Source organism: Triplophysa dalaica, chromosome 15 (assembly GCF_015846415.1).
Source record: "Triplophysa dalaica isolate WHDGS20190420 chromosome 15, ASM1584641v1, whole genome shotgun sequence".
Lineage (NCBI taxonomy): Eukaryota > Metazoa > Chordata > Actinopteri > Cypriniformes > Nemacheilidae > Triplophysa > Triplophysa dalaica.
Genome location: NC_079556.1, coordinates 16,584,453 through 16,656,541, shown reverse-complemented (window position 1 = coordinate 16,656,541; position 72,089 = coordinate 16,584,453). Strand labels below are relative to the sequence as shown.

The window sequence follows — 72,089 nt, the reverse complement described above, 5'->3', positions numbered from 1 at the left end:
TGCTCCACAGCCAATCACGGGCCCCCTCCTTGCTCGGGCCCCGGGGCTTTAGCCCCGCCTAGCCCTATTGTTAATGCGGCCATGCATGCGGGTCAATTATTAATGAAAGGATTTTCATTCCTTGGCGAACTATCGCATGAATCCATGCTTTTATTTAATTTTTTGCATGTACCTTAAGATACTGCATAATAGTATTTTTCTGCAGTTAACATTTGTATTATACTTTTAACATTATCTTATTCAAAACAAGAAATATCAGTCTGCTTTTTTCGAATTATTCATAGTAATTTTCCAATCATCAGATCTTTTAGATGTTTTTGGACTTTGTGTTTCACAGTGTATGACACCCCCCAGAACCACCTGCACCTGGCCCTGCTCACCTGCCTTTTCCTTATGCTCTCTGCACTGGGTCTTGCGCTGTACTGCACAGATCGGCGAAGATCTCAGCGTGCCTGCGAGGAGCTGCAGACAGCGCTGGCTGTGTACCTGCTGCAATTCAAGCAGATAGTCTGGGGCTGGTGGATCTGGTTGACCATGTAATGACAATAACTGAACACAGGGGGCAGCAGCCACTCTAAACACAAGCATAGTATCGGAATTGTCACTTCGTGACATAGCAAAAGGATGATAGGTGAGGACAACTCCTTGTTTTTGTATTGCTCCTGATTATCATCTTCAATTTTAATATAAGACTGGCCATCAGTCCATTTCCGTAAGGATGTTTAACTTACAACTTTTTGTTGCTTTTTAGCACCATTAAACTGATGCGCATTTTTACCCTTTATGGTGGCATAGCCGGTGTCACATCCTCATTATACCAAATCCTATGTATATTTCCAGATCTCTGTCTTTGTTGCAGTTCTGGGCATTCAGAATGCATTTCTTTGTCCATAGAATGTGCAGGAATATTAATGAAAACCCTCATTACTCGCAGAATTATATAATAGGCCTTACTGTGGATACATAACATAACGCACTTCTGATTTAGGTTCATCTGAATTAGAGCCCGACTGATATATTATTGCTAGACCAGTTTTGGGGAAAGAAACTCCCTTTAATAATTAAATGTGAAAAGACATGTATAATAAAAAATACTGTAGAACAGAGATGTCAGACCCAGCTACTTTAGGGTTCCGGTCCTGCAATGTTTCAATCCAAACTTTGCTTCACGCCACCACTGTAGATAGAATATGCATGTGTTATACATGTAACAGTGCGTTCATACATATTTCCATGTGTAAAGGCATTAATAGTTCAGTATTAAGGCCAAAAAAGCCATTTGGGCATATAGACATCGCATGTGCTGATAGAATGTATAGGTGCATGGTTGCAACACTGCAGTGGCAAATGCTGTTCTTCTCTTTGCTCAAACCTTGCCATTTTTGCACAATTCCTATAAATGAATGCAGGCAAATAGGGGCCTATTAACCTTACTGCAAAAAATGTTTTGTATTAAAAAGTGGTTGATTTCAAAGGCACATTTTCCACGTACAACAGACGGTGACTTTGTTTGTTATTTATATAAATTGCTAAGCAGGAAGGGCTGTTTTTAGTTCTTTACTGATGCACCAATGAAACCTTTTACAATTCAATTACAGGATTTAAAAGTTATTTCAAAACTAGATTTAATAATATATTTTGAGGGAATCTCATGAAGGAGTTCAGAATGACATCCGCATTAGTCTTCTCTATGTACACATAAAAAACAGCACTTTATTGAACGCCAAAATCAGCCGGGCTCTACAGAATGTGCATTCTGCGTTCTCTATGTAGGAACTTATGTGTTTGTACCATTTCTTTTCTATATATACATTCTATTTAATATTCATTCATTCACTCCTGCTTTGCTTTTTCTGTACATACATAATGATGTTGAATGTCTCTGTGGAATGCAAGACAATGCTATTTATTTTACTAGTAATCCGTTTTTGAATACAAATATGCATTTTATGCACTTATAAAATATGTACTGTATGTACAGTATGACACCAAACATTGTCAATGAGTATATTCATATTTAAAAAAGAGAAGAAGTGGCACAATGACTACACCTTTAACATGTACAGTATCTACAAAAGTTTAAATGAAGGGCAAAGCTATAACTTTAAGCACAAATGTTTTCATCTTTTCAATCATCTCTTAACAGAGATAATATCTGTTTCAAGGATGAGTTGGCCATATTTTGTGTCAGGCACTGCCAGATTAACTGGCAAAAGAAAGAATGCCATTTAAAAGTGTTGACTACTTTTCGTGCTCACAATATTTACGTTTCTATATAACATGAACCCGTACCAGCATATAAATCCAACAATGGTATGTTCTTTTGTTTAACTATGTTTTATAAGAATTTTCTTTATCTTTTTTACTCTTTCATCTTTTATCCTTGATATCAGCACATATTGTTAAGTCTTCAGGTGGGGATTTTCTATGAAATAACATCTGGTCTTTAATTTTTGTATTCTAGTGTTCATACGTTTATAATTTCTATAGATGCACACATTTAAGTTGACATGTGCTTAATCTTGTACATCATTAATCACATTAAAGTTTTAAGTGATTTCCAAAACACTTAACATTATGGCTGTCTCATAATCTTCAGCTCTGTACTCTTTTGTCAAATAAGAATTAAAAAACATAGAGAACAGTTTGTTTCTGTGACATATAGTAACAGTCGTCTTGGACTTTATACTCAAATATACAATATTTAAATAAAAAAATCAGCTGTGCTTGTGATCTTTTCATGGCATTAGCCATCATTTTTTATCATAAAAAATACATTATTTTAAAGTATTGTTCAAATACACTATAAAGTGCACTCTTAAGATTTTATTTCCCACAAAAATTTGTTTTTCAATTTCAATCTTTTGTTTCTGCTTTCCTGTAGCTCAGTGGTAAGAGCATTGCGTTAACAATGCAAGGTCGTGGGTTTGATCCCAGGGGATTGCACATACTTAGAAACAAAAGTATAGGATAATGCAATGTCGCTTTGGATAAAAGTGTCTGCCAAATGCATAAATTTAAATGTAAATTATGGATTTGTGCATACTTTGAGTAAAAAACACTATGAGCTATTTGGTAGCTAAAATCAATTGAATATGTCAGACACATAACAAATAGCTTGATATATGGAGGCCAGAATGTGTGACAGTTTTTAGTAAATCTCACCATTCACAGTCTTTGTCTGTACAGCACACTGAAATTAGTGAAATAATTCACTATTGCAATATGTTGCAAATCTAAACCAATACAATAACACCGAGTGGAGATATCGGCACACTTTTTGTTCTATTTGTTAACATTCAGTAGAGATGCTTTTAGATATTTCATTATAACTATTTTCTTAATTTAAAAGAAGTGTCTATCAAAACAAACCCCAAGCCCACCAAGTAAAACTTTTTTGTAATATAAATGATGACTAACTTAAACACCTTTTTGCATTTCATTTTATGAACAAAACATATAATTTTTTCCGTGTTTTGATCTATTATCATCATCATTACCGTTTATGCTGCTGTAATAAAAGCGCTTAACACAAATAAATGAATAACTCATAATACCAAAACTTGTAGTGATGTGTTCACACCACAAAAATAAAATTATGCACAACAAATATTTGATCATAGAAAGGAGTCAGCTTGTGTGTTACGAAAATAAGCTATACTAGGCTATCTGACTCACAAACAAATATTCAGTAGCATTGGAACTTTAGTTGGCAAACGATGCTTTAACCAAAAAGACATAAATCAAATTTTATTGCAGCATGCGCAACAGTTGTTTAAAGAAAGAAAAAAATCATAGACTTCATAGATGATCTATCTATAACAGCAAGTAAACTCAGCAAATCATATTACTATCTTGGAAATCTTGCACCATTTATAAAAAAAGTACTATCATACCAGATTAATACCACGGCACATGATTTCTGTGCCATATCACAGTACTTTTTGGAAGGGAAATTTCATTTATGTTGGAAGTTAATGTGAAGATTTTACTAACTTGAAAAACTGTCAGTTTGAACATAAATGTGCATGCAAGACTATAGAAGTTCCTTTACATGTACAGTAGGAAGGATCAAAGTCATTAATATTGTTACATTTTTCCTTACATGAAGAAGCAAAACTGGAAAGGAACTATGACAAAAAGGAAGCATACAGTAAAGAATTTCATACACGGATCACACACATCAACACTAACTGATTATGTTTATGTGTCTGTGGTGTTACACCACAGGTGTTAGCTCTATAATGTACAGAGTCTAACTCCTCAGCTAATGTGTACAAATGGAAAGGAAAACTGGAAGCTTGTCTTTTTTCTCTAGAGAAATGTTCAAAAAAGGCTTTACGGGAGTCCTTTGGTTACATACACATTTGGCAATACATTACAGTATAATGGACTTTGATTGTATATCACAAAGGATTCATTCTTACATGTATGTACTGTAGACACACCATAGAGTAAAAGCAGTAGTTTTTCAGCGTCTTAATAAATTTTTTGTGGTAACCTCTACTTGTAAATGTGTATCTCAAATCAAGTGCAGTTAATTCACATGAATTCCTAGAAAGATTATCTGTTGTAGATGTAGAAATAAAATTTATATGAGAATTTGGTTTGAGTTGAGCTCAACTGATGTGCGTGTGTGATTAATATGTCAACGAAACATTTCGTTTGTTTAGAATCTATCTATTATTCAATCATCTATGTTGTTTCAATCATATCATTCCCCTTTTCCTGTCTACCGCATCCGAGCAGCGTCGTGAGGAACGTACAAGTAGAAACTCTTTCTCATGGATCAAGCTGTCAACCAGATCTTCTTGACGGAAGTTATGGTAGACCTTCAGAAAGGCAATGACCGTGATGCCCAGCCAGGTTAGCCAGGCTGCCCACAACCCAAACTAAAGAGAAGCATGACAACAGAAACCAAAAGATGAAAAGTTGATTTAAGTTCATCAGCGTTTGAATGTTGGCTTGAGAAAGCTTTAAAATTCTCATAGTATGAATATTTAGACAGTTTGAAGAGTTATCTGATGTTTAAAGGTTTTGAAGCCCTGTGAAATTAAACAGTTTGGAGAAGACTGTTTTGTTATTCCCGGTTAGAAAATGCTCTGCATTAGACACAAATCTGTAATATAATGAAATGTAAGTCGCTTTGGATAAAAGCGTCTGCCAAATGATTAAAATGTAAACCCAAAGCTGTATATAGGTCTGTGGCAGGTGTTTGACATTGGATTTGTCATGCGAGCATAAATTGAGTGTTTAGATCTTGGATATGTCAAGCCAGCATAAATTGCTCATCAAGCTGAAAATGAATCATACATATTTTAATTGACCAACCTGTGCTATGGCAAACTGGTCATAAAAAGCTGAGTTGTCCAATCCTAGTTCAAGATCAGTGTTCTGGAGATCCTCACAGCTAGAAATGAAAAGTCATCCATATTAGACATCATTCAAATACTTTATCCCGACATCTAAATTTAATGGCAGCAGTACATTTAACAGTCATTGTAGTGAACTGAACCATGAAGAACCTGATCAGTTTCAGTCAACACATCTCTGACTGGCCAATCCCAAACATTTTTTCCTCGGCAGCTGGGGCACCAAATATACCGTAAAATAACAGTTTCCTGTAAAATTACCTTCTTTTCCTATCTTTTTCTGTAATTTGATGGGGATTTTACCATATTTAAAATTAGACTACAGGAGGAAAAAAATGCAGTAATCTTCTGTAATTTTACGGGTTTTAACTGTAAAATTCTGTAAAGGGCAATTCCGTGAAAATGTCAACCATATCACGAATTTTTTTTGTTTTTACCAGTGGTTTTTACCATGGTAACAGCACAGATTTAATTTTACCATTTGGTGTTTCAAATACCCATGTGAGATCTCTTTTCAAAATTGTAAACCATTTGTTTAATTTTTATTGCATAATTTTTCACAGCCAGGTAAGTGCCAATTTTCAGGATTGTCACATCCATAACGCTACATATTCCTCATAAATTTACACAAGAAAATGAATATAAAGTTACTATTTTATGTTCTATAAAGAGGCATCCCTTCTCCATTCATTGGGTATTATTGCTTCAGGATTGTGCAGTTTATTTGATAGAAATTCTACAAAGTTTACCATCTCCCAAAAACCACATCCATGAAATGCATGGTTCAGTAAAATATAAACAGATGCTTCAATATAATCGTAACAAATTCATCCTATGGGAATTTTTATGTCATGTCCATAACATAAAACGTTGGAATTGCCCTAAAATGTTGTTTTAAAGTGTATAACAGTAGTGGAACTCTTCAATATTTCACCATCATGCTCACCTGCTGGGCATACTGCCTCCTTCTGTGATGGCATCACACCATAGATTGAAGCCCACACTGACTATTGTGCTGGACAGGAACACCGCGAACACTATGAATATGCTGATGAGCAGGTTCAGGAAGGCATTGAAGATTGAGCTACATAAAGAGGATTGAATAAACACAAAGAGGATACAAAGCTTAAATATGAAGCCTTCTATACATTTAAAAGACAACAGTAGACATTATGTCATGATTTACTGATGAACCACCCATCCTGATGTTGATCTAAACCCACCTATCTCTCACAAATTGAACAGAAAATATTTTTGAATTTTAAAGGTCCAGTGTATGAAATTTAACGGTATCTAGCGGTGAAGTTGCAAATTGCAACCAATGGCTCACTCCATTCCTCCCTTTCGCTTGGTGCCTGACAGAGGTCTAAGATGTTGTCAAATTTTCTTTGTTGGCGAAAGAGATAACGTATTTACAAAACGTGCTCTGTAGAGTAGTTTTGTCTGTTTGGTTTCATTAGAATTCCATGTGCTACATACATGATCATGGATGGTGGCACACTGCTGTAATGGGCGTAGCAGGGGGTATGGATGGTTACATGACCCAATCCAATAAAAGTTGTAATTAATGACTTTTTTTTTTTTTTTTCATTTGGCAGACGCTTTTATCCAAAGCGACTTACAGTGCACTTATTACAGGGACAATCCCCCTGGAACAACATGGATTTTTGGGTTTTGTTAATTCAAAGCAAAACAATATTTTTAAGATATATTAACGACTTTTTTTAAGGCAGCTGGGAACTTAATTTTTTAAGATAAAAAATAATATTTTACAGTGTAGTTTTGTTGCTGAAATTGGGATTTTAACTAATATTTTTAAGTTGAATTAACTAAAATTTTAAGGCACCTGGGAACTTAATTTTTAAGTTAAAAAATAATAGTACAGTGAATAGTTGTGTTGCTGAAATGGGATAAATTAACATAAAACACATATTTACTCGACTTTTTGAGCACACAAATTGTAAACAGCAGATTACATTTACATTTAAACGTTTTAACATTTAAACATCCTAGAAACTTTAATTTGTAAGGTCTAGTTTTAATTACATGAGTTTAAGCTTATCATTAAAAGTAACAGAAAGAACGTAAGGCAAATAACTGGAGTTTAGTCTATTCTCACCAGTCAGTATGAAAAGGTTGTATGTCATACAACCTTGTGTAAATCACATCACAAATTGTAAGCTTACAAATGACATTATATTACCGTTTATTATATTACTGAACAAGTAACAGATTTATAATGTGGTAAAACTGTATGACATAACTGCAACCATTCACAGTCAAAGCGCATCACTGACAAATGTCTATACTATACACGTGAGACAAATCATCCTCACGATGTAAATGGCCACTCACTCATCGAGGCCTTTTCGGATGAAGAGCAGCAACCTCCAAGCTTGGACAGCGGACAGGATGAGAGACGCGATGCCGACAGCAGTGATGAAGCTGCAGGAGGACTGTGGTCCCCATTCCTCAATGATGAAGCGCTGCTTTGACACCGTGATGTTCTCGTTCTGCCACATACCTCGCGTAAAAAGCAAGCATTTCCCCCGAAAATCATCGGTGTTTTCTGAGAGAGGTACTACGGCTACGAAGCCAAACACGAATGCTAACAAATACAGAATGCATTGCGCAAATATACAATTATCCATTGCCATTTTTCATTTCGGTTGTGGTGCCAGTCTGCCTCGCGCTGTGGCACTGCAACTGCGCAGTTCGACTCTGCAGCAGATGCGCACAGCACAACATAGGAAAGACCTGATGGCGTTTATATGACATACCTATGGACTCAAAACACGAACTATCTGCAGTTTATGTGGATTGTTAGGATATTTCGGACGGATGCTTCAAAAAATTCACAACACGTTTTAATATTATTATAATGTAATTAAATTATAATGCTTAACATATCAGTTTAGTTTATAGAAAAGGGTGAAACCTTTGCTCATAAAACAGTCAGCCTTTAATGACTTGTATTGTAAAATATAAAGCAAAATAAATAAATTTCAAATTTAACCATACGTGACAACCTGCCTTTCTCACTATTAATGTGACAGCCTTTAAAAATGTGTGTTCAAGATCACAAGTCGATGAGATGATTTAAAGAAGATCTTTTTAAGATTTTTATTGTTGAAATGTTCTTGAGATGTTCTATTATTGAAGATGTTCTTGATATTGTATAGATCTATGACATCATGGAACATGTGGTGGCCTATATCCCAGGCCATTTAATTTGTAAACTCAACTAAACATGGGAGTCAACGGGACTCACTGAATATGCTGTAGGCCTAAATGCACAGTAAACACCTATTTGTACATTTAAACATTGGGAAAAGGGTTGTTGAACTTTCTGTCATGAATACAGTAAAACCACTGAAATACTGTCATATCACCGAATATCACAATGTAGCCTAGTGGAGCTAAGCAGGGTTGATTCATGGTCAGTATCTGGATGGGAGACCTCCTGGGGAAAACTAGATTCCTCCTGGAAAAGGTGTTAATGAGACCAGCTGGGGGATTCTTATCTGTGGGTCTTAATGCCCCAATACAGTGAAGGGGACACTATAAAAGCACTGTCCTTTGGATGAGATGTCAAACTGAGGCTCGGACTCGTTGTCCCCAAATTAATACCAAGATGTCCATCGAATAAGAGTATAAATGAATGAGGCATTTGTATAGCGCTTTATTGTGTATTGCTTTACAATCATATGTAGGGGGTTTCTCCTGACCCACCACCAGTGGGTGACATCCACTTGGATGAAGCGACAGCAGCCACAATACAACAGTGCAGTGCGCTCACAACACCAGCTATAGGTGGAGAGGAGAGAGAGATAGAGCCAATTCAGAGGGCTGGGAATATAAGAAGGTCATGATTGACAAGGGCCATTGGAGGGAATCTGGTCAGGACAGCGGGGGGTAACACCACTACACTTTTTCGAGAAGTGCCATGGGATTTTTATGACCACAGGGATACCTCGGTTTAACGTCTCATCCGAAGGACCGTGCTTTTCACAGTATAGTGTTCCCATCACTATACTGGGGCATTAGGACTCACACAGACCAGAGGGTGAGCACGCCCTGCTAGCCTCACGAAAACCTCTTCCAGCAACAACCTAGCATTCCCATGGGGTCTCCCATTCAGGTACTAACCAGGCTCCGCCCTGCTTAGCTTCAATGGGCAACCAGTCTTGGGGTACAGGATGATATGGCGGGCCGAATTTGCCTCTATACATCAACATTTCCTCCTCATCATCCCCATATGTACTAATTGGCTTCATAACTCTGTGTCCTCTCCACCAGTAAGCTGGTGTGTGGTGGACGTTCTGACACAATATGGCTGCTGTCGCATCATCCAGGTGGATGCTACACATTGGTGGTGGTTGAGGAGATTCCCCCTTCCATGTATATGGCTTTGGGTACCAAGCAAAGCGCTATATAAATGTAATGAATTAATAACTACACTAAGTCATACTGTATTGCATCAAAAAATGTCCAGCAGGGACAAACAATGTAACATCTCAAAGACCAGGGTACATAAAGTTACTTTAGGTTAAGGCATTGGACATATATTATGTGTTACTACCAATCAATACCAATCAATATTTTGATATCTATAGTTAGACTGATCAGGAAAACTCTCTATGTGCTCAGTCTTTGAACATTAGAATAAGAAAAACATGTACGTAAACAGTATATCCATTTAAGCAGGCTTAGGTAAAAGAGCTGACATAGGAAATACTGGTCAGACTGGTTTAATACTGCCACTGAGTGGTCATTTGAAAAAATTGTAAAACGTTTCACCATCCTTTTCTACATTGTACTGTGTATACATAGTGAGCTTTCCTGTAGCTCAGTGGTAAGAGCAATGCAAGGGTTCGATCACAGGGGATTGCACATACTTAGAAACAAATGTGTAGGATAATGCAGTGTTTGTCGCTGTGGATAAAGGCGTCTGCCAAATGCATAAATGTAAATGTATACTTACTGAGGACATGGTGGTTGGAACGAATGCAATGACTTGACAAATTCTCTAACGTTTGAGTCTACGATCACCAAATTTTCAATAAATCGAAGAATAATGATACCCTACCCAAAACAGTAATATCACCTGTTTCTGACCATTAATACCAAGCAGCAAATCTTGTTTAGCATTATCAGGCAAATAGCTTATTTCATTAATATCATGTGACTGAGATAAGTCGTCCATGTTGCGTGAAATTGGGATGAAACCATTTTACGTATTAGCTGCATTGATGTAAAAAGGCTGATGATCTACTAGTTCTACGAACACTGAGTGAAGAGTTTCCTCGAAACACTAGATATCATCTCGCTATTAAATGTGCTTGTTTCCTAGATCTGGTGCAGTGCTCTTGGTCATACTACCAGCTTCTTTGTAGGGACCCTAGACATTAAGCATGAAATATATAACCTTAAAATGCAAATGCAACTTTATATCAATAGAATGCATTGATAAGTCTAAAAATACCAAAAATATTTCCCCCAAAAACCTATATAATTTATTTTGTTGATGAAAATGAATAAAATAGGATTTGTAAACATATATAAGACATGTGATAAAATGGTATTGCTGCGAGTCTTCTTGACCTGTACAAATTATGTCTTAGAAATAAAGACAACTATGCCTTATTCATATCACATAAAGGCTATTATAGAGGTCACATGATGGGTTAGGGTAAGCACACACATATACAAATCACCTGTTTTTTTATAAAATATGATTTAAAATGTAAAAGTACATCACAAAATAAGATAATATGAAAAGAATAACATTTAAGTAGGTAACTGCGAGCATCTTCTGTAACTTTTTCTCCTTCATTGTTCTCCCACTCACTCTCACAACCAGTGAGATTTGTGCTGGTGGCAGAAGGTCTCTTCCAAATCCAACTGGGCTGATTACTGATTAAAAGGAATTATGAGAGAGGTCACAGCTGAGCCTGGCAGACTTGCACACACACACATATACACGCCTGTTTTAATCAACAATCAATGCATACATACTGTTGGCCAAAAACGAGGACATCTGATGAAAGAACAGACCAATAACCTTAAATGGAGAGAGATGTAAAAAAGGGCAAAGTTGCATGAGATGTGGTTTGGTGAGTAAAACCTCCTTAATACTACTCCTGTAAGGATCATCTTTACTCGCCAAGTCTGGCTAAGGACAAGCCCTGTGCATGTTCGTCCAGGTGAACTTTGTTTTGCCTGCTATTTTGAGCTTTCAGCCTCTAAGACATGAGTACTTTTAGCTTTTTATACATCTGCCAAATCTTGCAGAATGTTTGTGATGCACGTTTGGAAAGAAACACAGTTTTGAAAGAATAATATGTATATGGTTGCTTTCTATATAGCTTTAAATGAATACATTTTTCATCTTATTTATTCTTCTCAGGTGTACATTGCAAAAAATGGAGCACATTTCCGCTTCAACGGCTTTTGAAATCTCAAACTGCATTGTCAATAAATTTGACAGATATGACAACACAGAATAAAATGGCTTTGTTTAACCCATTTGACCAAGTTATAAAGTTTCTTTTAAAAAATGTAAAAACTTCAAGAAATTATGTAGGTCTTTTCACTATTATCGAGTCATCTCACAATTAAATGTTCTTTGAATGAATTTGCTACATTCTAAGTGTTTGGCTACAGTTGCTACATTGGTTGATAGATACTAAGCATAAGAATTTAATAGTTAAGAAGAACTGATCTATTCATGTGTTACAGTACAACCAACTCACTTATTTTTTATTAGTAACACATTTACACTACGATCAAATCAAGCCAAATCAACCATATGGTTTTATGAAACTAAAGTGAGTATCAGAGATCTGATATGGCCGTGTTACCAGTGAAGTTCACTAAAACCAAGAGGGACAAACTGGCCCAGCTTCTATGGGTGCTGAACTGGATCTCTGTGGTAACAGGAATCATACTCTTTAGTTTGGGAGTCTTTCTGAAAGTGGAGATTAACAAACGACAGGACCTTATGGCCGAACGCCAGCTCCAGTCTGTGCCAAACCTGCTCATTTCCGTGGGACTTATAGCCTGTGGAATCAACTTCTTAGGAGGAAAGATCTGCTATGATTGTGTGGACACAAGCAAGTTCTTGCGCTGGAAGTTGGTGATGCTTCCGTACATCATTTGTACGTTTTTCTTCACTTTGAGCATCCTCGTGGGTGGCCTGATGTGCTACAGCTTGCATGGACAGCTGGAGGAATCACTCGGGTTGGGGCTACGTGAGGCTATGCGCTACTACAAGGACACAGACACACCAGGGCGCTGCTTCTTGAAACGCACAGTGGATCTCCTGCAGATCCAGTTCCAGTGTTGTGGGAATGAAGGTCATAGAGACTGGTTTCAGATTCAGTGGATAAGCAACCGCTACCTGGACATGTCTCGACGGGAAGTGGTGGAGTAAGTGATCCAGTAACAATTTAAAGGGGTCAAATGACATGGCTAAAACGAATATTATTGTTTGTTTAAGATGTAATGTAATGTGTATACACATTTTAAGGTTAAAAAATACTGTATTTTCCACATACCGTGCTTGTTTGTATCTTCTCTTTGCCCCGCCCAGATAGAAACAAGCTCGCGTTACAGAAGGGAATGGTAACACAATATATAACGCAAGTGCGTTGGCCCTTCTTGATCAACCAGTGTTACGCTACGTCTCATCGCGACACAGCAAAGACAATAAATCCCTTCATAAACACGATATTCGTTGCCTCTAGTTGGAACATTGTTACTGATTATTATGACTTATGTTGTCTTTTTTCACGTTGCGCGCGTGTTTGCTTTTGCAGATCACAAATGCTCGACAAACTCAACCCGCGTTAGTCTGTAGTCTTTTACAATGACAATATACTTACAGGCTGCGAATCTGAACGCCTGTCATGCGATGTTGTAATGGCTGGAATGGCACCACTTTTTAACCCAAGCTTTCATGCATTGCCGTTCTAGATATCTTCGGCAGCAATCATCTGTGAAATGCGCTGCACAAACTTGAATATTCGGATTGTACTTTTCAGGAACAGTGTTGTAAATAAAATGTAACCATTCATTTTTAGTTGTCTTATCTTTTGAAACGGCAAACAAAGAGGCTTTCTTTTCGCAACGAAACACACAGCGTATCCTCGACGTGGCTGCATTAGCGACGATACAATGAGATTTTCAAGTACGCCCTCCTAACTTGCGTTTACATTTTGGCGCTCGTAGTCAAGTCATACCACGAAATGACGTACATTCTTGGGGGTGTGGTTACACGAGGCGTTTCAGGCAGGTCTGGTTGAGCAATCGCTTTTTGATAGAATGCATCTTTTGTTTCAACACATTCATTTTAGCAATTTTACATGTCTAATACATGCATGGACAACTTCTAACACACCAAAAACACAGAAAATCAAGTATTAGCACCTTTTGACCCCTTTAATTAAATTTTAAATTTGGGCAACATAGAAGCTGAAACATCGAGGTAACATAGTGATACTTATATAATGCGGTAAGCTGTTTGTTTTTCGAATTTTAAAACGGCTTAGAACACGGCACAACCAAACAGAATCAAGGATCAGAACTAGTACCTTAATAGACCACTTTGCAAGGTGTAAACACTGTTGCAAAAGGACTTGCAGTTTCAGTTTATGCAAGTCTTATATATAATTAAAATTAAAATATATTTGTTCAACATTTTAAATCGTCATTTTTTCTGTTGGTCGTGTTTTGTTCAAACGTTTGTGTAGTTTTAAAGAACTGAAACAGAAAGTTCTTATAGACCAACATTAAACCAGAGCTGTTGTAGGTCTATAAGGTGTTTTTTTTAAACTTCTTTTATGCAATTCTGTTTGGAAAGTTTTTTTCCAAAATGTAACCGTTCTAAAATGTTTTTATCTTCTCTTATCAGTCGTTTACGTAGCAATGTGGAGGGAAAATATCTAATGGATGGAGTTCCTTTCAGCTGCTGTAATGTAAACTCTCCTCGGCCATGCATTCAGTATCAAACCACCAATAACTCCGCCCACTTTAATTATGACTATCAGACAGAGGAGCTCAACCTGTGGATGAGAGGCTGTCGCCAGGCTCTGCTAGACTACTATACAGACATCCTGCATTCCATTGGGCTCACAGTTCTGATTATCTGGCTGTTTGAGGTTAGTTGCTTTTATTGCTTTGAGAACCCATTTTATCAGGTTCACAAAGTTAAGTCATTGCTTTCACATTTAAAAACTTTACTAAACAACAAAAAAAAAAGACAAAGCAAGACCATAAAAAATGGTCTTGAGAATAAGACCTGTCTCGAGTACTACAACACTTTTGGTAATATATTAACCAATAATGATCTTGGAAGGTGCTGTTATTTGTGCAGTGGCAGGTGAATATTTGTATGGTTACTTCAACATGAATATGTACAAAATAGGTACTTTTTAGGCAGTGTTATCAAGTAATTATTTAATGTAATTACCTTTTCCCTTGAAAAAGTAGAGGAAGGGATTACTCGTATTTTTCGGTTATTTGATTACAGTTACATCTGATGTAATTGAACTAAATACTTTGTTAGATATGAAATAGTGGAAAGACATCAAAATTATGAGTCTAACTTTAAAATGTAAGCTTTGCTGTATCCTTCTCACATTTGTCTACCTTGGTCAGTTAATAAGAATCATTTGTGTTTTATTTACATTTACATTTGGCAGACACTTTACATAGGTATTTGCAAACCCCTAGGATAGAACCCACAACCTTGCGTTGTTAACACAATGCTCTTACCACTGAGCTACAGGAAAGCCATATTTATGTGAATGAATTAAATAAGTGGTTTTATGTCTATCTTTGAATCAATTCTAGTTAAGGTAAATGTAGGATATTGAAAGTAATTAGTAATAAGTAATTAAATTGTTTTTGGAGGGAGAAATTTGTCCAGTAATCAAATCACACCATTGAAATGTAATTAGTAACCAATAATTAATTACTTTTTCAGAGTAACTTACCCAACACTGTTTTGAGGCCATTTCCCTCTCCATTTTTCTTTTGCAAGAATTCTTCGTTTTAATCGATATGGAGATGGTGGTCTAGTGGGTTAAACCACTGAACTGGTAAGACAAAGATCGCTCGTTCGATCCCAGCAGCCACCACCAGTGTGTCATTGAGCAAGACACTTTACTCCATGTTGCTCCAGGGGGATTGTCCCTGTAATAAGTGCACTGTAAGTCCCTTTGGATAAAAGCGTCTGCCAAATGAATAATTGTAATCAAAACAGCCTCATGGATGAGGCATCAAAGTCTTCTTAACACTTATCAATTCCTTATATCTGACAGCTTTCGGTCCTTACGGGAGTTCGGTACCTCCAGACATCCCTGGAGAATGTGTGGCGCAGAGGGGACCCCGAATGTGAGTCCGAAGGGTGGCTCCTGGAGACCAGCTTTGTGGCGACAGCTCGTACTAATTTCAACATTATCAAAAACCTGGGCAAGTTCAACCAAATCAACACAGCTAGCAATGGAGATCCAAACATTGACAGACCATCTACAGCACACTATGGTCCAGATAATGTGCCTCCAAAGTCTACTCCGATTGCCAGTTAACCTTTGGCCATATGGTTCCTTTTGCAAATATTTTAAAGCTTCAAAATCCTACCTCTCCGGCAGATCCTTCAGGGTGTCAAGGAGGGGCTCACTGTCCACTACTCACCACATGATCACTGGGGTCCCTCAGCGATCAGCACTTGGACCGCTGCTTTTTTCCATCTACACAACATCTTTGGGACCAATCATACGGGCACAGTGTTTCTCATATCACTGTTGTGCTGACAACACCCAGATCTACAGCTTGTTTCACCCAGACGATACCACTGTAGCACCTCGCATTACAGCCTGTCAAGAAGACACCTCAGCTTGGATGAAAGAGCATCACCCCCAGCTGAACCCTGCCAAGACAGAACTACTTGTGTTTCCGGCACACCCCATGGTGCAACACAATCTCACAATCCAAATTGGAAATTCCATAATCATTCCTTCCAAAACAGCCAGGAACCTCGGAGTCATATTTGATGAACAGCTGTCCTTCAATGATCACATTGCAAAGACAACGCGGTCATGCCGATATGCCTTATTCAACATAAGAAAGGTTAGACCCTATGTCACTGAGCATGCAACACAACTCCTTGTCCAGGCCCTGGTAATTCTCCAGGCCCTGGTCTCCTTGCTGGTCTTCCTGCAAAGGCTATTAAATCACTCCAGCTGGCTCAGAATGCAGCAGCACGCCTCGTCTTACAACAACCCTTTTCATCTCTCTCCACTGGCTACTGGTTGAAGTCCGTATTAGATTCAAGTCACTAATACTTGCCTACAGGACTATCACTGGATCTACACCAGAATTCTTTCACACCCTTCTACACCCCATCAAGAACCATACATTCAGCAAACCAGCTGCATCTTGTATTGCCTTCTCAAAAGGGCAGTAAATCGCTTCCCGCTCATTCTCCTTCACAACTCCTTATTGGTGGAACATTCTTCCTAACTCAGACCGGTCAACCACATCTCTCACAACATTTAAAAAACTACTTAAAACGCATCTCTTCTGTGAATACTTGACACCAAAATAAAAAAAAAACTAACCCAATCTTTCTCTCGACAGGTAGTGGTCTAGCTTTTGTTGAAACTAGTAACATTGTATTAGCACCTATTGTATTATTGCTCCTGTATGACATTTTGCTCATGCTCCCTGAACCCTCTGTAGGTCGCTTTGGATAATAGCGTCTGCTAAATGTAAATGTTTCATTAGATGTATCGCAGATCATTTACGCCACAGAGAAAGGGACGCTTAGCTTAATCTCAATACTTTGTTTTAATGTAAAATCACAGACATGAATCACATTGTTTAAACATGCAAAGTGAAAAGAAGCATGGGGCCTTCAGTGTCCTACGGACACAATACTGACGTCTTAAAACTGTCTATTATTAAGCATGGATCAAAATAAGTCAAAATAAGTTTGTCTCATGTACTTTAAACAGTGTTATTATTTATAATTTCACCGCCTTGGAATTAAAAGTTTCTATCTGCATTTCTTTGTTTGGAGATAACAAGCTTCAAAGTTTTTGCATTCTATTTGACTCTGTAGATAAATTAGCTGTGTTCTAAAAATCCCAAATTGTAAAGAATGTAATGGAAAAAAAACAGATCACATCCTTGTCAAAGAATAAGAATATGAGATCGATTTTGTCAAAATGTCAAATAGTACCTCATAATTCAAAGGCGAAGACCTGATTGGTTCTCTGTACTGTTTTATCTTTTGTTGTCCTTCCCCAGATTTCAAGTAGGTTCAATTGCAGTGTTAAAAGATAACCTCTAACATAAAGGCAATAGCATATTAGGCGCGTTTTATTATATTAATTACTATAATAAAGTCTATATATCAAACATTTCAGATGTTCAGGTACACAATGACAAACAGTAAGTTTTAGCTGCATTTTTGCCTTTTTACTTTTAGACTATGAATCAAGGATGAAATCACAAATGTTGTTAATCCAATACTTATACAATTAAGTGGATGCCTCGGTCTTGTGCCTGAAAATAATTGTACTATTACAAAAACCAGTATAACTGGTGACAATACCAACAGCCTCTTAATCATCTTTTTACTTGATGTAGTCAATCCATGCCAATTGAAAATGTAACAATGGTAAATTCAACATGGAAAACTGATAATTAGATAAAAACTTGTGCTGGGTTTCCCGAAACCTTATTAACGTTACGTCATTCTTAAGTTAAACCTTAAGAGAGGAAGCGATATACTCTTAAGAAAGACGTATGATACGAAGGTTATGGGAAACCCAACCTTGATCATTCCAGGAGTATGGGGCAGTTTCTTTGACCGGATTAAGGAATATTAATCTCATTACCGGTTTTTAAGAGAAGTATTGCTCATGCTAGTTTTACCAATCCCAGAGCTGTATTAAATGGAGGAGACATGTGGGTTCTATAGTTTTCTGTCTCTTCAATGTCTACAATAAGGCCCGTAACTTTTCATTTGGAAATAATTCACGTTTACTTAAAAAAAAGATATACAAGTAGATACATGACCCTGACTGTGAAAAAACAGGACAAATGTCTCATAATCTATGATAATGTGCAACAAAGTTTGAGTTTAGCCAATAATTCAATTATGACTTTTATGGACTTAATCAGCATCAAATAAATGTCATATTTCCACAGAATGTTCCTTGCATTAGGATGATTTTAGGTAAATCGTCAATAATGACCTCAGCCTGGTTTTCACAGGCAGGGTCACATATTTTATGAAAATTAGTCATTTTAATGCTTAACAAACAAAAAGTAAAGTTAAAAAATACATCTTTATTAGTGTTGTGCCACGCAGTAGTTTATTGTAAATAAGCAGCTTAAAGCAGAGTGCTAAATTAAACTTCTAAACAAATGATGTGAGAAATGTTGTGTAGTGTCTTTTCTCTGAATTAAACACACCGATTAAAGTGTCACTCAAGAAAAAGGCTTGTTTTTAATACATGATGGGTGGAATATACTTTGATTTATCCAACAGGCATTGTGGCATGTGATCAATGACTTGCAGTGCTTCTTTGTTAAATCGCTGTTGCATTTATGTAGCAAAATAAGCTTCTTCTAATTATACATTATTGTTTTATATACATGTTTATGTACCGACCATAGTTTAGGTGAATCTGATGGTAAATACATTTCTTGTTTAATTTTAACTCCCAAAATAAATAAAAATGTGTATTTTAATGGGAGACATTGTGATATATAATTAAAGTGGTCCTAAGTTGGGAGAGAAATTTGACCTGAACAAGTTTCTATAAGATTCACCTAAGTACGGAGCTTGCAAAACAGCTTTTAACCCTGAAACAATACATATTACCACATCTTAGCACACTAACCTCATGTGTCGATATAATATTTACATGAATACAACTCACAAATCAGCAAAAAGGCTATACAGCAAACATTTTACAGAGTTATAAAAAAGGAAATACTTGCATTTAATAGAGACACAAACCTCACACCCCAACTATTTCTTTACATTCTGAGCCTAACCAATGCTAAACCACAACATTGATCAAAGACGAAGTGTTGAAATGATGCACTCTGCAACCAAAGAGCACAGAAAACACGCTGACTGTGTAAATCGTTTTTACGGGCCTATTCAGTGTGGCTACCCATAAAACAATGTCTGCTGGAAAACAGTGACAGCAGTCCGTAAAGATGTTGGGCAGTTTTATTAGTCTTTACTGCGAGGCAGATATCATGCGTAGCCTAACAGAATGTTGCATGCCCATACCGCGCCATGCGGTTCTTCTGCCCGCTATGGTGATTATAGCATCTGCCACTCAAAGGCAAACATAACATTGAGAACCTCCAGGCTGCGGGCGATTTCTTCTAAGATGCAGTGCTGCTGCCACATGTTGAGCAACTTGCGGTATCTCTCTGGACTCAGGTGCAGAGGGTTTCCACGCCTGCAAGAGTACAATGGAATACATGGAATGGAATACTTTCCTTCACATTATGTACAACGTTTTCATGATTTCGGGTTAAAATTGCTATTTGTCTTTCAACATTAGCTATATTTTGTATGCATTCCTAATCATTCTGCAACAGTAAAATACACTTTACCCAAGCTGAGGGTCTGTTTCTCCATAGTCATCTAGGTAAGGTGCTGGATACGGGCTACCTCGAGTCCTACTGGCCATCAAGACAATCTCACACTCTCTTACCCTGCGCACACAAACAGAAACACAAGCTTTAATGCGCACACAAACAGAAACAGTCTTTTAGAAGACAAATTTATCCATTATTTCGATCCTTACAGTTATTCTTATCTATAACGTCAAACATTATGTACACCATTATGTTACCAAGCACACTTGTGGCAAACTGTCCATGTCCATGTTGAAATAATAAATGATAAATAAAAAACAAAAGGCATTCTTGGGAGTACGCCATCTTCTGGCTTACCCAAGTAGATTTTTTTAATTAAACAATGTAAAAAGTAAAAGTCACCTGAGAAACATTCCCACTCCTGCCCCGCAGGTGGCAGCATGGGCTGTGCACGCTCCCACATCCTCCCCGTTCAGTTGTACCTGACAACAGGGACTCTGTGCGCACAGCATGACCCCGCAGAGCAGACATAGAGTCGGGTGCTTGCGCTCATCATCTGATGAGTTTGGGCATCTAGAGGGGAATAACTTTTATTTAAGAACATTTAAATCTTTGAATTCACACATTTAACTTTTGGTGTCTGAAAAGCCCCATACCCTTATATAGTCACGCCATTTGTATTGCTGTCCGAAACCATACTGAATATTCAAGTGCACTCATTTTATCGCATGATGCACCGCAATAAAAAAAATGCACTACCATTGCACACTCAATGGTTAGACATTGGCATTATACTAACTCACAATGAATGCGCGGTGTAGGAATTTGCATATTTCTTCATTTTTTCAAGTGGACAACATTAGTGAAGTAATTTAGAAAATAGTGAATGAGGGTATAGGGAGTAATTTTGGATACAGTGAACAAGGCGAACATCTTTTAGCCAATACACTTACTTAAAGTGACTGGCTTGGTTAAGCAGCACGCTATAGTCCTCTGGAAGATCTATTAATCGGTTTCTTTTGCGAGGATACCTACACACACAAGTCAGAAATTCATACAATTCATAATGATAAACAATTATGGAGGAATGGAGTTTGTTAACAAACAGAGTAGAGTGAATACCGTCTGACCTGATGATGTGCATTTCACTTTTGAGAGCTTTTGAAATAGCAGTATTTTCACACCACCTGAGTCAAAGACAGAGAACAGTGCTTCGGATTCATAAATTATTGAGATATTTCGATATTTCTAAACCTTCAATTCCTTTATGTCCATCCATTATAACGTAGGACTTGATGGCTGCAAGTTTAAAACCAGGAAATGATGTCATGGCTTAGATGATCTAAGGAATGAATGTCTAAAATGTCTTTACGAAAAGTCATATTGCATTAATTAAAAAATGCATTCATTATTATATTTTTGTACAAATTATATTACTATTTCATATTTTATTAATTAACTCTTTCCTCGCCAGCCTTTTAAAAAAGAAGTTACTAGCCAGCGCAATTGATTTTTAACATTTTCACTACAGTTTGATGGCTCAAATTTCATTTTCTGTCATTAATTTATTGACAAACAATATATCATACGAAAGAACAGTATCTCTGTTTTCAAACAAAAGAAACTGTATCCATCCATCCATTTTCTACCGCTTATCCGGGGCCGGGTCGCGGGGGCAGCAGTCTAAGCAGGGATGCCCAGACTTCCCTCTCCCTAGCCACTTCCTCCAGCTCTTCCGGGGGGACACCGAGGCGTTCCCAGGCCAGCCGGGAGACATAGTCCCTCCAGCGTGTCCTAGGTCTTCCCCGGGGTCTTCTCCCGGTGGGACATGCCCGGAACACCTTACCGGGAAGGCGTCCAGGGGGCATCCGGAAAAGATGCCCGAGCCACCTCAGCTGGCCCCTCTCGATGTGGAGGAGCAGCGGATCTACTCTGAGCTCCTCCCGAGTGACCGAGCTTTTCACCCTATCTCTAAGGGATCGCCCGGCCACCCTGCGGAGAAAGCTCATTTCGGCCGCCTGTATCCGGGATCTTGTCCTTTCGGTCATGACCCACAGCTCATGACCATAGGTGAGAGTAGGAACGTAGATTGACCGGTAAATCGAGAGCTTCGCTTTGCGGCTCAGCTCCTTCTTCACCACGACAGACCGGTACAGCGACTGCATTACTGCAGAAGCTGCACCGATCCGTCTGTCAATCTCCCGCTCCATCCTTCCCTCACTCGTGAACAAGACCCCCAGATACTTGAACTCCTCCACTTGAGGCAGGAACTCTCCACCTACCTGAAGTGAGCAAGCCACCCTTTTCCGGCTGAGAACCATGGCCTCAGATTTGGAGGTGCTGATTCTCATCCCAGCCGCTTCACACTCGGCTGCAAACCGTCCCAGTGCATGCTGAAGGTCCTGGTCTGATGGGGCCAGCACGATGACATCATCCGCAAAGAGCAGAGATGCAATCGTGTGGTCACCAAACCCGACGCCCTCCGGCCCCTGGCTGCGCCTAGAAATTCTGTCCATAAAAATTATGAACAGAACCGGCGACAAAGGGCAGCCCTGCCGGAGTCCAACATGCACCGGAAACAAGTCTGACTTACTGCCGACAATGCGAACCAAGCTCCTGCTCCGGTCGTACAGGGACCGGATGGCCACCGCCACGCGATGCTGCAAAGGCGTGTCAGCCAAGACAGCCCCACAACATCCAGAGACTTGAGGTACTCAGGACGGATCTCATCCACCCCCGGTGCCCTGCCACCGAGGAGTTTCTTGACAACCTCGGTGACTTCATCCCGGGTGATGGGCGAGTCCGCCTCTGAGCCCTCGGCCTCTGCTTCCTCAATGGAAGACGTGACGGCGGGATTGAGGAGATCCTCGAAGTATTCCTTCCACCGCCCGATGATATCCCCGGTCGAGGTCAACAGCTGCCCCCCTCCACTGTAAACAGCGTTGGTGGGGCATTGCTTCCCCCTCCTGAGGCGTCGGACGGTTTGCCAGAATCTCTTCGAGGCCGACCGATAGTCTTTCTCCATGGCCTCGCCGAACTCCTCCCAGGCCCGAGTTTTTGCCTCCCCAACCACCCGGGCTGCAGTCCTCTTGGCCTGTCGGTACCTGTCAGCTGCCTCGGGAGTCCCACAAGCCAGCCAGGCCCGATAGGACTCCTTCTTCAGCTTGACGGCATCCCTTACTTCCGGTGTCCCCCACCGGGTTCGGGGATTGCCGCCTCGACAGGCACCGGAGACCTTACGGCCACAGCTCCGAGTGGCTGCGTTGACAATGGAGATGGAGAACATGGTCCACTCGGACTCAATATCTCCAGACTCCCTCGGGATCTGGTCGAAGCTCTGCCGGAGGTGGAAGTTGAAGATCTCTCTGACAGGCGATTCGGCCAAACGTTCCCAACAGACCCTCACAGTACGTTTGGGTCTGCCGAGTCTGTCCAGCTTCCTCCCCCGCCATCGGATCCAACTCACCACCAGGTGGTGATCGGTTGACAGCTCCGCCCCTCTCTTCACCCGAGTGTCCAAGACATACGGCCGTAGGTCAGATGAAACAACAACAAAGTCGATCATTGACCTCCGGCCAAGGGTGTCCTGGTGCCATGTGCACTGATGGACACCCTTATGCTTGAACATGGTGTTCGTTATGGCCAAACTGTAACTAGCACTAACCCATATGATGACTACAATTTCGAGGACCGTGACGTCGCCCGGTATGGCGCAGCCGGGGCCCCACCCTGGAGCCAGGCCCGTGGTTGGGGCTCGTATGCGAGCGCCTGGTGGTCGGACCTTCCCCCATGGGGTCCGGCCGGGCTCAGCCCGAAGGAGCGACGTGGGGCCACCCTCCCGTGGATTCACCAACTACAGGAGGGACGGTAAGGGGCCGGTGCAAAGTGGAACGGGTGGTAGTTGATGGCGGGGGCCTCGACAAACCGATCCCTGGACGCGGAATCTAGCTCTAGGGACATGGAAACTGTATCCTTCTATCTTTATTTGTTCTTTTCTTATCACCCCTTAGATATGGGTAGGTTTCTTCAAAAATGCATTACTTTGATTAAACAGCTGAGATAATAAAAGAATTGGTCAAAGACTCCACCCAGATTACACACAGAACAATCATTAAAAACAGATAAAAAATATATGTTCTATATGTTCTAATATAAAGGTTCAAAGATTCTATACTTTTTCCAAAGGTGTGTAACAGCGCCACCTGCTGTACAACAGTACAAACACCGATTGCCGTAATTATTCGTCTTTAGCGGGAAAGTTTTTTTTAAATGACAAGATAACTCGTCAATGGCGGGGAAAGAGTTAATCGAAGAAAAATAAGGTTCTTCACACAGGACCGTCTGGTCAGTTTTGTACCTTTTCATTAAAGGGGTAATGACATCCCTGTGGTCCTGAAACAGTTGAAACAGGTTGCAGGGCAAAGCAAGATAACTACAGATGAATGGCAATTGACCTTCAGGTGATTCTAGAAACAGACAAAATTTGGTTAATAATCCGTGTATATATTTGTCACCTTCCTTATGATCTATCCTATTAGCTAGTGTAGTAAACTGCATAATAATAAGCAATACACAAAATGCATATCTTAAAAAAGATTCCCAGGTTGACCTCAAGAAGCTAAATGACGAAATGCCAAGAAATCGATTTTACAAATTCTAGTCAAAGGGTGGGTACTATGATGCTAAAACATAATATAGTTGTTTAATAATTAGTTTTATATGCTTATATTTGCAACATGTTTCCCACAGTTGCAGTTGTGCTACTCTACAGTTTTAATGAATATAATTATATGCTAAACAAGTGGAAAAAATATAAATATAGGTTTATATTTGTTTCCAAACTTTTGACTGGTAATGTAAATACAATTAAGTATAAAAAGCAGAGTCATTTATGATAGCATCATGCTTAGAACTGTACTTGTTACCAGATTCACAATTATTGTGAGATATATACATAGCGACCTGCAACAATGGACAGTTCCTCTGGAGGGGGAACTCCTGTAAGGCAGCTGAAGAACAGTGTGGCACAGCGCAGGAAAGGAAAGATGCCTCTTTTTACCGTCTCTGCAACTGTAAAGCCAGAAACACCGGACCTCAACCTGAGAGAAAGAGAGAGGAAAGAAGAGATGGACGATACAACACCTTTTCTGATCTTTTTCTTGCTATATGACCCAATCAGATATTTTCTCACCCATCAGTGTGTTGAGACACAAGAGAGTAAAGTGCTGCTGCGGCCTGAGCCTCATCTCCCTCCTCGGGCCCTCCAATCACAGCACAGTCTATCAACACACAATCATTACTGTCAGCATGTAAGCCCCTTTTCCCATAGGGGTTTGTGTGAAAACCAAGCGTGAGTGTGAGGGCACATACCGTGTGTGGTGAGCAGAACCTGCAGCATGTGTCCCATAGTGACCAAGTGCAATATGTGGAGGTGATTGTATGCTGTGCTGATTGCTGAGGGTTGAAGGTCAACCGCCTCTTCCTGGTACAACACTGGAATTGACAGAACCAGCCCAACCTGAGGAGAACCATTACCGTTCATTACAGGTCAAAAGGTCATAGAATGTCCTTTAACAAGACTATGGAATTGTTTTAACACTTTACTATCCCGCTGGAAAATAATAAGTCTGGTCACTGACAAAAGTGATTCATGATCCAATCTCCATTAACAAAAATCAAAGGTCTATATTATCTAGGTCTAAGTAAAACATCAGAAACATGCTTTGTGAATGCACTTATGTACTCATGTTGACTTCAATTCTGATAAAAAACAGAACTCACGAGCAAATGAAAGAAATCCACTTCCAAAATTGATGGTGTGTCTTCAACATTAGGGACAGGTAACAAGACTAGAGAGAGCAAAAGATTGAAAGAGATACTTACTATCAAAACAAAACATATAAACATCTTAAAATCTCATCCTCAAAAAGCAACACCCCAACTAGGGCTTTCAAAAGAGTAATCATGTTTAATCACCGGCAGAATATAATTTTGTGTTTAAATAATATATGTCTGTGTGCAGAGCATATTTAATTTGTATTTACAAAGCACACATTCATGAATATATTTAAGAAAAATAAAAAAATATAAAAATGAAAAAACATATTTTAAAATATTTGTAAATATAAATAAATACATGTAAATATTTTCAAAAGATGTATACCTGCGTGTGAATGTTTATGTGTATATGCACACTACACAAACTTTTATTCTGGATGCGATTAATCGTGTTCAATCGTTTGACAGACCTAACACCAACACACCTGCAAGCATGTCGGCGAAATGTTGCTGTACAACAGCATGACTGCTCTTCAACCTCTGAGCTGCTGAGAACTGCACCACAGCTTTGAGTCCTGCAAGCTAAAAAAAAGAATATAATGTTTTAAAAAAGGGTGCATAAAACAGCAGCAACTGGACACTGATCTGCATCAGCAGAAACTAAACACACCTGTCTGTTCTGAAGGGCGCCGAACAAAGCTTTCCCCTCTTCCTGCAGCATGTTCTCTATACAGGGAGACAGATGTATTTGAACAGGCGATGAGGAACAAGATAAACTGAAAGGAACTGTATCTTAACCATCAGTGCCGATAAGCACTGTAAGAGCATTACCAATGGCCTGGATGGTGTACGCGCACGTATTCCATGACATAACAGGCACGTATGGACACAGGTCATTGGGGGCCATCTGCAGACCCACCCTGTGCACTGTGGTCGCGCAGACCATCAGCATCTCTGTGATACTGCGACAGAACTTGGGCCTAGTTAGATGAGAGAAGAGGGTGAGAAGGTAATAACAAAGGGTTAGGCCTTTTTCTGAAGAATATGATCGCTGAACGCCTGTGTTCCTCGAGACACAGTGCTAGTTTGTTTGAATTAGTTGCTAAGACATTGCTAAGCAGTTGCTAGGGTGTTGACGGGGATTGTTTAGGATGAAAAAGAAAAAGGGCAAGTGTGTGTTTGTTAACATTAGTTAATGTGTTAGCTATCATGAAGTAATAATAAATGTCTACATTTATTCTAGTTTATATTTCATGCATTTCAGCATTAATGCTATATGCTTACATGAACAATTGTATTAATATTAACAAAGATGACCAAAAAAAGTATAAATGTACAATTTTAAAAAAGTATATTACGTTTTATGTTACATAACCTTATTGTAATGTGTTACCCAACAGCCTCTCAAGGATCACCATAATTCCAAAACAAAATTCAGATCAGACAATCTTGGTTTACTTTAAAATTTGGCACATTACAGATGTTAAAGTGATAGTTCACCCAACAATTTTAATTCTGTCATCATTTACAATTCACTTCTATTGTACAAACATAAAAACAATGAAAGTCAATGAATAGATAATGATGCTCTTAAGTTACCAACATTCTAACAACATTTGGGATTTTTCGGTGACCTATCCTTTAAAGGAGTAGTTCACTTTCAAAAAAAATGTCACCCCCATGTCATCCAAGCTGTTTATGTATTTGTTTCTTTAGTCGAAAAGAAGATAAATTCCAGGATTTTCTCCATATAGTGGACTTCAATTGACTCCAAATGGTTTAAGTTTAAAATGACAGTTTCAGTGCAGCTTTAAACGATATCAGACGATGAATAAGGGTCTTATCTAGCGAAACGATCGGTAATTTAAAAAAAATTGTACATGTATATATAAACACAAATGTTCGCCTTGCTCTCTTCTGCGATGCGCGTTCATGGCTTCACAACATACGTAATTACGTTGAAAACTTGCACGTTCAACTTGTAAACACTGACTCTGTACTTCCGCCATGACATGAACGCGCATCGCAGAATAGAGCAAGGCGAGCATTTGTGTTTATAAAGCATAAAGATTAGTGGTGGGCCGTTAACGGCGTTAACGGCGTTAACGCAGTGAGACTTTTATCGCGCGATAAAAAAAATGTCGCCGTTAATCTATTCTCAAAGTTGGGTTGGGAGCTGGGTCTATACTACGCAAGCTATGATGACTTTCACCTTGATATTTTAGCGCGGATGTATACCAGCTTAACTGCACTGTACGGGGCGAGAACGAGATTTTTCAACTCGCGTGATTCGCGTCATTCGCGGAAGCAGAAGCCGCCTCATCATCTCATAACCAGGGCTTCATTCGCGCGATTCGCGCAGCAAGTAGGTCTATTGGCTCTTTGCATTAACATATAAATCACTCGCGCTTGACACGCCATTCGCGTTTGGTCTGAACACAACATAACGTTACTGTGAAATTACCGCATCAAACGTGACGTGCTAACATGGATGCAGCTATGAAGCCGCCGGGTTTGCTTCAGGGAATATTAATTTTTAAGAAGCTTCCCAATAGAAACATCGACAAGACTAAGGTTGTTGGCACCTTGTGCAATGCGGAATTGGTTTAAAAAAAACACTTTCTCTCAACAGGTAGTGGTCTAGCTTTAGTTGAAACCAGTAACTTTGTATTGAGATCTAATGTATTACGTCTCCTGTATGACATATCGCTTGTTGCTCCCTCACTCTTTGTAAGTCGCTTTGGATAAAAGCATCTGCTAAATGACTAAATGTAAATGTACTGTAGGAGCTCTTCCAGTCAAGTACCACCTAAACGAAAGCATCCCTTAGCTAATGCGGAAGTAAACACAAGTTCATTTTATTGAACATAATTTAATTTTCATCACCAATTATCATAGTAGAACAGCTTTCTCAAGCAGTTTGAGATGCATTTTGGAAACAGGAGATGAGCCCCTGGTCTAATGCGCAACCTAGCTTGAGAAACCCATTCTCAAAGACTTACTTTTAGTCATTATTTGGGTAGCACACATATTCTGAATGCCTTCAGCAGAATTCAAATGAGCCATTTTAATCTAGATTAATCTAGATTAATTCCAAGATTAATCTAGATTAATCTAGATTAAAAAAATTAATCTATGCCCACCACTAATAAAGATATATATATTGTTTTTATGACAGATCGTTTCACTAGATAAGACTTGTATTCCTCGTCTGGTATCGTTTAAAGCACTTTGAAGCTGCACTGAAACTGACATTTTAACCTTCAACCATTTGAAGTCCATTGAAGACCACTTTATGGAAAAACTCCTGGAATTTATCTTCTTTTCGACTAAAGAAACAAATACATAAACATCTTGGATGACATGGGGGCGAGTACATTTTCATGAAAATTTATTTTGAAAGTGAACTACTCCTTTAAGAGCATAACATTACATTGACACTTCCATTAGGGTTAGACTTACGGTTCTTGAACCCCAAAACTGAGAATTGACCTAAAATCAGCTTGTTCCTCTACAGAAAGTGCACTGGCCTGATCTGCTCCTTGCTCACTATTATTATCTGTAAAACACAAACAAAGCAACCTGAATGAAACCGGATTCATCTTATTAATACAGTTATGTGTTTACTAAGAAGTTATTTTTTGTTCTCACCTGCTTCTCGTGCAGGTTTCAGGCCTCTGATGCGGGAAATCAAAATCTGAATCCAGCGCGAAAGAGTCAAATGCTGACCGACTAATTCAGCACTGTCACTGAAAGACAATAGTAAATAATAGCCAGATATTTTATTGGAAATTAGAAAAAGCCTAACAGAGTCAATATAATAATGTATTAAAGTCGTACTAGTCAAGATGTCTGGCCTCCACAGGGATCAGAGGAATAACAGTGTTACAGAGGGACTTGCAAAGGGGACACATGTATTCTCCATTCTCAAGGTCTATGAGCAGCTCTGCGTGCAACCGGTTTCGAGTGGTGTTCTGGACGGCCTCAAAGTACCTGAGAACAAATGGAGAATAATTGTCTTTGAGCAGGAGAAACAGGGCTGTCAAATGTGAATGACATATTTGTACTCAGCTGAAGCAGAAACAAAAACTAAATCATTCAAGGTTTATTTCTTATCAAATCATATAGGGAAAACAAATGAAGAATGTCTCTGGGCATTATAAATAATAAATCAGGTGTCACAATTTAAACGCGGACTTACTTTTGCCAGCAGGTGGCGTGCATCACATGTCCACAGCTCCCAGTATGTGTGCCCACAGCCAGATCAGGTGGCATGAATATAGGGTAGTACTGGTCTATTGTGCAAAAAAGTGTTCATTCACAGTACATCTGCAATGCTTGCGGCACAATAACTTCATTTTAATTATGTTTATAGAATTGTTACCTTTGACGGAGAGTGTCTTGCCCCGGCACTGGGTAAGTACGGTAGATCTCTGCACACAGGCGGTAAGGACCATGGCAGGTGCCTGAGCTTGAACTTCCTGCTCCTCCTGACACAGAATGCAGGTCAAAGCCTCCCAGTCTGTGCAACAAACGCCCTGCTGAGGTCCTACAGCCACTCTGCTGTCATCCACATCCATTCTACTGATGTAAAGAGATGACATGAAAACAACAATCATATAACTGTGATAATGATGTTTCAAGGGACAATATATGTGAACATGAGTGCATTTCAAACAGTTATGGATCCTTAAGTGTCTGATGTGATGCACTTTACATACTGTAGGCAGCAACTCTGCTGACCGTCAAAATTTATTTTATTAGAGTTCGGAGTTAACATACAAAAATACACAACAAAGTATCAAGAAGTTTCTGATGAATACCCTTTTCACAACAGGAGTGCCTCTATGGTTCCCCTAAATTGCTGATTTCCAGAGCTAGAAAAATGGCAGGGTGAAAGAGTAAATAAGAAACAAGGAAATGTGCTGCTGAACAACAAAAGAGAAAGCAAAAAAAGAATTTGAAACAGCAAAAGAGAAAGTAAAAGTTAAGCCAGAGAGAGAAAGTCAAAGAAAGAAAGAAAATAAAGAAACACTTTAATTAAAAAGAAAAACAAATAGAGAAATAAGAGTTAAAAATTGATAGTGTTAGAGATTTTTAAAAGGGTGAAATACAAGCACAAGAGACTACACTGTGTCAGTCTACACTGGACGCTGGACGTGTGTCTGTGTCTACACTGGACGCTATATGGTGCGATGTGACAAGAGACAATAGAACGTATTAGAACCCATTATAATTTATACAATTCATAGGGACGTGGCGCGGCACGGTGTAGGCACGGTGTAAGAATTGAGAAGAAATAAAGATAAGAGCAATTACAATGTTATGGACGTGACATAAAAATGCTCAAAGAGAATGAATTTGTTACCAATATGTAGAAAAATTAGTTTATATTTTACTAAACTCTTGTTGATAGAGTCTAAACACAAAAAAATGTCAGTCTATGAACACATTATCTATTTTAAAAAAGGAAAATAAGCATGCGTTACAGATGTGGCAAAAAAGGAAACAGTTTTTGGGAGACGAAAAACTTTGTGTGAAATAAACTGCACAATCCTGAAGCAATAATACCCAATGAATGGAGAAGGGATGCATCTTTATAGAACATAAAATAGTATCTTTATTTTCATGTGCCTATTTTTGAGGAATATGTAGCATTATGTGACAATCCTGAAAATGGCACTTACCCGACTATGAAAAATCTTCCACTAAAAATAAAACAAACGCTTTACAAATTTGAAGAGAGATCTCAAATGGGGATTTGAACCACCAAATGTTAATATTTGTGATGTTACCATAGTAAAAAACGTTGGTAAAACTATTTTTTTCATGGTAAGGTTGACATTCACGGAATTGCCCCTGAGTAAAAGAGTTAGAACTGAAAAGAAAATGTAAAAGTTACAAATATGAAAGCATAAAAGGAGTTAAAAGAGCTAAAGTAATAACAACAGACAAATCAAGTGGAAAAAAAAAAAAATTGCCAGAGAGAAAATGAAAGTACAACTAGAGCAAAAAACACACCAGCTCAGTTTTCAACTAAATTGCAAACGTAATGTTTGCAGAAACACAATAAACTATTTGTGTATAAAGCATTGTCACAAATAATACAACAAATTCATAACCTAAATGATAACTGAACAACTAAAGCTCAAAAAATGTTTATATAATCATTTATTTGGGACTTGGAGTTCATAGAGAATGGATTCATACACCTGGTGTTTGTGAGCATTCAGAGCCAGATGGTTTATTTTCACAAATGAAAATGATTTGGACATTTGTGAGGTAACTGTAGCAAGACTTTTAGAACAGGCTTAGACGGTTAAGACACTTATGAAGTTACGCACTTTTGATGTGCATCAAAGTATCAAATATATTAAAAAAATATTAAACTGTGTAAAGACAATCAAAGAAAAGAAACTAAACTAAAAATGAAAAAGAGTGAAATAACTAGAGTGAGTGAAAGACAAGATCATAAATGGAAACCAAAAAGAATTAAAAAAAAGTAACTAAAAAGAAAGTTAAAAGTGAAAGAAACTCAACAAAATAAAAATCCAAACAATGAAAAGTGTAGCACAGAAGAATAAAAGTGCAAAAGGGATAGAACTAAAAGGAATGTTAAATGGTGAAAGAGAATGTATGAAAGAGAGGAAACTAGAGAAAGTAACAGAGAAGGAGAAAGAAACTGCAGGAAAGAGTGAAAGAAAGATGGATTATAGAAACAGGGTGCAAAACGAAAGAAAAAGGTAGAAGAAAGCTATTCACCTCTCCACAGTGGCAGTTGTCTCGCTCTGACTTGAACTCTCAGGTACATTGTCATACAGCATCTTGTTTGACTCTATAAAGTTCTTCTGCATTGCAGACATCTGTGCCATAATCTTCTGCCTGTGCGCTTTAGCAGCCTCTGCTTTCCTCCTCCGCTCGACTTTCTCTTTATCATGAACACTCTGCTCAGAGATGAACAACTTTAAACACTTTAAAATGATGAATATAATAGATGCGTTTCAAATAGAACTTATTCTTTGAAATCGAAGTACCTCCTCTGACTTGCTCTGATGGATGGGAAATGAAACTACGGGCCCAGATTTCTCCCGAAGGCACTTCACCACCTCAAACATCTTTTGTTAGAAACATGTAAAGCTTAGATATTAAATATAAATCAAATTCATGTCAATATGTATAATCTGCCCACGTTCATACCTGTAAATTCCATGTGATCATGTCTTTCTGAGCTTCAAGAGACGGTAAAGACTTCATTTTGGATAGGAAGTGGAACAAAGATTTGCCATGTTCTGAACCGATTTCTGAAAATTCAACAAATTTGCAGCTGTAACAAATCAGTCAGCAATTGTGATAAAAGGAAGTCAAAACTGAGAAAAAAAAACAATACTCTGGGCTAATGGAAAAAGGTCTTTCTTGATGAAAGTTAACCATCTTCATGCACTTCAGACAGTCCTTCACAAACATTTCATAGAAAGTTTTTGAAACAATTCACAAGTGTTTGAGCACCAAGTCAACACAGACATTGGAAAAATTATGTAGGAAGGAAATGATTTATTGGGTATTAATATTACCAAAGTGTGTCGAGTGTTACAAAAGATCGACTGTAAGCTCAATTGCCTTAGAAGACAGCTGTCTATCAAGGCTACAGACAACAAAGACAGCTCACTAAGTTTTAAAGAGATCTAATAAGAGAAAAGAGTGAAATCTTACTTTGTGCTTTCAGACTGAAATCAAAAGTCACGTCTTCAGGATTGCTGCCTTGCAGCTGCGTCTTTTCTTCTAAAAGTGCCTGTGCCACAAGGTGCAAGGCCTGCAGAAGCACATAAAAAAACACATCTTTTGATAAATAAAAAATGCACATACATTGAATCCAACAACAACAGGTTCCAATAAAGAAACAATCATAAGTATGGTATACTGTAACATAAGGTTGAGTAAATAATTAACTATTTGAGGAACTATCAGTTTAGATTTGAAATCAAAGTTTTTGTTCAAACAGGCAAGAATTAAAAGACAAACAGAGAAAGGCAACAGGGTGCCAAGTCACATACCCTCTGGATCATGGGTTCTGTCCAGCGGTTGGATCGGTCCTCCACTGCTTTCTGGAGAACTCTCCTCAGAACGTGAATGAAGACATCACAGCAAAGCAGACGCACAATACTGGAGAACGCTGGGCAGAAGGGAGGGGGCACTGGGGGCCGCAGGGCTAAAACGGAACAGTAGCATTTACTAGACTACGCAAGTATTTATATTCATGTGTGTTGTGTAAATATGTTAAAGACATGAACTCCATGTATTGTCATTACTAGGCAAAAAACAATTAAGATGGGCCAAGGAGCTCAGGAAATGATGGATGACTCAAACCTGCATCAACACTCATGTTTTAGAAGTTAGTTACATATTAAGGAGGACAGCATACCTTTATCACTGCCCTCTTGGGTTCTCCTCTTCTTCTGAGCCTCTTCAGCCTAATACAAACACATTTCCTGGTATTCATGCTGCTAAACAACTCAATTTTTAACAAGTGAGATTTAGTAATGACACAAACTGTGTACCTTACTGTGCTGAGGTCTTGAATAATGATAGAAAAAGGGGTTAAACTCTTTCAACCATTCATTCTTTAGCCCGTACAAGCCATGGCCTGATACTCCAGGTTTCCTAAAAAAACAAAGTCTGTGATAAGAATATGCTTTCCATTGGCAAATAAATATGAAAAAGTGACCAGTCCGTTTTGAGTGAGTAAATATTGGGATAAATCCATCCTTAGCCAAACATGTAATGTACTCACTTAAAGGTGGAGACCTTAGATATGACAGATTCGAGTCCTGTTTCATTGCTTTCCTGTGACGCAACAAAAAACAAATATTGTAGTTCATGAAATACATGTTTATTGTTCAGTTACATATTTAAAGATGTTAAGTTTGCTTAAATTCCCACGCTTTTTCCAACAATGGAACATTTGCTAGTGTAGCAGACACATGAAATATCTTACATTTTCTGGTAGACTTTTGACTAAGCTGCTATGAGCCATGGGTTCAATACACAGCAGATGAATGACCTCCCTCATAGTCACATCCTCCTTAGACACGTCACTGATTCCAGGAACATACCGCTCACCTGCATAGATTTATTCATTATATAAATCATACCAGTTTCAGTTGTCATATTAAGACTTAAAGATCATGGTTCAGTTAATAGTTTAAAGCAGGGGTCTTCAACGTTTTCCGGGGCAAGGACCCCTTAGATGAGAGATGCATGGATCAGGGACCCCCTTATACTAAATGTGTAAACAGAGCTATTTAAATAGAAACAACCCTATTGTTACAGCAATATTATGTTAAGACATTACATTAGCACTATTATGTTATTTTTGCACCTATTCTTAATACATTTCTGTTTAATATTCTGTGTAATGTCATTTGGCTGTCAAATTATCCCTTTACAGCTTTTACAAATTTGAACAGAAGTTCAGAAACATATGAGAATCCACTTTATTTGCACGCATACATACTTTTCTCAGAAGGGAGACTGCACTGATTCTTACTCTACCGGTTTTTATTATGCTGATGTAACGTTTCTTTCATTGCTTCCGCTGCCTTGATGGATATTTTTGTCTGCACACAGTTAAAATTGCAATGCGCGGGAGCTTCAATGAGGTGCGCAGCTTAAAGACAACATTGGTTGTAATATTTCTGTTCCCATGCTTTACATTTTTAACAAAAAGTTGCCTGTGAGTAAACAGTAATTAGCAGACCCCTTGCAGTTCTACTGCGGACCCCCTGTTGAACACCCCTGGTTTAAAGGCATAGTTGACCCAAAAATTTTAATTCCGTCATCATTTATTCACACTCATGATGTTTACAACCTGTGTATGGCTCTTTAATCTGTGAAACACAAAATACATCTTGAGAAAAATAGCAGTGTCTTTTTGTCCCTTTAATGAAAGTTAATTAGGACCAGTTTTGTTTGGTTAACAAAATTCTTCAAAATATCTTATTTTGTGTTCTGCAGAGCAAAGAAAGTCATAGAGGATGGGAAAAAGACGTGTGGTTGAGTAAATGATAAAAGAATTTTTATTTTTGCCTGAATTATGCCTGAAAAGTATTAACTGAACAATGTCTTTTGACTATCAAAGCTGAATAGAAATCACATGGTGTAAAGTACTATGTTCAGCATAAATATATTGTTTTCTTGTGGTCAAACGGAGAACTTGCCTACAATGATGATTATCAGGTATAGCATCTCCTCTGTTAACCTATTCCACTGTTTCAGCACCTCCTGTGTTGTGAAGAAGCAAAAAAATATTTTGAACAATGTTGTTATCTACAATAAAACCAACAAATAGCAGATAATTACAACTACTATAAATATAGAAGGAAGTACGCGCCAAGCCAAAGTTAAAGGCCATTAAACCCCAAGGTCATATGGCGCGAACGTGTTTTCCTGTGTCTTTGGTGTGTTATAAGTTGCCCATGCATGTAGTAGACACGTAAAATTGCAAAAATTAAAGTGTCTGAACAAAAAATACATTCTATCTAAAAGTGAATGCTCACCCAGACCTGCCTGATACATCTTGTGTAACCACACCCTCACAAACCTCTGTCAGTTCATGGTATGAGTTGACTAAGATCGCCCAAATGTATACGCAAGTCAGAACTGTCAGTACAATTGCATTGGAACCTGATGTTCCAAATATGGTAAGGGGCGTTACATTTCCGTCACATGCTTGCAGTATTCGACCAATCACTATGCGCTGGTTAACTGGCCAATCATAGCACACCTCTCTTTACTTTGAGACGAGCTTTGGTCTGCGCATTCCGAGGCAGGGCAAAAAGAAGATACAAACAAGCAAGGTATGTGGAAAATACAGCGTTTTTGGTGTATACACATTTCATTATATCTAAAACATACGATAATATTCGTTTTAGCATATGACTAATATGACTCCTTTAACTTCCGGTCTGTGTTTTTTTATCGGTCCGGCTAGTGGCTAGTAATTTAAGAACTAATTTAATTTTTTTATGTATTATCACATTTATATATAAATATAAATATTTTATTCTATCTTCATTGTATTAGATTAAATTAAAAATAATCAACAATAATCAGTTACAACAGTACCGGAAGTTAAGTTTGGGCCACATTACGTTTGTTAATGTTGTTACCGCTGAAACCATCTATAATTGCAAGATCTGATTGAATGAGACTGTTAATTGTACGGCGGTTAGACTTGAAAATAATAATAATCAAGAACTGCGCTAAATAGTAACAATTAACTATAACAATATCTGATAAATTATTTAGGCAGTTGGAGACTTGTGAAAACAAATCTGAGAGATGACTGAATTCAATCGATCAATCAGTGAATAATTTAACTAAATGTTTCAAAACTAAATTTGGTTAGCCATTTTATCAACACTGTTATAATTGATTTTCAAAAAAACTCACCTGATCTTTACTCGAGCAGTTACCATTGAACATTTCAAAGAGTTCAAATCTCAAAAGAATGAGCATAAGAAAGTGGTTTGGGTCCATTTTGGACGCAGCAATCTGTGAATGTTCAAAAATTGTCAACTTCAATACATATCTTTACCAAAGTTAACAATATCATCATAACTTTGTTTTTTTGCCCATACCTGCAGCATTATGACATCCTTATCAAACATTTCATCCCTGCACTTCACATCCTGATAGTAATACACCTAACAGAGGCAAACAAACACAGGATTTGGCAAAACACATCAGTAATACAATACAAAGTGACAATATACACATATAACTTTATCACCCAAATGTTTTCTGTCATCCTCTCTCAAATACAAAACACATTTTAAACAATTCTTTGAATGTAATTGAATGTAGACCACACAAAAAGTGTGTTCGAGTAACCCCGCCCCAAACTCACCCCCAAAGTGAGTGATGTTTTTTTTATGAAATCAACCTATAAATTGCTTACTTCTAGCTATTCCAGAAAAAACATTGAATAGGAGAACATATTCACACATAAAAACTTTATTGAGAATTTCTCTCACCTGGCTGACCAGCGACAGGCCGTTTCTGCGCCACATGTCGGCACACACCTGAGCTGCAAGCACTATACAGTGCAGTGGCTGCTCTGCCAGCTCGATGTAGTTCAGCCGAGCCTTTACACAAACACAAAGATCTGTTATTCTAAACACTAGAACTTAACCTATTTCACAGTTATTTTATTTATTACATCAGAACTCACAGGATCCACAAAGTCGGGGAGGTACCGGACTGCTCCGTTCTGACACAAGAGCACATATAAACCTGAAAGCAACACACAACCTTAAGAACCTCCGAAAAGTTAAAAAATATCCTATCTATAATTTAAATATGATATCATTGCATTACAAATTGATAGTGACCATGAGAAAAAAGGTAAAACTATAGCACATGCTTTAACGTGCCATTTTAGTTTTAAAACATTATGAAAGCCTATAAAAAAGAAAAAAAACTCAGAGAACTGCAGTCAGTTGGTTCAATTCATCACAAAGACAGATTTCACTGTTTAAAACATCAGATTTGGTCACATGCTTTCAAAATGTATATTCTACAATAAAAACCTACTTGACAACAGATCTCCTTTGCACCTTTAATGAGAATTTCTGAGAGGTTTCCAATTTCCAATTTAGTGAAAATGTAGAATTATCATTAAAATCACACTAATCCAACTCTTAAGTTTAACTCAATGACATAGCTCAGTCTATTTTGTTTTAACATTTTGTAGACTGATCAAACCAGTCTTCATTCCCTTTCACTTTAAATGGAAATGAAAACGTTGGTTTTACCTTTTCAAAAGTTTCACAACTTTCAAAGGAAAGTGTTTGAATTTTGCTAGAGCAAAGCAAACATATTTTGCTAACCGGCCAGGAGTCTGGAGATGGGCAGGTGGATGGAGACGGGCTCCTGGGAGACTTTGTATTGCCGTGCATGCAGGATTTGCTTGCACATGTAGCTGTCGGTTGGCTCGCTGCGGAAGGGCTGGTTGGTGCAGGACATTAGAACCTGATAACACTCTTGAAAGGCCAACAACAGAACCCTTTCCTGTGGTTAAAATAACAAATGTCCATCCATACACGGTCACATATTAAGGTCAATCATTAACCAATGGTTAAACAAAATTCACTAGCCAATTGACAAGGAAACAGTGATGGCAATAAAAGTGGACAATAAGTAAATTAACTGCTCTGAGTCTGACAATTTGTTACACTAAAGAAACAAAGTACTCATGTGTATGTGTTATGCAGTGATACTTCAATAGCTTCCACACTTATTGAGCTGCTACCCCAATAAAATAATGAAATATTGACAATAGATGTTAAAATGTTTGTGATTATGACTGGAAAAAAAAGTTGTATTCTATTTCATTAAAATAAATAACAAAAAAATACTAAATACAGAATATTTTGTAATAAGGTGAAGCAAATGTACATTAAACATGTCTAGTTTATTCCTATCCTGGTGAAATCATATCAAAAAGGGAAAAGTAAGGCCACTGAGCCGCTGTGACTCACGTCTGAAGAGCACCAGTCCTGAAACATGGCCAGAATATGGCGTAGCTGCATCTGAAGAGTAAACCCCGCTTCCCACTCAGGCTCCACCTCGACATGCTGACCAACCTGCCTTTTTACCTCTTCCATCCCCTGACATCAGAGAAGAAAGTCTTAAAGCCAACTGTGGTTTTTAACATTGACAGAAGTTCTAATAAATACGGACACATTTAGGTGCATTTAAATAGTTAAGGCAAGAAGTATTGAAAGCAAAATGTTACCTGCATACAACGAAGAAAACAAAGAAAGACATGGAAGCCTTCAAGAAACTTCACCCTAAGTTCCTCAGTCCACACCGAGGGTTTGCTGATAAGTATGTACCTAAGATCATCAAAATGAATTGGGATTAAGCTGACTTTCAGAAAAATTGTTCTCGTTTTGATTTTATGAGTAATTATTTTACATAATTAAAAAAATGTAAGTTCTGTCATGAATTATGCTCAACTTTTTACTTTTGTACACACAAAGCTATGATATGACATTGCAAAAAATTTATTGCGGAAGTATTATGATTACTTTAGTCATGGACTCTTTCACTTTCATTATATGAAAATTGAGTGGCCAGTAAATTCTTCAACATTTCACTTCCACGCAAACAAAAAAAGTTCATATGGGTCTATTAAAAACTGATGTTGAGAATAAGATAACATATGCATTTCATTCAGAGCACTATGGAAACTGTGGCATGTTCAATACCTCAAGTCATGGAAAATAACTTGAACCCGGAAGAACTTGTCAGAGTTGTAGCCCTGAAAATGGAAGCGGCCGTTGCTGTCCAGGTGTTCCCTCATCATCTCCATTACTGTGTCTATTATCACCTTTATAACGTTTCCTTCCTCTATCAACTGCCTGGCCTAAAAAAAAACATAACATGTGTACAGTATAACATATCCGATTGATACACCACATTGAAGCCTTTTATAAGTTGGTAGCAAGAACAGAGAATGTGAAGCTATGTCACGCCCTGTTGAATGTTGCGCCATCTTGGGAGGAATGCTGCTAGTGCGTTCAATGCAGTGTTTTGTTTTTCTTGTTTGATTAGGAAATATAACTATGGTGGGTCGGTCTTGTTGTGTTAAAAACTGCAATTATAGAGCTTCACATTCTCTATAACAGACAAGAAAAAGCTGCTCTGTAATAAATACAGTATGATGTCACATGAACCGTTGTAATTTCATACCAGAGTGGGAACAGTAAAGATCTGCACAGACAAGGCTGTGACTGATATATTTCTTTGGTGGTCATCACTAATAAAGTCCTCCTGAAGCTGTTGATAGTGCTGAAAGTTATAATAAACACATATTAGACCTCACCACCAATTTTTCGTCTAGTGGATGAATACTTAGAACACTGAAATCAGGTCAACAATTAAATTCTTTTCCAAAATGATACCTCTGTGAATTTCATGGCAAACTGCCTCTTGTATTCTGTGTCCATTAGTAAACTGCTAAAAATTAACTCATGGATGACCTTGCGGGCTCCTGAGGAGTTACACAAAACAAGGTTACAAGGAGGTAGTATTCCGATCTGAATAGACTTTTACAGATCTTAAGCTATTTAAACTGTGTAAGAGACCTCACTACTGACCTTTATAAAGTCCGGCGTCGTGTAGCATGACTCGACTGATCAAGCTGAGTTTACTGCCGTCAAAGCATGGGTCTAAAGCCACCTGACAGAAAACCTGCCTGAGGCCAACTGCAGAACAGCAACAAGGACAAAAGCCAAACATCACTTACAAAAATAAACAACATAATAGCTGATCAACAGTGTATTGTGTTCAAGATTAATTCACTTAGGCCGGAAGATACCATTTGACATCAAGTACCAAAATAATGGCAGTAAAATTACATTAAAGCAAATAGACTCTGGGAGGTCCATTGCCAGTACAGGTACAAAAGATACAGTATAAATTTGAAAGTTGTTTTATTAAAAAGTCATGAATGCTCAACCTGAGTAACCGATAATCTTCTGGAACCATGTGCCGAGTCTGAGGGAAAAGGTCTGATGAGCCATAACAGCGGTGTTGAGAATCTCTACCCGCAGAGGTTGCTGTGTAAGTTGCTCTGAATTCGACTGCAAAGGAAATGATGGTTAAATGGACGCTCAGACTTAGACATTATGCATCTATATGATCCCCAATAATGGAAAACAGATACAATGTTTACCCTGATACTGTCTTTAGCTTGTTGACAAGACCTTAGAGTGCCTCTCTTCACTGCTCTCCTTCCCTGAAATTAAAAACAAGCTCTACTTACATGTCTATTTGTGAAACAAAAATGGTCCCTCTTTGTAATTTGCACTTTAATATCCAAGGGCCTAAGAAAGTTAAACAAGATGCTTAAAATACTACACCTCTCTGTCAATAAGAGCTGTGTATGTTTGAGCCTCATTCTGGTCGCATCTGATAGCTCGCTGAAGTGTGTAGATCACATGATCATAGGAGTGATGTTCATCATTGTAGAGCACGCAAAAGTACTTGTCTTCCTTGACTCTAAAAAGACATTAAACAACACAGTACACCATTAATACAAAATACATCTGCAATAAAACAGTGATAAGAGAGGATGGGCCAGCTGCCATACATTATAGATCAGTTTATATTTCTCAGTGTAGGTTTGGTGGGTCTTAAAGGTGGGTATAAATACGTAGCTTATCCAAATATAAATAGAATTCATGATAGAATATTCTAGATGTATGTAGTCCTTTAAAGTTATGACTACAAAGTAACACTACAAGGGGCTCTAGGATCCATTCTTTCTAAACTCTTTCAAGCATGATTTTCTTTAACTGAAAAAATGAGAGCAGGGTTGCAACTAGCAATGTGGTATTGTGAAAATGAGAGCTTGTTGCTTTAATAATGCCCGTTTGTGCATTTACTTTGGCTTCAGCTCCTCTTGCAGTTCATCAGTCTCCTTCCAAACCAGCATGTCTACAGTGTAACGTAGCAGCACCCGGAACAGTGTCTGAGCACGTTCCTCAAGGGCTGAATCTAACGTACACTCATCCTGTAACACACATGCAGATTTCTAAACAACATCTTGTTATTGAGTCATATTTGAACATAGATATAAAAACTAGATGTCACATTAGCATCTGTTTCTAGGGGCATTTGTTTCTAGGGCCATTTTGGAACAGTCTAAGCCGGTCCGTTAACCCTCAACAGCAAGCTGACTGTATACGAGTATGCAAACATATGTATTGTTGTGTAAACTAAAACATTATATCTGCAACACTAACACTTGACAACAACGAATGGTTATCCCATTTTTCGGGAATTTATATCCCTGTGGTTTTCAGACATGGCTGCGTGCAGTGTTGGACCATTCTAGCAAACTGTGAGTGACGTTAGTGGACCGTTCCAAGACACGTCTACCTGCCTGGAGCGCTTGAATGCGGCATTTAGACATTTAGACATTTTATATATATATATATATATACATGTTTTTGTATTCTGACTGACTATCACTATCAGATGATTAAAATCCTAAAGACTTATAATGAAGGAGGGACCTATATATTTATTATGATTTTAAGGTTGCAATCCATATCATTACCTCTCTATCACCTCTGTTTAACCAATAAAACTGCAGGTTACTAAAGCTGCAACACATAACTTTTGTCTCTCTACCACCATTTCTGTTTAAAAATAAAATTGCAGGACACTTCATATATAACTGAGATTAAAAATACATTATTGAATGCTGACTGTGTAAACTGTAGTAAGGTAAGGAGCCGTTTTTATGCACTTGACTGCATTAACAAACCTAAAAGGTTTCTAGAAGTAAAAGCACCAATACCAGTGCTCAACTACATTATGAGTACAGATAAACCATCTTCATTGAGGTTAATCGCAAAACATGGCAAGAGTCATTCGACCAACATTATACTGTTTGATGTTTTAGTTAAAAAGTGAGCTGTCATTCTCATTATGTGCAGGTTTAGATTGCACAAAAATAAAAACCTCTGGGTGTCAAACACAAAAAGCCACCTGCTGCTTTTCAACAAAGGTAAGGACGTGGCGAGTGGTCATGAGCATGTGTGGATCTGGAGCCTGATCTTATCACAGTGAGTCTATTGAGTTAACTGCACAGAACAAGGCCATCTGCCTTCTAAAGCTGAAACATTCAGGGAGTCATAAATGGCACAGAGCTGTAGAACTCAATCAGGATCAAATCCATATTAAGACTGTGTCTGAACACCCTTGACTCTTTTGAATACTGGGATTTAAAGCACTAAACTACCAAGGCCTTTATCTTTCAAGAGCTCCAAATCACAGATTTTTCTATCCATCGCATTTTTGTTGTGTCAAAGATGCGCCACTTTCCCACACATACTCATGTTTCCCAGGGCTGTCCCACATGGCCTGTCCTGTGACATCAGAGCAGGAAGTTAGTTCAACAGTAGAGTTCATGGAAAAACCTACTAGTCGCAACATTGAAGACCTGCTGGAAAATGAACCGTACCGTTTCCATAGCAACTGAGGTGCCAGAGTCGTGTTGGGAGCAGCATGGTCCGGTCTTCCAAGCCTCCAAGTCTCCACAGTCACAGAAACCTCCTCCTGCTGAGGCATGCATCTATGGGGGCATAATGACAACGTTTAAGAATACGATTAATAGCTTTTAGTTCAAAGAAAAGCTTTTCTTAAACCATTAAAAAAATCACTAAAATAACCTCTACTTTTAAAGATTACATGGCTTATAAGGACAAATTTATTTGGACAAAATATATGATATCTTTACATATTTTCATATTCTAAAAATACCTTGTAGCGATGGCTTTTGTGGACACTTTTCTGGAAGCATTCCATGCAGAGTACACAAGTGGGATCTATTGCACAGTCCCTGCAAAAACAGCATACACGATGTCAAAAAAAACCATCAACATCCTGGTAGACTTTATACAGTCAAGAAACTTTAGACTTTCGGCATATCATTTATAAACAAACAAAGTGCAAGCTGGATATGCCCAATCTTGTAATGTGTTTTAACTTAGTTATTGTGTATATCTACAATTAATAGCTAACTATTATAATTATAATAGCATATAATATAACTTTAATAACATGCAAGCTAGGGCTCAACATGAGCTCAAAACACTTAAATGAATATTAGCAGTCTGAGTGCACAAAACAGATAAACGCACAGAATTATTTTTTATCTTTAATATAGATTAAAGTCACAAAACAAGACAGTAAAGATAAACGTAAATAGCTTTAAATGACAAAAGCACATTCTACAACAATGGATTTAATCTGTAGGGGAAGTTGCTTTACCCTGCGGTGACGTAGTTAATGATTCATGAGAAAAAAGCTTATGCTAACCTGCAGGAGTACACTGTCTCGCCCTCTTTAAAGACACGCCCACATTGCTGAGACAATGAGCTGCTGTCACATTGCTGTAGCTTCTCTAGGCCAACATGTGGGTCCTCGCCAAAAAGAAAGCACTCCAGGGGAAAAAGGAGGTGTTCCTCAACCTTTTGCTCCTCCTCCCGTTGCTGTGGCTCAGCCTCCAGGCAGTAAATAAGGGGCACATGCTCACCCAAATGGCTGAGTATAGCAGCTCCTCTGTTTGGAGCCTCCTGCCATTTCTGGTGGTTAAAGAGAAAAAACATTTATAACAACTCATCATTTAGATAATAAAGATAATGACGTTATTTTTGTTCACACAAAAAGAAGTTCATCTTTAAAATCTTAAAAGTAGGGTCCATTTGGACACTTAACAGATCAAAACCCTCAGATGCATCATCATTGTTTCAAGGTCCCTTTGATCAATCTAAAAAGATTTTAGGAGCTAAATGCTTGGTACATTAGGTATTCATCTTGAATTCTTTATCTATTTTTGTATTTTTAGTGTTACAGTATAACAACTATATTTATTTTCATAAAAATGTGCATTTATAAAGAACTGTTATGAATCTGCAGTCCATTATCCCATAAACGTATTTAGCTTGTACTCTCCTTGATTTCTTATATATTTACTTGTGTGCAGCTCAGTGTTATTGTTATTAATTTGCTACTTGACTATAATGACTGACTAATTCTTTCGAGTCCTGTGCATCTTGGACTGAGTTTTTGGAAACTGGCAAAGTGAGGTATGGCCCCATGCAAATACTCTGTACATTTAAATACTGGGATTTCAATGTTCTTATCATGGATGAGTCCAATCACAAATGCATTGTTACACTTTTCTTTATCCAAAGCATATGTCGAAATATATAAACCTAGATCACATAACAACAAACTCTAGAAAATACCACAGAAAAAGTTCAGGAATATGACCTTTAAACAAAATATATATATATATAGCCTACCAGAAAAAAACGAACTTGTAAAGATTATTAATAGTTTAATTGCTAATATAATATAGCCTAATAATTCATATCTTGAACTTTATTATAATACCACAATATTAATAAAAAGAAAAATCGAAAATCCAATTTACTCAAAAAAGCAAAATAAAGCCTGTAACAAATAAACCGCGAGGTACTGTTAGAAAACCCTACAGAAATAATGAACTATATTACAATTTAGTTAATAATACATATGAATATCTTGTCGCCAGGTCTACTTTCGTTTTAATGCGTTACTGTAAAGACTAAACATGTCAACAAAAATCTACTCTCTGAGCAATATGTTTTTCCTAAATTGTTCGATAACACACATTCTAGTGGTGCACCATGCAGAAGTAGTACATATCATGCACTGCTGAAATCAGTATCTACTACAAAATGCATGACATGAGTCCTCATTTGTGTTTGAAGTGATTAAAGTCCAAATATCTTACCGTGCTTAACAGTTCACCACTCTGTGATTCCGCCATGATTCAAATGCCGTAAAGCACAACCACAGCAACACGACCTGGCTCTTTTGCGACAGTTTAAAAGTGCGCACCACAGACGTACGGTATAAAACACTGGCCTAGAATCAAAATGACACACAATAAAAGCATGTATAATGTCATGTTATTTTACTCAAAAGGCGAATCTCTCACAGAGAAATAAATATACCACCACATATCGCATGTATTGCTATTTAGATAATCAACCCACTGTATCAAAGGCTGTGTATGTAATGCTTTTACAATAAGGTATGCATGAACAAACGGCATAAACATTGTTGGCCAACAGGTGGCAAACTAGTAGTCAAAGTCTCCTTTATTGTCAGTTCTGCCACATGTACAGTACAAACATATAGAGGATTGAAATTGCGTTTCTCTCAGACCCATGGTGCATGCAAATAAAACTACACAGAACTACAACAGTGCACATGTAAGGTAGTGCAAAGAGCTTATTAGTCTGTTTAAAGTGACAAAGAGAGCAGGCTTTGTTTAACCTGTCAGAAGAGGTAGTTGAAGATGGGCAGACCGATGCTGAATAAGGGTAGTGAGCAGTCCAGTGCTATATAATGTGACTAGTCAGTGTATGTTGTTAGTAGGGGGGATTGGTGGAAGGACCTTCGGATGAGGTCAGAGTTCAGCTGTGCATGGGGCAAGAAAGGGAAGAGGAACAGGAGTTTAGCTTCATGACGCCTGGTGGATGAAGCTCTCCATTAGTCTGCTGTTCCTTGCCTGGAGACTCCGCGGTCTCTTTCATAGTGGCAGCAGCCTGAAGAAGCTGTTTGTGGGGTGGGTGGGATCACCTGCAATGCAGAGGGCTTTGCGGCTGATAGGTTCCATATATGTCCTGCAGGGGGGAAACTATGATTTTCTCAGCTGCTCTCACTTTCCGTTGGAGGGTCTTGTGGCAGGTCGCATTGCAGGCGCCATACAGTGATGCAGCCATTCAGAAGGCTCTAGGTGGTGCCTCTGTAAAAGGTGCACATGATGGGGGCGGGGTTTCTGTAAAACAACCGTTCAACTGTCACAAATATAGAACAAGAAGACATAAAAATGGAAATCAATTGCTAAACCTGTTCATTTCCTTTTATATATACCACTTTCATAAATGGTGTGGTATGTTAAGGCTGATAGACTAATTATGCAAACTTAGAGTGACCATTTGAGCCATTTCTCCCGTCGCATTTGACAACCGCATACGTCATCGAGGTTCCCACATATGAGTAAAAAAGCATTATAAAATTAACATTTAACATCGCTTAAGGCGTTTGTAGTTCATTGTAGTCATTCTTACCTTGACATATAACGTCTTCCTTTCAAAAATAAACCTGAAACAATAAACCTCGATGACGTGTGCAGTCGACAAATGCGACTCACGCAAGACGCATCCGAACACTGGCAAGGACGCGTCCGGGAGAAATGGACTAATTTTCAGTTCTAGAATGATGCATTACAGACATAGCAAGTGCAGAAATTGATGATCATTTCAGATTAATCCAGAATGTAGAAGACAGTCAGAGCGGTAGCCTATGTAAAACCCATTTACGTATAGTATTTAAAACTATGTGCATTTTATGCATGATGCATGAATGTAATGCATGATCTGAAGTTGTTGGAAATTCTCTGATGACATCACTTCCTTCTTTATCTTCATCAGCACTGTACCTTTCATTCATCCAGTCACTCACAGAAAAACAGCATGCATTATATTGTCCTGCGGTTCTCAGTCACTTTAATGTGGCTCACATCAGGTATGTTTTCCCAGATTTATTCTTAAACTTTATTATAAATTCGGTGCAGTGTGTACAATTATCTCCGTTGTTTCATTCACACCATTAAGTCATTTGTTTCTCTCTCAACAGCCACTCTTGGTGAAACTGTTTATCAAAATCCTTCTAATTCTATAAACAATGCAAACGGATCTGTTACATTCATATGTAGACACAACATACCAAGCTATTACCAAATACTGTGGTACAAAATTCCCAGAGAGAGCCTAGGCTTTAAACTAATGGGATACCTTAATGGTGAAGCAGAAAACATAGAGGCTGAATTTACGAACAAGATCATTTTAAGGGGAAATGGGAGAAAGAATGGCACTCTGATGATATGGAACCTTCTGCATCAGACAGTGTATTTCTGTGCAGCATATGACACATTGCTCTGAATCTCCTCTGTCTAGTACAAAAAGGCAGTTACACTAGATTCTTATCAGCAAAACATTCAGACAAAACCTCTAACTGTAATTGTGGGTAGATTTAGTTTTGTGCCAAATATGAGCAACCATGTCTTTTGCAAATATGAAAACATGCTGTACAAGCATGTATTTTTATTAATGGGACGTTTGATTAGGTTATTTGGATGAAGGGTTGATGAACATCGAGATATTAAAAATGTTTAACATTACCGATATATTGAAAATGAAACAATACTTTCTTTCATTCTTATTTCAGTTTGTTTATTACAGGAGCTGGTGCAAATGATGTTGAACAGGAACCTATAATTATTTGGAGACAAAGTGATTCTGTTACTATAAACTGCACAAACAATAAGGGTACAAGCTACAACCAGATGTACTGGTACCAGCAGCGGCCAGGAGAGACTATGAGACTCATTGTATTCACATCCACATATGCAGAGGCAGACTTTGGAGATGTTGAGAGAAACAAATTCGATGTTCATAAAAAAGTACCTGAATTTGGATCTCTTACAGTAAAACATCTAAATTTAAATGATAGTGGCATATATTTTTGTTCAGTGAGTGAACACAGTATGGCAATGGCTGTAGAGTGCTGTACAAAAACATTGTGCACATGAAATCGTCCAATAGGGGGCACTCTTTTACAACCAATGTGCTGTTTGTCAGAACAAATTAAACCATAAAACCACACATTTCATTCAAAATTATGAAGCTACGGTCTAAAGACAGCAATTGTTCATTGCTGACATTTATAACATGTGATTTCAAATAGAAAATATATATAAGTTTATTATTTTTCTTAGCTTCCTCAATAAAATAATTCTCAATTTAAAACAATTCAAATAAACTGAAAAAAGTATGTCTATTTAAACTTCTCACCACATTATAAAAACACTGCAATTGATAATATTGAACAATATTTTTTTATTGATTTATAACAGAACATACTGTAGGTAAAATGTAAAAAAACTGCAAGGAACTTTTAATTGGTTTTATTTAACTATGAGCTTAACTTTATGATTCTAATTAAAAGTTGAAAATGGGATTGGAGGTTGGAATGGCCTGTGTACTTTGTATTTATGTGATTATTACTAGACTTTTCATCATACTTTATAATTGTAAATGTTGTTATGTTCAAAACTTAGATTCATTTCACTTGCAGATGTGAGGTGGTTATATTTCCTGCCAAAATGTACTGAAGATACTGTATGTTTCATCTATCAAAGCAGCCGTCTGTATTAATTTTTGAAACAAATGTAAAAAAAAATGCACTTTACAAATAGCCTATGCATTTACATTATTAAGGTATTGCAGGTCACATGTGAATAAAATACATATATATATATATATTTTTTTTACTTTATATTTATTGAGTACGGATGTAACACAATCCAACAATCAAACCCAGCTTATATTATATCATCCAATAAACTATAGCCTATGTACTGTATACTTAACTTCTGTGACCCACTGGATGATGTCATATCCTTTACTACAACTACAGTAGACTATGAACCATTTCTAAGGTTGTGAGGCACTCCTCGCTTTACCCAGCTCAGCATGCCTACAACCATCATTTCATTCATTCTGTTACTGCAGTGGAGCCAAGGTTTTTAACATTTTTCTATATTATCGCTATAGCAAGTAAAACCATTCTTTCTTAAATTATTATTTTATAATTTTTTTCCACAGGTTCTGCAGGTGCGAGTGATGTTAAACAAGAGCCTAAAATTCTTTGGAGAGAAATAAGCTCATCTGCTACTTTGAACTGCACACACTATAAGGGTATTAGCTACTACCAGATGTATTGGTACCACCAGAGTCCAGGAGAGACAATGAGACTCATAGTATTCACAACCCCTTCTGCAAAACCAGACTTTGGAGATGTTGAGAAAAACAAATTTGATGTTCATAAAAGTGCAGCTGAATTTGGATCTCTAACAGTGAAAAATCTAAATTCAAATGATAGTGGCATTTATTTTTGTTCGGTGAGTGAACACAGTATGGCAAAGGCTGTAGAGTACTGTACAAAAACATTGTGCACAAGAAATTGGCCAATAGGGGGCACTCTTTTACAACCAATGTAGGCTATGTCAGAACAAATTACACAATTAAAACACACATTCAATTGAAGCTAAGGTCTAAAAACAGAATTTGTGCAATGCTGACATCTATAAAATGTAACATTATATACGATTTCGTTATTTGTCTTATGATCCTCTAAGAATATTTGAAGGCTACAAAACCACAAAACAAACAAAAATAAACAGAACAAAATTAAGTCAATATAACATTTCACCACACTCTAAACACTGAAATTGATTTTACTGAATAATTATTTAAAAGTAATTTACTGCAGAACATAAATTGTTAAAAATGTAAAAAATACAGCCAAGTCCTTTTAAACTTATTTTATTTATTTAACTAAACCTATCTCCACGATTCAAATTAAAAGTTCAAAAAGGGGCTTAGAAGTTAGAAGAACCTGTGTATTTTGCATGTATGTGACTGCAACAATAGACTGTTCACTATACTTCTAAACATTGTCATGTTCAAAACTGTTACATCATTTCGCTTTGAGATGTCAGGTGGTTGTATTTCCTGCCAGCACTAACCAACAGATGAATATGTTTCATCTACAGTATAATCAATGCAGCTGTATGTATTTATTTTGAAAATAAATGCAACTATTTTTTACACTTCACAAATATATATGCATTTACATGATTAAAAAATACCATGTCACATGTAAATAAAATAAATAAATATAAATATGTGAAATATATTTTACTTTGATTATATTCAGTGAGTAAGAATGTAACACAACCCAACAATCAAAACCACCTTAGAATATATCATCCAATAAAGTATATGTGTCTGTTTGATTAATCCAACCCAAATGCATAAAATACAGTTTGTAGTTTCCTCTGATTAAGGTTATTGCCATTTAATTCACCTTAAATTATGCCTTAAATTAACTTTAGTAACATTTATGTGCTTTATTTAGTAATTGATGTTACTTTGTCACATTTAACCTTATGATATTCCATCCTGTTCAACAGCAGCCATTTTAAACATCCCAAAACACTGCAAGTTGGTCTACAAGTCAACATGTCTTCAATGATACCATTATTTATATTGCTGGGTTGGTGGCGTAGTATATTCAAACATCATTAAAAGTATCTTCATAGTTTACTCTAAAAACTTTTGTCACCAACCTCATGTACTCTTTTTTTACACAGATACTAGTGATGGAAGTAATGTTTGCAAACATCTGTAGGACCTATTTATGAACCAAACGAAAGTTCTTTTCAAATAAACTCCACACAGTACATTTACATTTATGCATTTGGCAGACGCTTTCATCCAAAGCGACTTACATTGCATTATCTTATACAGTTATATTTAGGAATATGCAATCCCCTGGGATCAAACCTTTAACCTTGTTATTAACGCAATGCTCTTACCACTGAGCTACAGTAGAGTTCAACCTACAGAATATGAAGACCCATTGTCCAAAAAATCTTTGTCCAAAAAATCTAGGCCATCTATTTCTGTTCAGTGAGGGACACACACATTTTTGGGTGGAGTACATACACTCACCTATTAGGAACATCATACTAATACTGTGTTTGACCCCCTTTCGCCTTCAGAACTGCCTTAATTTGTCAGGGCCGGGACTCGAACTCGGGTCTCCCGTGTAGTGAGTGAACACTAACCACCAAAGCCACTGAGGAATGGTGAACCCAAAGAGGGACGCACACACAGATGTTTGGGAAGCAAAGTAAAGCAGATCCTTTTAATCCTTGAGGCACAGGTAAGAAGGGTAACAAAAACAACTCCGAAGAGGTCAAGCAAAAAAATAAGAATAAGGTTCTTATAAAGAACCTTAACTAAAAAATACTGGTAATCCAGATAAAAACAAAAATGGATAAACGGGTAACTTAAACAACTCCGTAGAGGTAGATCGAAAAATAATAATGATGATGATGATGTTCTCAAAGAACTCCAAAAAGCAACAGCACATGAAGACACAACACTCGAGACTAGGGAACTTGGCTACAAAACGTCAAAGACTGAGCAACGAGACAGGGAACAAGGACCAACTTAAATACACAGGGGACAAATGGGGAACAGGTGAAAACAATAACACTAGGGAACACCAAACAAGGAGACAGTGACATCCAGTGGCTGGAGACTGAAACAAGTCCTAGATCCTGACATAATTCTACGTGGCATTGATTCAACAAGGTGCTGAAAGCATTCTTTAGAAATGTTGGCCCATATTGATAGGATAGCATCTTGCAGTTGATGGAGATTTGTGGGATGCACGAAGCTCCCGTTCCACCACATCCCAAAGATGCTCTATTGGGTTGAGATCTGGTGACTGTGGGGGCCATTTTTGTGGAACTTATGGTCATGTTCAAGAAACCAATTTGAAATGATTCGAGCTTTGTGACATGGTGCATTATCCTGCTGGAAGTAGCCATCAGAGGATGGGTACTTGGTGGTCATAAAGGGATGGACATGGTCAGAAACAATGCTCAGATAGGCCGTGGCATTTAAACGATGCCCAATTGGCATTAACGGGCCTAAAGTGTGCCAAGAAAACATCCCTCACACCATTACACCACCACCATAATTGCGTTAATGAAAAATTGAACAGGTGTACCTAATAATCCTTTAGGTGAGTGTATAACAGATGTCTTAAAAAAGACAAAATAAAATTGGGCAGAATGGGGCAGTGGGTTTCAACACACTAATGGTTTCAAATGTCATCGGTTTAAACAGGTCTGATCTTACATTTTTATGTAGCTCAATTATTAAATTAAATTTTTGATTTGATTCTTTTAAATGACCTCTCATTTATTTACTCTTTATTCTCTTTATTTGCCACACAATTTATTCCAAAATTTAAGGTTAGCACTGCAATTGGCTGTCCCCATGTTGTCAAAGGTTGTGATGTTTATTGTGTTTAAACTTTACATCCAAAGACTAAAAAATAAAGACTAAATAATAATTTTATACAAGACTGTGTAAGTAAATGCGCTAACCATGCATCATTTGTTAAAAACAAGCAGTTTTATATTTTCTTATAAAGCTTCCTTTAACTTCTTGCAGTATATCTCTTTCTTTATTAATAGTTCAGGAAACAGAATTTACCAGAAATTAAGTTTAATGTATAGTATCAAAACCTGCAGGCCAATGTCATTTATTGGGTTCTCAACTGTTGTCTCCAATCAAGACTATGGAGATTCTAATAAAAATTATGAAATCTCAGTAAATGAAACAGCTGTAAACATATTGCTGCCTTGTGTGCCAGTTCACTGTTTAGCAAATGACGGAGAATGTTACACAATTACAATTACAGAAAACACTGATCAGCCGGTGGCAATGTGACCCAAATATTAGTCCAAAATGTAACATAGTTTTGTTTACATGCATTTGTTTATGTAGGTCTTTGGCTGTTCTTACATTTAATTGTAAATATTGTATTTCTTACTACTTTATAATTTTCCAAATATAAAATAAACCAATCCAGAGAAACTACACATTGTAATCGTGAAGTCCACAAGTTCTGGCATGAGGATGGCAAATTAAATCCATAGGTTCTCGCATGAGTTTGGCACGTGACCATAAACCTATGGACTTCATTTGCCATTGGATTTCATTTAGCATTCTCATGACAGAACTTGTATACTTCACATGTGGCATCCTCCTGCGAGATCCTTTGAACTTAACTGATCATCCCAGCTCCAGCCCAGACAATCTCCTTCAACAATCAAGAGCAAAGATGGACCCTTGATATTTGATTACTAATACTAACTTCTATTTTTGTCTTTCTTCCCGTAAAGCTGCTTTAGAAAACAAAGAAACATTGTGAAAAGCGCAACATAAATAAAACTGAATTAAATTGAATCTTGTTTTTACAACTGTCATTCAGAAGAGTTGCTACACCGTTACTTCATTGTTCCTTAAACAATGACAATAAAGTTATATTCTATGGATACATTTTTTTTTAAGTTTCCACATTAGGGAATGACAGCCCATAGAAAAGAAGACAGTTAAGATTTCAACAGCAAATTTACACAATTGCATTTTTGATCCAGAAATTGCAGGGTAAATGATTGTTTAAATCGTAAATTGCTCACCCTCAAGTTGTTCCACAGCTGTAAAATGAAATGTTTCAAGTGCATGCACACATTTCTTTGGAAATTGTAGACCAACTACATACTGTGATTTGAGACATAAAGGAGCCTTACATTTTTGGGATAGAAAGTGCAAGCGATCCAAGCTGACTGTTACACAATTAAAAATATAATAATCCTGAAAACAAAAACAGAAGCAGGTCTCATTTTAAATTCACATCCAGCTAGGGGCAGGTCATCAGACACCTCACAAAGCTCATGATGTCTAGTTGCATGACATCTTTCTAGGATCAGCACAAGTCAAGATGATCAGAGTTTATCTTAATGTTGCTGTCACAGTACTCAGCCTCACAGGTATTACAAACCTTTTAAATTGAGAAAAAATCTCTACTGCTAATGTTGTTTTTCAGCCTGTAAGCAATGCTGTAGTAGTAATGATATACCATTTTCCTTTGTTTCTATTTTCCTTTCAGGTTCTGTATTTACTAACAAAGTTTCTCAGAGGCCTTCAGATGTAGTCAAAGCAAAAGGGGATGATGCCAAGCTTGAGTGTCAACACAACATATCGAGCTACAATGTGATACTTTGGTACAAACAAACTCTTGACCAGAGATTAACATTACTCGGACACCTCTTTATGAAGAATAATCAAACAGAAAGTAATTTTTTAAACAAAATACATTTGAAAGGAGATGCAACTAGTAAGGGTTTTCTAGTCATAAAAGATCTTTCAGGTGATGACAGTGCTCAGTATTTCTGTGCAGCTAGTTTGCACAGTGATATAGATAAACAAAACCTCAATACAAAAAGTCTGTGTTCTCCAGTCTTTGCCATTGTTACACAATTCAAAACATCAGCTGTGTATCAAAAGCAGAAGCGTGCAGGTTTAATTTGCCACCAGCTGTTGATGATATGAAATGCAATTGAACGTTTTTATGCTTACAGTTAATGATGTGTGATGTATAAATATTCACATCATATGAAGAAATGAAATACTAGTCCTACTAAAATAGAAAAAGGCATAAAGCTGCGGAGGCTCTGTCTTATTAACTTTGTATGTGTCATTGTCATCACATCTTGACAAACTTTCTTTGGAGAGGGTGGCAGGAGAGCACAACCAATTGGTTACAAATAACAAAATATTTAATTTTGTCATATTTTGATCTTTAAGACCATCACTATGATTATTTTATCAAGAAAGATTATTACTTCTAATTTTCCATGTAAATAATTATTAAAAAAAACTTTGTTTTCAAATTGTAGTCATGGTTAATTTGATCAGAATCAGAAGAGCTTTATTGCCAAGTGTGTTTGCACACACAAGGAATTTTCTTTGGTTTTGGAAGCTTCTAGTAAAGACATTCAACACAATGACAATTCAATATAAATACGATTTTCAGTCTAAAATATTCTAAAATATGCACATATCAAATAAAAGACTATTGTACAGAAAATGGGGGATAGTAACATATAAGAGACATTGTACAGTGTAAAATATCGTAGACTATACATATTAACAGATTGTATGTACACTTGTCAAATGGATAATGTTGTAAGTAGAGGTAGTGCTATATACAAATAAATAAAATGTGCCTACAATAAGGCACATTTAGTGAAAGTGGAATATTTCTCTTAAGGAGAACCTCTTTGCTGGGCCTTCTTTACAATGAAGCCCCAGAGATGGTGGTGTTTTTACTATATTACCTGAATTTCTTAATTCTTCAGTAAGATACATTAGTGTATTCGCTATAAAGATAGTAATTAAGGCTTTGCTGAACGTAGTTTATTACTTACTGAATCCTCTCCTCAAAAAACAAAATTCCCCTTTATGCCACTTTCAGAAAAGCAACAATTCAAAAGTTTTTTTTATTATATGACAAATTAACTGCATCGGTGTAAGCTGTAGCTGTATCTCTGTATTTAGTACCAATGTTTCTCAGAGCCCTTCAGATGTATTTAAAACAAAATGAGATGATGACCAGCTTGAGTGTCAACACAAAATATCAAGCTACAATGTGATACATACAAACAAACCCTTGACCATGGACTTACATTATTGGGACTTCTCCAAAGGCTAAACAAACAGAGAGTGATTTTATAAACAACATATATTTAACAGAAGATACAGCCAGTAAAGGTCTTCAAGTCACAAAAGATCTGTCAGGTGATGACAAATGTATTTCTAGGCAGCTAGTTTGCACAGTGACACAGATAGTCAAAACCTCAATACAAAACACTCGTTTGTGCTTTCTTTACACTATTCAACACATAAATTGTTTCTCACCTGGGTGCAAGGAATGACTCGCTAACAGCATTTGATGAACTTCATCCCAGGACACTACAGGGAGCTATACCTATTTAAACATCAGGTATCACATGCAGTTTCTGCCAATCTCATAATAATCTTGAGTGCCTATAGACTATTGCATACGTTGTATCTTCGAAGAGTTAATATGTTGATCAAATTTATAAAAAAGTTACAATAATTATACAATTATACACTGGGATCCAGAATTAAAAAAAAAATATTCCGATACAAGCAGGAGTGGTGGGGGAGTTTATAAAGTACAGAAATACAACGTCATGTTAAGCACGATAAGCCAGCACGTTTAACAGTGTAAAGAAGTCAGAATGCATGACATTGCATGATACCCGATCTTAAAGTATCACCTCGTTGCTGTCCTTCTAAAACCTTGTATGTCCAAATTTATACTTTTTCAGAAAATCAAAAAAAACACTGTACTTTATGATTAAATACTGTGCTGTCAAAGTTGATAGGCGCGTTTAATACTTTATTTTACTGATTAGATATCCTGTGACAAACATAAGGGTGACTAACAATAATGATTTATGGCAAAAATAAATAAAAAGTACGAAATGTGGCGATACGAAGTTTCAGAGGAACAACAGTGAAATGCTGCTCAATAAGAACAAATGTAATCTGTTTTCAGAATGCATTATATTGTTTATAATGATTACGACAAGAGAAAGAAATAATGACATTAAACATCTTGCTTTTAATTTTCATATTAATGTTAGGCTATTTTATTTTCTCCCAACTAGTTGGCCAACAGGTGGCAAACTAGGACAATATCACAGCTGTCACATAACATTAAAATATGTATAGGCCAAGGAAACATAAACTTTTCAAATGCTTAACCTGATCATTTCCTTTTTTATAAACCACTTTCATAAATTTAGTGGTATGTTAAATTGAAAAGGCTAATGAACAAACAAATTTTAATTTCTGGAATTACACATAAGAGAATGCAGAATATGATGATTATTTCATATTAAAACATAATGTAGTAGTCAGACAGCAATATTGTAAAACACATGGGAAACCCATTTACTTTAAAGTATACACTATTTAAAATACTATGTAAATGCATGATCTCAAGTTCTCAGAAATTCTCTAGATGACATCACTTCCTTCATTACTTTATAAATACAGTGCAGTGTGTGTAAAATCTTCTCAGTTGTTTCATTGACTCAACTCCAAGTCATTTGTTTCTCTCTCTAAAGCTACACTTGGTGAAAATGTTTACCAAAATCCTTCTTAATGATCCTTATAGAGCTTCTCAATAAAAGATCTATATGAATCTGTCATATTTATATGTAGACACAACATACCAAGCAAATACTTTGGTACAAATTCCCCCGATATGCATTGCCTGGGTCTGAAACCAATGGGATAGCCTACCTTAATGGTGAAACAGAAAACATAGAGGCTGAATTTACGAACAATACCATTTTATGGGAAATGGGAGAAAGAACGACAATCTGATGATATGGAACCATACGGCATCATCAGACAGCTCAATGTATTTCTGTGCAGCATATTAGACATTGTTCTGAATTCCCTCTGTCTTGTACGAACAAATGCAGCACAGTTGCACTAATGGCTTATCAAATCCAGCCAAAACCTCTAACTGTATTTGTGGGTAAACTTAGTTTTGTGCCAAATATGTGCAGCAATGTCATTTGCAAAACTGGAAACAGTACATTCATTTTTATTAATGGGACGTTTTATCAGGTTTCTTGGATCGAAAGACATCCCACAATAAATGTCTAGTTTTAATTTTCAACATAATACTTAACTTCTGTGACCCGCTGTATGATGTCATATCCTGTACAACAACTAGAATCTGAACCATTTCTAAGGTTGGGAGGCACTCTTTGCTTTACCAAACTCAACATGCCTACAACCATTATTTCATTAATTCTGATACTGCAATGGAGCCAAGGTATCAACATTTTTTAACATTAACGCCATAGCAAATTAAACCATATTTCTTAAATTCTAATATTTTTTTTCACAGGTACTGCAGGTGAAAGTGATGTTGATCAAGAGCCTAAAATTCTTTGGAGAAAAATAGACGGTTCTGCTACTATGAACTGCACACAAAATAAGGGTACTACCTACTACCAGATGTACTGGTACAGGCAACGGCCAGGAGAGACAATGAAACTCATAGTGTTTACAACCCCTTATGCAGAGGCAGATTTTGGAGATGATGATAAAAACAAATTCGATGTTCTTAAAAAAGTACCTGAATTTGGATCTCTAACAGTGAAACATCTAAATTCAAATGATAGTGGCATTTATTTTTGTTCGGTGAGTGAACACAGTATGGCAAAGGCTGTAGAATGCTGTACAAAAACATTGTGCACATGAAATAGGCCAATAGGGGGCACTCTTTTACAACCAATTTAGGTGTCCCACTGCAATTCATATTACTGAGTAATATTGTAAAATTAATTTACTGCAAAATATGGTTAATAATGTAAAAGAAAACTGCTAAGTTCACTGTAACGAATTGCTGTAAAAACTACAGCGTTATTTTACAGAAGCTGACTGTTTTTTAAAGAATACAGAATATTGCTGTAAAGTGCAATGCATTCTGGGGTCACGTGACGGATTAACTCATATGTACAGAATATTGCTGTAAATTTCAAATCTACAATGGCGGGACCGGGATGATCTTCAACGGTCGAGATTGGGGTAGTGCGCAAAATGAGTGATTCACACCTGTGGTAAGTGACTTATTAAGTATTTTTTTCCATATTTGTTAACTATCATACTGGTAACGTTATATAGAGGTATCTACATTCGCGTTTCATATTGGTAACATCGGATTCAACCTCCATCCGCGGGGACCGAAGGAGTCTTGCGCGGGGTTTCAGCAGCGCCGTCGCGGTAAGATTTCAAACATTCTCCGTCGCTATAGCACCTGAGGACAAAAGTTGTTCATGTTATTTAGAGTTTTTGTTCACACCAGGAGCGAAGGCGTATGTGACGAGCTACAGTTCATTGTATTAGTAAGTTGACGGTTGTTTATTTAATGTTGATCATCGCGCCCGCCATAGACACGGTAAAAGTTACATGCTTCGACTGTTGGGATTGAAGGGAATTTAGTATTGATAACCACACTCGGTCGTGATTATTTTCTGGTATAATTCAAATTTGCAAATAAAGTTATCCGTTAAATCGAGAGACCAAATTAAATCGAGTCACCAAAGCTTCCGGTAAGTCGATGTTTACGGAGGATAGCCCGGTAAAGTGATTAATGTACGTAACCAAAAAACGTTACCGACACCCTCATAGTAGCAGGACTGTCTCCCAGATATGACCGTTGAAGGGTGGGAGTGAGACGGCCCGTTACAAATACCAGTGACAATTTCTTGACCGTGACATCCCTAACGTTAATGGCTTACATTTCTGTATAAGTACGGTTTTAAGTGTAAGTTACTCTGAATAATTTGCTTAGAGTTTGTTTGTAGAGTCACTTATACTATAATGTAGTTTAAATGTAAAAAGCTTAAAGATAAAATTGTATAGTAACTATTAACTATTGTCACATGTGGTATTGTTTGTTTTAGGACACACTTTGCCATGCAGGCCACTGGATGCTGACTACTGAAGGTTAGGTTGTGTGTGATGGTGCTCAGCACAGCTTCATGTCTGGCCTTCCCACTCTGTTCATAGCATGTTACATATTCAATCTTGAGTACCAGGATGGGTCAGCGTGTATCTTGGAGTCCACTGAAAGGTATTAGTTGAACAACTTTCTTACCTGCATTTATAGATATGTTAATGTTATATACCTGTTAAGACCTTTAAAACAATATTTCTCAACGAGAGATGGATTTTTTTAGGGCAAATTATATAGAAGCCTCCCCTATTTAACACTAGCAAGCTGATGATTTAATTCATGTGTTTTAATATAATATATTTTGTACATTTAATATATAACATTTAGTTTTTCCTGACTCTTTGTAGATATTAATCCAGAGAGCGGAACAAGAAGAAGCGTCATTTAAAATGCCAGGAAACAGAAGAAACAGGTTGCAGTGAACCCACATGTTGCCGCTCTTCTAAACACAATGATGAATTTTCAGTGTAATCGATGAAAAGTAAGAAGCACACACACACACACACAGATCTCATCATTGAATTACATCATTTTATTATTCTCTGACTGTATATATTGTCCTCTGTTTTTCTCTGACTATAAATTGGATATCTAACATTATTCTCTTGTTTCGTTTCCATAGTTCCAGCCACTTGTTGTGCTCTGATGGATCAAGAATGTGGACCGTTTTACAGACTCACTTGGGCCTTGTTTTGCAATGTTGTTTCATGATGGTAATGTTGGTTAACGTGTTGTTAAACATGAATGTTTAAAGAGCCATGTTGGATACTATGAAGTTGTAACTGAATAAAATTATTTCATGTACAACAACGTACACAATTCGTCTGTAATGTTTTTTTGTATCAATTAAGAAAAATTAAACACTGTATATCCAGTATGCAAAACGTACTGGATATACAGTGATTTAGGTATTTCTTCTAAATAAAGTTAATTAAAATCAAGCAATTTGCTGTAAAAAATACAGAATTATACTGTTGATATTCAAAATTACAGTTTTTCCTGTATTCTGCAATTACAGTAAATGGCTGTAAATTAAACTACAGTACTGTGGCTGTACAATTTACAGTAACTGGCTGGCAACCCTGCTGCCAGTAGTTTACTGTAAATTTTACAGGATTTTTTTTACAGTGTTCTTTTAAACTTTTATGTTTTTATTTAACTAAGCCCATCTTTAAGTTTCTAATTAAACGTTGAAAATGTTAGAAGTTAAAAGGGCCTGTGTATTTTGTATTTATGTGACTGCAACTATAGACTGTTCACTACTTCAAAATACTTCTAAATGCTGTAATGTTTCAAATTGTTAGATTAATCTCACTTTCAGATGGGAGGTGGTTGTATTTCCTGCCAGCCGTTACCAACAGATGAAGATAATGTCTCACCTATAATTAATGCAGCTGTATGTATTCATTTTGAAAATAAATAACATATTTTTATACTTTACTACTAGATATATATGTATCTACATGATACAAAAATGTGAGGTGCACATCACATGTAAATCAAATAAAATAAATATAAATATGTGAAATATATTTTACTTTAATTATGTTTATTGAGTAAGAATGAAACGTAATCCAACTATCAAAACCAGGTCATATTTTATAATCCAATAAACTATATGTGCTGTATTGTTTGATTGATATTCCATTAAATCAACCCAAATCCATGAAATACAGTTTGTAATTTTCTCTTAAGGTTTTTGGCATTTTAATTAACCCCTAAATAATTCCTCAAATTATCTATAAAACATTGATGTGCTGTATATATTAATTGATGTTGTTTTGTTTAACTCTCTGATGTCACATCCTGTTTAACAGCAGCCGTCTCAAACATCCCACAACACTGCAAGTCAGTCTACAATTCAACATGTCTACAATGATACCATTAATTATATTGCTGGGTTGGTGGCAAGGTATATTCAAATATCTTTAAAAGTATCTCCATACTCTTAAAACTTTTGTCACTATCCTCATGTTCTCTATTTTACACAGGTGCTGCTGATGGAAGTGATGTTTCGCAAACGCCTAGTATTATTTATGAACCAAAGGGAAGTTCTGTTCAAATAAACTGCACACAGTATAAGGGTTCAACCTACAGACTGATGTATTGGTACAAACAGCGCCACGGAAAACCCATGAGACTCGTAGCATTCACAACATCTTACACCAGTCCAGAATATGAAGACTCTTTGTCCAATAAATTTTTGGCCAACAAAACTTATCCTGAGAATGGATCTCTGACTGTGAAAAATTTAGAACCAGATGATGAGGCCATCTATTTCTGTTCAGTGAGCGAGCACACAGTGTAGCAAAACTCTGGGGAGAGTACAAATAACAGATGTCAAAAAAAAATAAGAATATATTTGGTCAACAGGGGGCAATGTGTTTCAATAGATTTATGGCTTTCCTGTGTCTGCAAAATTTAAACGGTTCTGGTTTTAAAAAATGTATTCGCCTTATTTTTGTAGATTAAATAAAAAATTTAATTTCATTCTTTTAATTGACCTCTTGCTTATTTACCTCTTTGTTTTTTTAATTTTCCACACAATTCATCCTAAAATTTAAAGTTAGCTCTGCAATGACTGTTCCAATGTTGTCAAAAGCTGTGATGTTCATAGTGTTTAAACTTTCCAAAGACTAAATATTATGATTTTAATTTTTTAGATTTTATGCAGGACTGTGCAAGTAAATTCCAGCCTTGGTCGTATAAGGACAGACTTGTGGCCTATTTCTTGAATCGCAACCCATCAATTTTTCTGTTACAGTTGACACTTCCTGCTTGTACCTTCTATTCATAGCAGAACACACAGCGCAATGAGCCAACACAATGAACTCTTTCCTTAGTATATTTGCACCTCTGTTGTGGTCAACAGGTAAAAGTAAACAAATATGGATATGGATATTATACAAATTCTTTTATAGTTAACATTACTATACATGCTTTTTTTTCTTCACAGTTGTCTGTCTAGGTAACACTGTTCTTCAGAGTCCTGGCAACATAATAAGAAATCAAAATTAATTTGCTGTTATTGAATGCGAACACAATATTCCGAGCTATAACCTGTTGCTGTGGTATAAACAAACTCAAAAACTGTTCACATTGATGGGATACCTTTATCTTACAAATGAGAATAAAGAGCCTGGTTTTGTAACCAAGACTAATTTGGATGGAGATGCAAGGAAAAATGGCACATTGACTATCAAAACCCTCACGCTGAACGAAAGTGCAGTATATTTCTGTGCAGCTTGGTACACAATGTTCAAATTCACTTCTGTCTAATGCAAAAATTCTAGCCCTATGAAATGTGTGTAGAAATGAACAAGATGAAAGCAAGTTAGGCAAATACATGCTGTAAAAAGTATTCTTCATTATTCCATTCCATTCCATTTTCTACCGCTTATCCGAACTACCTCGGGTCACGGGGAGCCTGCGCCTATCTCAGGAGTCATCGGGCATCAAGGCAGGATACACCCTGGATGGAGTGCCAACCCATCGCAGGGCATTGTTCATTATTCTTCATTGTTAATTTTTGGATGTTAGTGTAATATTATTGTATGTTTTGTACTATCATCAAATCTTGTATTTGTTATTCTTCTTTTTAATTAATGAAGTGATGAAATCATTTACATATAAATTAAATTAAACAATAATAATCATGTGTTAGCTTTCATCATATTAGTTGTGTGGGAATGAAACACAATCCAACGATAATCTAAACACTGTATTTTGTGATCCAATTAATATGTGCCATATTCTGTAATTTGTTATTTGAATAATTCAATCCAAACCCATAAAACAACATTTTTATTTTAATATTTCAATAAAATTGCACTTGGACATTTCATCACATCTCAAAAATACCCCCCAAAAGACAGATATGCTTTTTTTAATAATTCATGTTGCTAGTAACTTTCAAAAGTTCTCTTCAGTGAGTGATCACCAGCTGTATCAAAGTATAGTCTAAGAGACAGGTGTCTTAAAAAACTGAAAACACTTTTGTGTGTGGCTCATTCAACGTGTGCCATTACTTTTTATCCCAGTATTAGTTCATTCACATGTGCAAAAAACAAATCTAATCACACGTAAAATGTGTGTTTTTGGACCACTTTTGTGTGAATACCATGTAAATTCACATGTGAGACCCATGGGATCACATCTACCCATGTTTTTTACACGTCACCACAGTTTACACCCACCACTAGCTAACGTCACTTCCTACTGCTTGTGCTTTTAATTCCTAGCAGAGTCATGTGTACAAAGAGCCAACACAATGAAGTCTTTCCTCAGCATATCTGTCCCTTTGTTGTATTTGCCAGGTTACAGTAAATAAACTAATATGAACTTGTTAAAAATATACTTCCATGAACAAAACAACAAACTAAAGATGTTTTTCTATCATCACATGTGTCTGTCTAGGTAACACTGTTCTCCAGAGTCCCGGTGACCTATACATATTCAAATTATACTGCGTTATATGCAAGTTCTGCAGGGGAATGTGGATAACTGAATATTACATCAACAACATACCGAACATACCTACTGTTTAATAAATATGAGTATATGCAGTTGTGTATAGCATGTGTTTATATTGCACAGTAGAACATTTAACTATTTATGAGGTAGATGGCCTGAGGGTAGAAACTTTTCCTATGTCTGGCTGTTTTGGTGCTCAGTGCTCTGTTGCGCCGACCAGGCGGCAGCAGTTCAAAGAGAAAGTGTTATTTTACGAGTTATTTTACTCACTCTGGAGGAGTACAGGACTGGGGAGGGTTCTCCCAATAATTTGCTCAGAAGTCAGGACTATCCGTTGTAGTCTTTTAGGTCAGTTTTTGCAGCTAAGCCGAACCAGACTGTTGTGGAAGTGATGAGGACGGATTCAATGACAGCTGAACAGAACTGTATGAGGAGCTCCTGTGGCAGGTTGAACTTCCTCAGCTGGTGAAGGAAGTAGCCTCTGCTGGGCCTTTTTGACAATAGAGTGTGAATGTTCTACTTTAGGTCCTGTGAGATCGTGGTGCCCAGGAACCTGAATGACTTTACTGCGCCAACAGGGCTGTCATTGATGGTGAGTGGGGGGAGTGCCGGGGTGTTTCTCCTAAAGTCCACTATCATCTCCACTGTTTTTAAGGTGTTTAGCTCTAGGTTATTATGACTGCACCAGACAGCCAGCTGCTCAACCTCACTTCTGTAAGCAGACACGTCACAGTCCTGGATGAGGCCAATAACTGTAGTGTCGTCTGTAAACTTCAGAAGCTTGACAGAGGGTTCAGTAGATATGCAGTCGTTGGTGTACATGTAGAAGAGTAATGGGTAGGGCTCACAGTCCTGGGGGCACCAGTGCTGATGGTACAGCTGTTGGATGTGAATTTACCAATTCTAACTAGCTGTTGCCTGTCTGTCAAAAAAGCTGGTGATCCAATGACAGACATAGCTAGGAACAGAGAGCTGGTTTAGTTTGGTCTGGAGGAGTGTTGGGTGTTATAGGCTGAACTGAAGTCCACAATCCGGATCTTTGCATAATTCCCTGATCTGTCCAGATGTTGTAGGCTATAATGCATTATTGATTGTCAACACAATATGAGCTAAAACAGATTGCTGCGGTATAAGCACAATAAAAATACAATAGGCCTTAAATTGGTGGGATATCTAAATTTTAAAGATGAAAATAAATAATCTGATTTATAGGAAATAATACTAAATTGGACGATGATGCAAGGATAATAATATTTCACATTATTTAAATGAATTTACATCATATAAAAATGTCTTTTTAGACAAGGAAACCAGCTTTTGATATCTTCAAGAGACAAATTTTTTTTTTTCTGCAAATCTTGATAGGAACACGCTAACTGCTTTTCTTATTCATGAAAATAAATTATCACTCCATTTTTTCTACATGTACTGCCACGCACTTTGTGAAACCTGTTAACTTGTGATAGAACTTATTGTATTATTGTTGCCTCCTTAAGATTTATCGCTTCAATGTTCCCTCCTAAGTCAATTTAGATAAAAACATTTGTTAAATGACTCAACGTAAATCACCAGCGATTCTTAACAGATGCCAAAAGTTAATATAGAGTCAGGGCAGTTCTGTTTAAATGACTTTAAAGATTTTCCATTTACGCAGATGTACTTCTATTAAAATGGGTAAGGATAGTCAATGTCCCTCATTGCGTTCACAACTGCTGTTTGCCAGTCCGAATGAAAAAATCGCTGTTAAATAAAACTGTTCAGACTAGATCTCTGACAGTCAACAGCATGGACCGATTATTGTGCCATATAACTGCTTTGCCAACAATGGAAAAATAGCCTTAATCAAATCACAGAAAACACGGATCAACAGTGGGCGATGTGATTCCATATATCTGCAGAATGTTAGTCTAATAGTTATTTTTACTCATGAAGTTCTCTCAGGAAATACTGCTTCAACAAGACCCTTAATAGTGAATTACTGTATTGCAAAGAGAGAAAATATAGTCCATTGGTTAAGTCTGCAGCTTGCTCAAGTATTGACCTACAAACTCATGAATGTTCTGTTCCATAGCAAGTCAATCAAGGCAACATTATAATCAATGGCTTAAAAGGTGCATGTGATTCAAGCTGACGGTGACACAATAAATTATATACACACACTGAATGCAAAAAAACACAGAAGAAGGTATCATTTGCAGTTCACATCCAGCTGGGGGCAGGTCATAAGACACCTCGTAAAGCTTATGATGTTTAGTTGCGTGACATCTTTTTTTGACCATGCAAGTCAACATGCTTGTGATCAGAGTTTATTTTAATGTTGCCATCGCAGTACTCAGCCTCACAGGTATTACAAAGATTTTAAATTCAGAAAAAAATGTAACTTGATAATGTTGTTTTTCAGCCTGTAAGCAATGCTGTAGTAGTAATGATATACCATTTTCCTTTGTTTCTATTTTCCTTTCAGGCTTTGTATTAAGTAACAAAGTTTCTCAGAGCCCTTCCGATGTAGTCAAATCAAAAGGGGATGATGCCAAGCTTGAGTGTCAACACAACATATCGAGCTACAATGTGATACTTTGGTACAAACAAACCCTTGAACATGGATTAACATTACTCGGGTATCTCCTTTTGCAGAATAATCAAACAGAAAGTGAATTTTTAAACAAAATACATTTGAAAGGAGATGCAACCAGTAAGGGTTTTCTAGTCATTAAAGATCTCTCAGGTGATGACAGTGCGGTGTATTTCTGCGCAGCTAGTTTGCACAGTGATATAGATAAACAAAACCTCAATACAAAAAGTCTGTGTTCTCCAGTCTGTGCCACTGCTACACAATTCAAAACATCAGCTGTGTATAGCAGGTTTGATTTGCTACCAGCATTTGAGGAAATTAGATGCTACTGACAGTTTTATGCAATCAGAAATACATTTTGCTATCCTATGAATGTTGAGTATGAGTATTATCTTAAATTTCCACCGCATAGGAAGTAACCCTAGTCCTGCTAAAATAAAAAATAGCCATTTGGCTGCATTATATTGACAGGAAACTTTGCATGATGTCATCACATAGTGAACATCTCATCGCTTTTGGTTAAAAAGTATTCAAATGTGAATCTGTTGTTAACAATTAAATCTTGTTTTGATATTTAAGACCATTACTATGATTATTATATCAAGTAGGAATCTTATTTATTGAATGAAATTTTCTGTGAAATATTAAAATATGTAAAAAATTAAATACGATTTAGCAAATTGCAATCACGGTAATCACACAATTACCTAAATTTCTTTATACAGGGATTTCCTTATAAATAAGGAAAGTAAAAAAAGTTAAAATTTTTGCCACATTCAAAAAAGTTAATATTTACATTTATTTTCATTGTATATATAATATATATTGTAATATATATACACCTGAAAAATAAAAATGTTAAAAAAATAGGATATCCAGTAAGCATCAAGGCACATCCAGATGCATCCAAGTTTCATCCTTTGAAAATTCAAGAATCTCTTTGCACAAACCGAATTTATAGCCACAAAACCTGAAATGAAAGTATCTGGTGGTACTTCAGCTTTACATCCAGTTGGGGGCAGTTGACACTAAAACACTCACATCACACATGATGTTCGGTGCTGTGACATCTTAAATCCAGTCCAACACGAAGATGATCGGAGATTTTCTCATTGTTGCTGTTTCAATACTCTGGTTTACAGGTATTATTTTACCAAGATGGCGGACCAAGATGGCGGCGCGTGAACATCGCGAGGCTCAGCGTCTCTCCAGTTTTAGCAATTATATAGTGTTTTTCTTGCTCATCTCGGGCCTGTTCGTTAAGAACAGTTGTGCATTCACAACGTACACCCGGCATGAGCTTTTGGATATCGGTTTGCGCATTCCCGGAAGTTATATCAGCAACATTCAACTCGTCCCTGAGATCGTCAAAACCTCCGATGCTACGCACCCCACACGGCCCGGCGGAAGTGCTCGCCGGCGGCGTCGAGATCGTAAACAGAGGCGGGGAAAACGCGGAGGGCTAAGAGCTAAGCTAACGCTAACACCACACCGGCTCTCTTTACCCAGCATTTTCCTTGCTAATGTACGATCATTAGTGAACAAAATGGATGAGATTCGACTCCGCATCATCAACAACAAAAGACTTTTGAACTGCAATGTCATAATCTTCACGGAAACATGGCTACACAGCGGCATACCGGACAACGCTATTGAGTTAGCGGGCTACAACACGCACCGCGCGGATAGAACGGCAGAGGAATCCGGTAAGACAAGAGGAGGTGGACTGTGCATTTATGTCAATAAAGCTTGGTGCACGAACTCTGTTATTGTCGGGAGACACTGCTCGGCTAACCTTGAGTTTCTCATGGTTAAATGTAGACCGTTTTATCTGCCACGGGAATTCACTTCCACCATTATAACGGCAGCTTATATTCCACCGGATGCTGATGCCAAGCTTGCTATGAAAGAACTTCATGCAGCCATCAGTAAACAACAGACTGCTCACCCGGAGGCTGCATTTATTGTTGCGGGAGATTTTAATCACTCAAACTTAAAGACAGTGCTCCCTAAATTTCATCAGCATGTTTCCTGCCACACAAGAGGAAACAAAACTTTAGACCATGTCTATACAAACATGGCTGAAGCTTACACCGCAACCCCCCTCCCCCACCTGGGTCAATCTGATCACCTTTCTTTGTTCCTCACCCCCAAGTATTCACCTCTCATTAATCGTGTGAAGCCATCAATGAAGACCATCAAGGTGTGGCCTGCGGGGGCAGACTTCACACTCCAGGAAAGGTTTCTACACACAGACTGGAGTATGTTTGCTTCTCAGGCCACCAGTGGCTCTCACACGAACATTGACAGCTACACCTCCTCTGTATTGGACTACATCAATACCACCATTGATAGTGTCACAACTCAAAAGCAGATCACCATATACCCTAATCAGAAGCCATGGATGAACAAGGAAGTGCGCCTCCTGTTGAAAGCACGCAACACCGCCTTCAGATCAGGTGATGCACAGGCCTATAGTACTTCCAGGGCAAATCTGAAGAGGGGCATCAAAAAGGCCAAGCACTGCTACAAGTTGAAGCTAGAGGAGCATTTTACCAATTCTGACCCTCGACGCATGTGGCAGGGCATCCAGGCCATTAGTGACTATAAACCCAACCACTCCATCCCCATAACCACAGATTCTGCCTTTCTGAACGAGCTTAATGACTTTTATGCACGCTTTGAGAGAGACAATAAGGAACCCGCCACCAGGCTCACACCTTCCACCGACCACCCAATCATCACAGTAAATTCCACAGATGTTTTCACTGCACTAAGCCGGATAAATGCGCGCAAGGCTGCTGGCCCTGACGGCATCCCTGGTCGCGTACTCCGGGCATGTGCGGAGCAGCTCGCTGGGGTCTTCACGGACATCTTCAACCTGTCCCTCGCCCAAGCAGTGGTTCCAGCATGTTTCAAATCCACCTCCATTGTGCCCATTCCAAAACATTCCAGCCCGACATGCCTGAACGACTACCGCCCTGTAGCACTCACACCCATTGTTATGAAGTGCTTTGAGCGGCTGGTCCTGTCACACCTAAAAGACTCCCTACCATCCACACTGGACCCATACCAATTTGCCTACCGTAGCAATAGGAGCACAGATGATGCAGTGTCCATGGCGCTGCACTCCGTGCTCACACACCTGGACAATAAGGACACTTATGCACGCATGCTGTTTGTAGACTTCAGCTCTGCATTCAATACCGTAATCCCTTCCAAGCTAATCATCAAACTTGGAAACCTAGGCATTAACAATACAACCTGCAACTGGATTATGGATTTCCTGACGAACAGGCCTCAGCTTGTTAGGCTAGGCAACATCTGCTCCACCACAACCACCCTCAACACTGGTGTACCACAGGGCTGCGTACTGAGCCCCTTTCTCTACTCCCTTTTCACACTCGACTGCAGGCCTGTGAATGGATCTAACTCCCTCATCAAGTTTGCAGACGATACAACAGTGATTGGTCTCATCAGCAACAACGATGAGACTGCTTACAGGGAGGAGGTACGGCACCTGGCCACATGGTGCTCAAACAACAACCTGCTCCTTAACACTTCAAAGACAAAGGAGATCATCGTGGACTTCAGGAAGGCGAAAGGAGGCACACACGACCCCATCCACATTAACGGGACGGCTGTTGAACGTGTTTCCAGTTTTAAGTTCCTGGGGACCCACATTTCGGAGGACCTGTCCTGGACCACCAACACCTCATGCCTGGTCAAGAAGGCTCACCAGCGTCTCTTCTTTCTGAGGACACTGAAGAAGAACCAACTGTCTTCAACTATCCTGGTGAACTTCTATCGCTGCACGATAGAGAGCATCCTGACCAACTGTGTCACAATCTGGTACGGGAACTGTTCTGTTGCTGAGCGCAAGGCACTGCAGCGGGTGGTGAAAACAGCCCAGCGCATCACAGGAACTACACTCCCTTCCATTGAGGACATCCAGAAGAAACGCTGTCTGCGTCGAGCTCGCAGCATTCTCAAGGACTCCTCTCACCCCGCTCATAGACTGTTTACTCTCCTGCCTTCCGGTAGGCGCTTCAGGTGCCTCCGGGCAAGAACCAGCAGACTAGGAAACAGCTTTTTTCCCAGAGCTGTTTCATTATTGAACTCTGCTCCCCACTGATTCCACTACCTCTCATAACTTTAACTTAATGCTGCTATTACAATGTTTACATTGCACTACAGGGCTGCCATGCATGACGGAACTGTACACACCAGTACTTCATGTATCTGCTCTACCGGAATGTTTACACGCATCATTTGCACTCTATACTGCTCACTTGCACACCAGGAACATTACACTGAATGCTCATTTGCACTAATGGACTACTCCCATAACTGCATTAACTCATCTACTGCACTGTAACTTTCATAACTGCATTAACTCATCTACTCATCTACTTCACTGTAACCTTAATAACTGCATTAACTCATCTACTGCACTGTAACTTTAATAACTGCACTAACTCACCTACTGCACTGTAACTCATCTATTGCATTATTGCATCTATCGCATAACTAACTGCATCTACTCATCTATTGCACTATAACTT

General features: G+C 37.7%; 4 protein-coding genes and 1 gene segment (V, D, J or C); 3 read left to right on the top strand and 2 right to left on the bottom strand.

Annotated features, from left to right (window-relative positions):
- Positions 1-782, top strand: part of c15h14orf180 (chromosome 15 C14orf180 homolog) — a 19,089-nt gene extending 18,307 nt beyond the window's left edge. For both annotated transcript variants that reach the window (XM_056767887.1, XM_056767888.1), the window contains one exon: positions 338-782. In XM_056767887.1, the coding sequence (XP_056623865.1) occupies positions 338-540 (203 nt within the window). In that variant the 3' untranslated portion in view covers positions 541-782. The remainder of the gene's footprint in view (positions 1-337) is intronic.
- A 2,645-nt stretch (positions 783-3,427) lies between these two features.
- On the bottom strand, positions 3,428-8,077 carry LOC130436879 (transmembrane protein 179). Its single transcript, XM_056767890.1, has 4 exons — positions 7,728-8,077; positions 6,319-6,456; positions 5,332-5,410; positions 3,428-4,892 (listed from the first exon to the last, which is right to left on the bottom strand). Exons 1-4 carry the CDS (start codon positions 8,027-8,029, stop codon positions 4,710-4,712), a joined length of 702 nt encoding a protein of 233 aa, XP_056623868.1. The 5' UTR covers positions 8,030-8,077; the 3' UTR covers positions 3,428-4,709.
- Positions 8,078-12,222: 4,145 nt separating this feature from the next.
- On the top strand, positions 12,223-15,964 carry prph2la (peripherin 2-like a). The gene is made up of 3 exons (XM_056768360.1): positions 12,223-12,803; positions 14,287-14,533; positions 15,698-15,964. Exons 1-3 carry the CDS (start codon positions 12,223-12,225, stop codon positions 15,962-15,964), a joined length of 1,095 nt encoding a protein of 364 aa, XP_056624338.1.
- A 2,750-nt stretch (positions 15,965-18,714) lies between these two features.
- Positions 18,715-46,228, bottom strand: ubr1 (ubiquitin protein ligase E3 component n-recognin 1). Of its 3 annotated transcripts, none has more exons than XM_056767428.1 (47): positions 46,144-46,228; positions 44,682-44,947; positions 44,124-44,202; positions 43,825-43,935; positions 42,239-42,366; positions 41,714-41,852; positions 41,527-41,589; positions 41,311-41,434; positions 40,949-41,056; positions 40,754-40,842; positions 40,542-40,640; positions 40,058-40,215; positions 39,583-39,682; positions 39,326-39,454; positions 38,675-38,855; positions 38,017-38,078; positions 37,820-37,930; positions 37,424-37,489; positions 37,236-37,337; positions 36,002-36,065; positions 34,780-34,904; positions 34,576-34,628; positions 34,343-34,445; positions 34,207-34,255; positions 33,839-33,993; positions 33,498-33,597; positions 32,985-33,088; positions 32,822-32,902; positions 32,550-32,749; positions 30,172-30,371; positions 29,989-30,082; positions 29,628-29,780; positions 29,439-29,536; positions 29,250-29,346; positions 26,619-26,767; positions 26,458-26,513; positions 26,273-26,369; positions 25,791-25,858; positions 25,380-25,527; positions 25,201-25,288; positions 24,972-25,108; positions 24,367-24,475; positions 21,140-21,196; positions 20,963-21,040; positions 20,412-20,582; positions 20,025-20,126; positions 18,715-19,867 (listed from the first exon to the last, which is right to left on the bottom strand). In XM_056767428.1, the coding sequence occupies exons 1-47, from the start codon at positions 46,177-46,179 to the stop codon at positions 19,726-19,728; spliced, it is 5,229 nt and encodes a 1,742-aa protein (XP_056623406.1). In that variant the 5' UTR covers positions 46,180-46,228; the 3' UTR covers positions 18,715-19,725. The 3 variants fall into 3 exon arrangements, with proteins under 3 accessions (XP_056623406.1, XP_056623407.1, XP_056623408.1); XM_056767429.1 differs by having other exon boundaries at positions 30,172-30,368; XM_056767430.1 differs by having other exon boundaries at positions 32,550-32,731.
- Positions 46,229-61,002: 14,774 nt separating this feature from the next.
- On the top strand, positions 61,003-62,926 carry LOC130436975 (T cell receptor beta variable 29-1-like). The segment is given in 3 exon segments: positions 61,003-61,875; positions 62,297-62,391; positions 62,471-62,926. Coding segments are annotated over 3 exon segments (420 nt in total).
- Positions 62,927-72,089: the final 9,163 nt, after the last annotated feature.

Coding starts and splice junctions, on each gene's coding strand:
- LOC130436879 (XM_056767890.1), bottom strand. CDS start 8,029: ATGGCAATGGATAATTGTATATTTGCGCAATGCATTCTGTATTTGTTA. Junction 5,411..6,318: donor GGAGGCAGTATGCCCAGCAG/GTGAGCATGATG, acceptor TTTCATTTCTAG/CTGTGAGGATCTCCAGAACA. Junction 4,893..5,331: donor ACCAGTTTGCCATAGCACAG/GTTGGTCAATTA, acceptor GCTTCTCTTTAG/TTTGGGTTGTGGGCAGCCTG.
- prph2la (XM_056768360.1), top strand. CDS start 12,223: ATGGCCGTGTTACCAGTGAAGTTCACTAAAACCAAGAGGGACAAACTG. Junction 12,804..14,286: donor TCTCGACGGGAAGTGGTGGA/GTAAGTGATCCA, acceptor TTCTCTTATCAG/TCGTTTACGTAGCAATGTGG. Junction 14,534..15,697: donor TGATTATCTGGCTGTTTGAG/GTTAGTTGCTTT, acceptor TATATCTGACAG/CTTTCGGTCCTTACGGGAGT.
- ubr1 (XM_056767428.1), bottom strand. CDS start 46,179: ATGGCGGAATCACAGAGTGGTGAACTGTTAAGCACG. Junction 33,598..33,838: donor CAGAACCCATGATCCAGAGG/GTATGTGACTTG, acceptor GTGCTTCTGCAG/GCCTTGCACCTTGTGGCACA. Junction 32,903..32,984: donor TGATCACATGGAATTTACAG/GTATGAACGTGG, acceptor TTCTAACAAAAG/ATGTTTGAGGTGGTGAAGTG.